The sequence below is a fragment of the Pelodiscus sinensis genome, chromosome 6 (genome assembly GCF_052426305.1).
Source record: "Pelodiscus sinensis isolate ZL-2025 chromosome 6, ASM5242630v1, whole genome shotgun sequence".
Taxonomy (NCBI): Eukaryota; Metazoa; Chordata; order Testudines; family Trionychidae; genus Pelodiscus; species Pelodiscus sinensis.
Window position 1 is genome coordinate 75003197 of NC_143057.1, and position 60948 is coordinate 75064144.

General features: G+C 40.8%; 1 protein-coding gene across 4 annotated transcripts; it reads left to right on the forward strand.

The window, feature by feature from the left end:
• The first annotated feature begins 22924 nt into the window (after window positions 1-22924).
• Window positions 22925-39748, forward strand: ARRDC3 (arrestin domain containing 3). Of its 4 annotated transcripts, XM_075932156.2 has the most exons (8): window positions 22927-23447; window positions 28020-28101; window positions 31368-31515; window positions 32805-32907; window positions 33122-33378; window positions 34245-34407; window positions 35268-35422; window positions 37017-39748. In XM_075932156.2, exons 1-8 carry the CDS (start codon window positions 23168-23170, stop codon window positions 37071-37073), a joined length of 1245 nt encoding a protein of 414 aa, XP_075788271.1. In that variant the 5' UTR covers window positions 22927-23167; the 3' UTR covers window positions 37074-39748. The 4 variants fall into 4 exon arrangements, with proteins under 4 accessions (XP_075788272.1, XP_075788271.1, XP_075788275.1 ...); XM_075932157.2 differs by lacking the exon at window positions 37017-39748 and having other exon boundaries at window positions 22925-23447; window positions 35231-35411; XM_075932160.2 differs by lacking the exon at window positions 31368-31515 and having other exon boundaries at window positions 23390-23447.
• The last annotated feature ends 21200 nt before the right edge of the window (window positions 39749-60948 follow it).

The window sequence follows — 60948 nt, forward strand, 5'->3', positions numbered from 1 at the left end:
AAAGAAACTTATACCGATACACTTCCATCATGTGTATTATGCATGTCTGAACTGTATTCACAAAATGATGAGTAAAATTAATAGACAACCTATGTGTGATTGCAACTCTTTAGCTCAGCTGTGAGTATGTGCAGAACTTTTTCATGCCACAGGGAGCATTGGGACACATTCTGCCTTGCAAATTATCCCAGTACACACAGTGCATTCCTTCTGCTATACCCCTTTACAGGCAAATGCAATGTTTGATTATATAAAATAAAGTAAAAAGACAGCAAAGACAACAGATTTGTTTCACAACTAATTAGCAAATAGGCTGACCAAACTTCATACACAGATTCAGAGTGAGTTCCTTAGGATTTGTGAAGGATGGGCAACAAAAAGAAATAAAATCAGATGAAAACTATCAAATAGGATAAAGATCATTCTTTCAAACCATTAAAACCTAAGTATTATTACAACTTTCACTTGACTCCATCACAACTAAACCTTTACAACTTGTTTCCTTAAACTAGTGTGTATTCCTTTATACCAATAGTCAAATTTATATTTGTGGATATTCAGAAATAGTCTGCCACAAATTATTACTTTGAAATGTTAAAAAGTAGAATGAAAGTAGTTAATAACAGTATGCACATCCAAACAAGTTTTCCCTTTCTGACAAAGGAAGGGTAATTAACCAACAGAACAATTTACTGTATGACTAGACATGTTTATATGAAGACAGAAAGACTTTTGAAGCTATGCTCTAGTTCAGACAGGTTAATTCAGGGCAGTCCCATGGCCTGTGCTATGCAGGTCAGACTCCGTCACAATGGTCCCTTCTGGCCTTGCAGACTATTGTCTGTACAATGGTCCTTTAGCACTAATACAGCATTTCTGCAAAAACAATTTTGCAGAAGGGGAGAGGCAATTCTCGATTTAGTCCTGAGTGGAGTGCAGGATCAAGTCCAGGATATAACCGTTACAGGACCGCTTGGGAATAGTGACCATAATATAATAACATTCAACATTCCTGTGGTGGGAAGAACACCTCAGCAGTCCAGCACCCTGGCATTTAATTTCAAAAAGGGGAATTACGCAAAAATGAGGTTAAACAGAAATGTATACCCCAAATTAAAAAACATATCAAGAGACCTAAAAAAGAGTCACCATGGCTTAACCACCACGTAAAAGAAGCAGTGAGGGACAAAAAGGTATCTTTTAAGAAGTGGAAGTCCAATCCTAGTGAGATAAATAGAAAGGAACATAAACACTGTCAAATCAAGTGTAAACATGTAATAAGAAAAGCAAAAAAAGATTTTGAGGAACAGCTAGCCAAAAACTCAAAAAGAAATAACAACATGTTTTTTAAGTACATTAGAAGCAGGAGTCTGCTAAAAAGCCTGTGGGTCCCCTAGATGATCGAGCTATAAAAGGAGCAATCAAGGACGATAAAGCCATTGCGGAGAAACTAAATGATTTCTTTGCTTCAGTCTTCATGGCTGAGGATGTTGGGGAGATTCCCGAATCTGCACCGTCCTTTGTGGGTGATGAATCTGAGGAACTGTCCCGGATTGAAGTGTCATTAGAGGAGGTTTTGGAACAAATAGAAAAACTTAACATTAACAAATCTCCGGGACCGGATGGCATTCATCCAAGGGTTCTAAAAGAACTTAAATGGGAAATTGCTGAGCTATTATCTGTGGTTTGTAACCTATCCTTTAAATTGGCTTCCGTACCTAATGACTGGAAGGTAGCCAACGTGACACCAATATTTAAAAAGGCTCTAGAGGCGATCCTGGCAATTACAGACCGGTAAGTCTAACTTCAGTACCGGGCAAATTAGTCGAAACAATAGTAAAGAATAAAATTGTGAAGCATGTAGAAGAACATAATTTGTTGGACAAAAGTCAACATGGTTTCTGTAAAGGGAAATCCTGTCTTACTAATCTATTAGAGTTCTTTGAAGGGGTTAACAAACATGCAGACAAGGGGGATCCAGTAGATATAGTATACTTGGATTTTCAGAAAGCCTTTGACAAGGTCCCTCACCAAAGGCTCTTGTGTAAATTACATGGCCATGGGATAAGAGGGAAGGTCCTTTCTTGGATTGAGAACTGGTTAAAAGACAGAAAACAAAGGGTAGGAATAAATGGTAAATTTTCAGATTGGAGAGGGGTAACTAGTGGTGTACCCCAAGGGTCAGTCCTGGGACCAATCCTTTTCAACTTATCATAAATGATCTGGAGAAAGGGGTAAGCAGTGAGGTAGTAAAGTTTGCAGATGATACCAAACTGTTTAGGATAGTCAAGACAGAAGCAGACTTTGAGGGACTCCAAGAAGATCTCACCAAACTGAGTGAATGGGCAACAAAATGGCAAATGAAATTTAATGTGGATAAGTGTAAAGTAATGCACATCGGGAAAAATAACCCCAACTATACGTACAGTATGATGGGGGCTAATTTGGCTACGACAAATCAGGAAAGAGATCTTGGAGTTATCGTGGACAGTTCTCTGAAAACTTCCACACAGAGTGCAGCGGCGGTCAAAAAGGCAAATAGGATGCTAGGAATTATTAGGAAAGGGATAGAAAATAAGACCCAGAATATCTTACTGCCCCTGTATAAAACTATGGTACGCCCACATCTTGAATACTGTGTACAGATGTGGTCTCCTCACCTCAAAAAAGATATTTTGGCCTTGGAAAGGGTTCAGAAAAGGGCAACTAAAATGATTAGGGGTTTGGAACGGGTCCCATATGAGGAGAGGCTAACGAGACTGGGACTTTTCAGTTTAGAAAAGAGGAGACTGAGGGGGGATATGATAGAGGTCTCTAAAATCATGAGTGGTGTGGGGAGGGCTGATAAAGAAAAGTTATTTATTAGTTCCCATAATAAAAGAACTAGAGGACACCAAATGAAATTAATGGGTAGCAGGTTTAAAACTAATAAAAGGAAGTTCTTCTTCACACAGCGTGTTGTCAACCTGTGGAACTCCTTGCCAGAGGAGGCTGTGAAGGCTAGGACTATAATAGAGTTTAAAGAGAAGCTGGATAAATTCATGGAGGTTAGGTCTATAAAAGGCTATTAGCCAGGGGATAAAATGGTGTCCTTTGCCTCTGTTTGTCAGAGGCTGGAGAGGGATGGCAGGAGACAAATCGCTTGATCATTGTCTTCGGTCCACCCTCTCTGGGGCACCTGGTGCTGGCCACTGTCGGTAGACAGGATACTGGGCTAGATGGACCTTTGGTCTGACCCAGTACGGCCGTTCTTATGTTCTTAATTCACTTGGTTCCTATGTAAGTCACAGGCACTAAAATAATAAAAAATAAAATTAAGGGCACAAGCCCTGATCATTCATTCCTCAGAGCACTTCAACAACCAGTGAAGTCATCAGGCTTTGAACACTCTCAGTACCTTTCAGGATCAAGCCTATATTGAGTACATTTTCAGCCGAGATGATCTCACTTCCTTGCTTATTTTATATATTTATGTGGTAGTTCTGTTTTCTTGTGTAAAAGGCAAACTAAAACAAAATGGACAATGTGAAAAATTAGGAATATCTTTTTTTTGTCTGCAGTACATGGAATCAACCACCAGATGGCACAAAATACCAGTTGACAGGCTTTGTGACAATTTCTTTCATAGCTGACTATAAGCAGTATTCGTTTTGAATAAATAAAATATTTTCTTTCCCATGGAAAATATATGTCCAAAAATTAGCATTTTAAACCCCCCAGTCAAAAGGTCTAAATCCTCCAAATTTAAAAGGATATGTAATGTATGCATGTATACAAGAGGCCCCCACTTTGCGACAGCCCGAGTTACAACCCCTCTGCACTTACGGCCTTTCCCCCGAAATCCCCCGACTTACGTTCTCGGCCCCGCATTTACGACGGCGTATGATGCTTTCAGAAATGCAGTCTTGAGTTACGACGCCCCCGACTTGCGATGTGATCTCCGGAACCGATCGCATCACAAATCAGGGGCAGCCTGTACTAACAAACTTCAGATGTTGATCACATTGCATAAAGCACTAGTGGATTGTGGTCATATAACTACAGTGATAAGTACATTATAAGGATTCCTATTGTAGTAATAGGGACCCATAAGAGGGGAGTCAATACAATCTAAACATACCAACTTAGCTTAATAACCACATGACCTTACTTCAGTAACCATTGTATTTCATCACCTCATTCTTGCCTTAGTTTTCAATTACCGCCATATATTGTATATCATAAATACTGAGATTGTCAGGATTTCAGGAGAAGAACCATATCTTTCCATTTGCTCTATCAACAAGCATCACTTTAGATGCTTTCAAAATAATAAAGCAAATGCATTGTCAGGATTCCAAACTATGTCTGATCCCTAAATGTATCGCCTTCACAGTATCATTTTGCAGTTATTTAATATCTACCTATCACTGCTAGCCTAAAAAGGGCTGCTCAGTTACCTAGGATGCTGCTGAACTTCTCCACTGACCTGGGGACAAAGCTGAACAACCTCTAGACTCAAGGCTGCCTACATTCAGGATTGTGACTATGACTGCCAGTGCTTGTCTCCACCTATTGCTTCCCCATGCTCCATGACCGCAGGACTTGAAATAATGATAATGATGATGAATTTGACAAGATGTTAATGGGATGAAAGTTGTGAGAAAATCCATGTGGGGTTAAGTGAGAAAGCTGTTGCACAGGGGCAGTCTTACTCTCTTGGCTATGAAAACCAGATTCTAGTGGCACAAAGAATTATTATGGTAGAGGACACTTCCTTAGCTGCAGTGGGTGACCAGGACATCTTCTGTGCCTTGCCATGCTTTCCATGCCCTCAGAACATTACTGAAATGCCTTCATAGCCATGGAATCAAAAACTGATTTACATCACGTAGGCCACAAGAATAATCTTCACATGCTAAAGAAAGTCAGTTTCCCTATTTCGTAAAGGACAAAAAAACCATTAGTTACCCTCAACTCATTTGGCCTACTGATCAAAGCATTTCCCAAGCTATGACCACTGTCACATGCAAACAACAGCTTGGAGCCACAGGTGAGAACTGGTAGGGATGTTAGATAGCATTTATTTTAGTAATCATATAGCCACAAAATTTTTTATTAGTTACACAGTTACTAAAATATTCCCCGGGGTTGGGTCTGGCAGCCAGTGTGTTCCCGGCTCCTGCCCCCACTCCCATGGAGCCCTCTGCTAATCCGTGCTTCTGCCTTTGTGGCAGGTGGACCAGTCCATGAGAGCAGCCAGTTTAAAAATCTAATACAGAGGCAGTAGCGTGGGGAGGTATCAGCCCCTATCCACGGGGTGGGCCTCAGCTCCTCACAGACAGAGGCTGCTCCGAGATCCCATTAGGTTGCATTCTACTGGACAGACCAGATCATGGCATTATGGTCATGATCTTTGTTGTAAGACAGTACCAGGAAGAATGTTTAGAGAATAACATGGACCTGTATGCAGTTTTCATTGATTTGATCAAAGCTTTTGATACAGTCAACAGAATGAGTCTATGGACTATTCTACATAAACTGGGCTGCCCAAGAAGGTTCATACAAATCATTCATCTGTTCCATGAGCACATCAGCAGTGACTTTTCCAATGCATTTGAAATCCATTTGCATACTAGCTCCAATACTATTTGTCTTGTTCTTTGCTTGTGTTCTCAGCTATGCAACACAGGACTGAGATCAGGAAAATACATCTGAAACTGACTTGATGACACTAGAAACACTAAAGAGGTTTCTAGTTGATGTACTTTTTGCAGATGTACCTTGATGGCGCATACACAAGAGGACCGTTAGGTCAATTTTGATAGATTTTCCAAAGTATCCCAGCTCTCTGGCCTCACCATCAGACTTGGAAAGACAGAAGACTTATTCCAACCAGCACCTCATTCCAATGCCCCAGTGCCACCCATTTTCATCCAAGTTGAAACGTGGATTAGTTCACGTATTTGGGCAGTACCGTAGCTTCCTTGATAAGGAAATCTCCTCTAGAAGAGAGGAGAGTAAGTAAAGCCAGACAAACTCTAGGCTGACTTCAAACAAAAGTTTTTAACTCATACAACATCCATGTTTCCACCAAATTTCAGGTATATAGTTCACTGGTTCTATTATGTCTCTGATACATGGACTCTTTATTAACTTCACATTTAACAGCATTGAGCAATTTCACGTGTTCCCTATACTTCCCCTTCTCAGGGTATGTCTACACTACAGCGCTAATTCAAACTAACTTAGTTCAAATTAGTTAATTCGAACTAAGCTAATTCGAACTAACGCATCCAGACTAAAAAACTAGTTCGAATTAGCGTTTTGCTAATTCAAACTAGCATGTCCACATTAAGTGGACCCGGAACCGGGGTTAAGGATGGCCGGAAGCAGTGCCAGCAGGGCATCAGATGAGGACTTAGAGCATGGAGCTGCTGCCGAGGGCTGTGCTTAAAGGGACCCGACCCCCACCCCAGACAGACAGTTCTCAGGGGTGCCCCGCTTGCAAAGCAGTCCTGGCTTGGAGTGCCCGGAGTGCCCACACTGGGCACATCACAGCACTCGGCCATCAGACCGGCTGCACTTGCCGCAGGCTGCCATCTGGGGAGAGGGGACAATTGGGGGGCTGCAAGAGAGCTTCCACCCCCAGAAGCCCGCAGAGCCAGCCCAGTCCTCCCCATCGGGGGCTCCTACCCCATTCCTCCCTCACCTCTTTCCACTTACCCTTCCCTAGCCCCCCTTCCTATGTACAAAATAAAGAAAACATGTGGTCAAAAGTAGAAACTCTCTTTATTGAACAAAACTTGGGGAGACTGGGAAAAGGAGGTGGGAGAGGGGAAGAGAGAGGGTGGGAGAGGGGAGGGCAACTAAAATGATCTCAGGTTTGGAAGAGGTCCCATATGAAGACAGGCTAAAGAGACTGGGACTTTTCAGTTTAGAAAAGAGGAGACTGAGGGGGGATAGGATAGAGGTCTATAAAAGCATGAGTGGGGTGGAGAGGGTGCATCAAGAAAAGTTCTTCATTAGTTCCCATAATAGAAGGACTAGAGGACACCAAAGGAAAGGAATGGGTAGCAGGCTTCAAACTAGTAACATAAAGTTCTTCTTCACAAAGCAAAGAGTCAACCTGTGGAACTCCTTGCTGCAGGAGGCTGTGAAGGCTAGAACTAGAACAGAGTTTAAAGAGAAGTGAGATCAAGTCATGGAGGTTGGGTCCATGGAGTGGTATTAGCCAGAGGGTAGGAGTGGTGTCCCTGCCCAAAGTTTGTGGAAGGCTGGAGAGGGATGGCACAAGACAAATGGCTTGGTCACTGTCTTCAGTCCATCCCCTCCAGAGTCCCTAGGGTTGGCCGCTGTTGGCAGACAGGCAACTGGGCTAGATGGACCTTTGGTCTGACCCAGTACAGCCATTGTAAGCTCAGGGCTCAGGGTCGGGGTTCTCAGTGGACCCCCTTGATTTTCATGCACACCTGCTCCTGGGAGGCCAGGCTGGCAGCTCTCCTGCCCTAGACGGCCACTTTTCTGTGCCTAGTGCGGAGGTCGTGGACAAGGTCCACGATGTTCGCACTAGACCAGGCAGGTGCCCGCCTCTTGCGGTCCCGGGCAAGCTCCCGGGAGCCGCCAGCTTGGTCCCGGGAAGAGGGGGAGGGCTGGGGGGCATCAGGTGGCTGACTCGAGCCGTGCCAGGTGCAGGGTCTGCTGGCTTGGTGCTCGCAGGCTTGCACCTGGCACGGGCATCATAGCCAGCCCGTACCCCTTTAAGGGGTCCGGGGCCGGGAGGGGGGCAATAGAGTTTTCCTGGTGTTGGCCAGAGTGGCCACCAGGGAAAGCTGGGGAGGGCTAGCCTCCCACTAGTTCGAACTAAGGGGCTACACACCCCTTAATTCGAACTAGTAAGTTCGAACTAGGCTTAGTCCTCGTAGAATGGAGGTTTACCTAGTTCGAACTAAGCGCTCCGCTGGTTCGAATTAAGTTTGAACTAGTGGAGCGCTAGTGTAGCACCTATCAAAGTTAACTAACATCCGTTAGTTCGAATTAACTTTGTAGTGTAGACATACCCTCAGATATGTAATGATTTTATCATGTGTGCACATGAAGACTTAAAAACTCAAAGAACACAGTACACTATGTATCAGAAACTCTACGTTTAAAAAGGTGTTCTTGTAAGTTAGAAACTATATAGAAGTGTCTCACACCCAATATGTCATAAACAAAAGACACTCCTAGGAAGCTTGATTCCTGGAACACTGTAGTCAGAAGTGATTCATTTCTTAACATCTAACATAATTAGAGGCAGAGCCTCAGCCAATGTAAATTGTCCAGTGAAGGAATGACATTTTATACCAACTGAGGATTTGCCACTAGAACTTCTTGTTCTTCAGCAACCCTTACTGTAAGCATGTCTTAGGCATTTTAGCACTCAAGACTGGTTTGTTAATGAAGTTGTTGTTGTCTCAGTCCAAATTATATGTTCTTTGTGATGTTGTACTGGACGGTATGCTGAGCTGCTAATATAACAAGAGCGGGGCTCTTGTACATTTCAAAGTGGCAGTTCAGCATGGAGCCAGGGGTCAGTGGGGGCCTTAGCATTTGAAAGGGACAATGCCGCACAGCTGAGCCAGGGATCAGCTGTGCAGCGCTGCCACTCGTGGAGCCCGGGGCCAGCTGGGGACTCCTCAGCTGAAACTCTGGCCCTGCGCTGACCCAAGCTGCTGAGGGACTTCAGTGTGGCCTGCACTGCCGCAGGCTGCTGGAGGCTGCCACGGGGCTCCAGCCCCGGTCCTGCGCTGCCTCCAATCGGGTTGCCAACCCTGTTGTTCCAGCCCCAGCTAATCCTCCTGCACTTAGGCTCCCAGGCTGTCTGGTCAGGAGCATCTCTGGTCCTGCCAGTTTTTGGAGGTACAACCTATACTTAATAAATATAGGCTACAGTCAGAATGTGAATGACTCTAAAGCCTACTGGCTAGGATACTCACCTGGGATGTGGAAGACCCAAGTCCTTGTTCAAATTTTTTTTTTTTTTTTTTGAGAAAGAACTGAGCTGGTTAAACATCTAACTCCAGGAAAGAGTTCACAGTCTTATATCCCACAGGGAGAGAGGTGCTTCCAAGGAGGGACCTTACTGCCTTTGAGGAACAGGGCTTAGTCTCCTCAGGATTTCCTACTGGATAGATTTGGCAGCTTTCAACTCACAGTGCTGGCCTTTGTGAATCCTGTTCTTAGGTAGCTAAGTCTCCCCATGCAGTGTATAAGGAGTTTGGTTGCCTAACTCAGGATACTGGATTCCAGGAGGTTACAAGACCCCTAAAAGATAGGTGTTTCAGTGCAAAGTCTACGTCCACTTTATGGATCTTGCCTCAAGATATAAGAAAAATAGAAAAATATCCAAATTTGCTTGCAGATAATTTGCTAGCAGGAAAAAAAGATTTAATTTCAACAAATAAATTTGTTATGAATTATTTACTCAAGTCTATTAATCTTCTAATCATAAACAGAATAATTATTTTATTTAATTTTTCCATATTTTGTCTCATTAACAAATAACATTTTCCTGGAATACGTAGCTGCTGAGAGATGAAGAACTTGAAGGAACGTTTAGCTTTCAGTCCATTGAGAATTTAGGAGCCATTTTCTAACACTCCCTGATTCTTCTGTTATTGATTAAACACATGTAGGTTATCCAACCTAGTCTCAAAACTGCTCTTATATTCTCTCTCACTGTTCTCATCTGCTACCAGAAGACTATTAGAATTTGAGCGAAGTTCATGGTCCAAATTGTACCAGAATAAGACCCTGTAGAGTTCTACACAGGAAAACATGTGAGTAATTTCCCAATGCTACTATATACAAAGCTATATCATAGTTATATAGGCCATGTTATCATTGTATCTGAGTGCCTTGTAATCATTAATGGATTTATCCTCACAACAGCTGTATGAGGTAGAGGAGTGCTATTATCCCCAGTTTACAGTTGGAAAATTGAGAAATTGAAGCCCAGATCTTCAAAGATATTTAAGCAGCTAATTCCTATTGATTTGGACCTGAGTGACTTGTTCACAGTGGAAACCTATGACAGAACATGTACCTAGCATTCTTACCATTGGGCTGTTCTCCTTTTCAGAGACCTTCAGAAAGGAAGTAATGGGACAACCGAATAGCATCATATGAATGATTGGTTTTGACCATACAGTGCTCTGTGTGATCAATGATCCTAAAGACTGACAATAGTTCTTCAGCCATCTCTAAAAATGATGATCAGTCAACAGTCCATGCAGTCTCCATTCTATAGTCAACACTAAAATCAAACAAAACAGGCTCAAGGAGTTCTACAAATTCAAGACATGGCTGGAATGTTTTATCTGTAAAATTCTAAACAATTTTCCCCAAAAAGAGGAAATTAAAGAAAGGGAGATGGCACTTCGGAAAATGATTTAATGAGCAAGAGTTGCTAATTGTTGCTTCTTTATAGAAGCTAGAACCTTGATATTCTGCAGGGAAATATTGACTCCAATAATGACCAGAATGTTTCCTTTCTGGCTTACATATCATAGTTCACACATCCCCCAGCACTGCCACAACTCAGTGAGTAACAATTGGCTGAAACTCTACTATTCTATGACAATCGTCATTGTCTGAATTCAAGCTTTCACATACACGACACTTGAAAATTCCCTTCAGCGAGAAACACTTGTCCCTGTTACAATGTAACTAGTTTGAGGTCCACTAGAATTGTTCTGCTAATGAGAATAGGAAGAAAGGGTGAAAAGAAAGAAACCTTTCTTTTCCCTTTGACCAGCCATAGTAAAAATATGAAAAACCCATTATGCTACAATCAGTCAGTTTTTCAGCAAGATTTATTCCAGTAGCATTGTGGGTGTTTTCTCTGACATTTCATCGGGGTTACCTGAACATCCTAGTGATTTGAAACTTAAGGTATAGGATAGGATCTAAGAAGCTGTACACAGCATAGGCCATGACTACCTTACACCTTACCTATGCTAGAAAGGATTTTCCGAAACAACTATATGATATAGTATAGCTATACCAGGAAACCCTCCTACTGCTTATACTGGCAAAAGAACTATCTGTACTAAGACCTTTCATGGCATAGCTATGTTTGTTAGGAGTGTGATTTTTTTCATAAGCCCAACCCATATAGTTATGCTGGGGAAACTTTTAAAGCATAGAACAGGCTTTAGAAACTCATTCTCACCTGTGCAATACTGTAGGACTAAAGGCCCACATTAGATTTGGAAGAACTATGGTTTTAAATTGAGTCAGGACATTAGCATGAGAAATAGGACCAAAGCATGAGCCCAAAAATGATATTGTGAGAAGGAAGAGTTGTTGTGTAACTTATAGTGACCATTTAAAGTACCAGTATTATCTGAAAGGTTTGGACTGAGGTAATAGAAATTAGCTGAGAACCAGATGCAGTAAATAACTGGCTAAGAAACTGGTTCATCTGGCCTTAGCTAAAGCCTGATAATTAGCAGTGACATCACTTGTTTGTTAAGAGCTATAAAAAATAAAATCTTAAAGGGTTCATCGGTAATGCCAGTCTGACCAAGCTGGAGCTGTCCAATATGGGTCAAAGTATCCCTGGGTTTCATTTGTTTATAGGTGTCTTAGGGATCTTGATCAAATGCTTATATATGTTTTGTTACTGTTTGGCTATAGTACATTGCTTATTATTTAGGCTTTTAAGCATGTTTAGAGAACTTGTATAAAATATTATTTGGCCTTTGTATTTAATAAAGGAACGTATGATTAAATTAGTGTCATAATAATACCTTACATACATAATATTTACAATAAGTGCAATGACACAGAAATTGAGATTAGCTGACTAACACTAGCCAGCAGTCCTCTTGTTTACAGAGTCAGAGTAAAGCATTTTGATGTTCTAGGCCTTCAGTGACACATGTAGTACAACTCGGTATGAGTGAGCTGAGGATTTCTTGACCATTTTTTAAAAATCCAAAATGGTTTGAGTATGATTTTTTCCCCTAGAGTTTAGAAGTCCTGGTTCAGTATCTATGGTCAAGTTTAATTTTAGCCAAATTAAATTAAAAGTTTTTTTCAATTGAAAAATAGAAATAAAATTCATGTGGATGCTTAAAACAATTTTTTAAACAAAAAAAATATATTAATTGTAAAAATGGGGGTTGCGGGGAGAGATGACACTAAACGATAGGTGAATATGGAAGTATTGTAGTGGGAGGGACGTCAGAGGCAGCCCGAGCTACGGGTTGACCGAGCTACTGCTCAGGGCGCCCCATTGTAGGGGGTGCTGTGCAGAGCTGCTGGACTGGGTGGGGGTGGGGCTGCGCATGCACCGCAGTCCCGGGGGCGGTGCGCGCTCCCAGGGCCAAGGGTGTACGAATGGCTTGGGCTGGCCCTGAGTGACAGAGAAAAATATGGAACTCTGGGGGAGTAGCAAAGGGAAATGATTGGTGACAGATTTGGAGGACAAGTGTGTAGGAGGAAGTCTGATAGATACTAGGGAAAACAACGAATAGTCTAGTAGCGCCTTAAAGACTAACAAAACATGTAGATGGTATCATGAGCTTGTGTGGGCACAACCCACTTCTTCAGATGACCGGAGTGTTGGAAGTCCAGATCCAAGAATAAATAAGGGAAGGAGAGAAGGAAAAAATGGGGAGGGTGGAGGAAGAAAAAAAAAAAAAAAGAGAGAGAGAGACAGCAAGTAAATAAGCTTCAAAGGGATAGCTGAGTTAGTCTGTAACAGGAAAGACTTAAAAAACAACAAGTAGTCTAGTAGCACCTTAAAGACTAAATAGACAGAAGAGGCTGATAAGAACCATTAGTTTGCACTTGGAAAGGAAGATGACCAACACCAGTTTCTACACAGACTTCGAGAACAATTAGCACCTTCATTGTTTGGTTAGATGTGGACTTCCAACACTCTGGTCATCTGAAGAAGTGGGTAGTGCCCACAAAAGCTCTGATACCATCTATATGTTTTGTTGGTCTTCAAGGTACTACTACACTCTTTGTTGTTTTTTAAGTTTTTCCTGTTACAGACTAACTTGGCTACCCCTCTGAAGCTTTTGAAGATACCAGGAAAGGCAGTTCAACCTATTTACCACAAGATGGCACTGAACATAACATTTTTCAACAACCCAGAAGAAATAAGCATAACCTCTCAAGGACAAAATTAGAATTTACATCAAGACCAATTTATGAATGACTTACTGAATTATGTATATGTATAGGCGTGCACACACACAATGGCACTAAGCAAAGCTGTTGGTCTGAACTTTATTTCATATACAGGCAGTCCCCAAGTTACATGGATCCGACTTACATCAGATCCCTACTTACAAATGGGGTGAGGCAACCCCGCACTAGCTGCTTCCCCCCAGCAGACCAGGGAGACGCAAAGCTAGCACCCCTCCCAGCAGACCAGGGAGACGTGGAGCGGCTTTTCTCAGCAGACACCTCAGCTTGAGAATAAACGACTGAGGGAAGTGAGGTGTGGGAGAATAAAACTAAGCTCTGGAGAAATGTTTGGCTAGAGTTTCCCCTACAATATGTACCAGTTCCGACTTACATACAAATTCAACTTAAGAACAAACCTACAGTCCCTATCTTGTACATAACCCGGGGACTGCCTGTATATGCTGAAATAAATCATATATGACAGCGACTTTCAGCATTCATTAGTTTGTCTAGTGTTACATATTTAAATTACTTACAGCATTTACAACAAATATCACATGGGGTGTATGCAAGTCCTGACAGAAGCTTGTAGGGAGGGTGGGAATGTAGGTGGCATCTAGGGTGAGAGACAAGTAGAAGGGCAGAAGGGGTGGCAAAGCATCCCAGCAGGGAGTGAATGTGGATGAAACAGGATAGGAAGAAAAGCAGGTGGGCAGTTAGCGAGGTAGAATGAAAGCTAAATAGCTGGCAAGCAGAGTTGATAGGTGGCAGTCTGAGAAGAGAACTGGATGTGTGAGTAGCACACTGGATGTGTGGCATCTTTGGTGGCAAGTAGGACTGCATGAGAGGCAATAAAGAACTAGAGAAGTGCTAAGTCAGTGGTTCTCAAACTTATGTGTTTATGACCCATTTCACACTGCAAGCCTCTAGATGTAGCCTCCCACCCCTATGATTAACAAACAAATTTATTACAGCATTGCTAGTCCCAAATATTCAAAAACACTAAGGGCTGGCCTCAAAAATCATGAGAGTTTCCTTAAATAACACACATTGATCTCATTTTGTCTTCTGATTTCTGAGCTTTTAGGGGGTTCTTGGATGACATTTTCAAGCTTTTATCCACTACCCTGAGGGCCTTTTAGGAAAAATGTACCTTTTAAACCCTGAAAGATTAGATTCTTACCTAATCACATGAATCCAAGACCTGGAGCTTCAAGGCAAACATCTAAAACTGGGACTTGGAATCAGACCTGGATTAATCAATGTGTACTTACACAGGGTCAATCTCAGAGTGTGAGTGAGCGGGGGATGAATCTGAGTGAGTGGATGAATGGGGGACGAAGCAAAAGCTTATCAGACAGTTGATACACTAGTCGACTAGTCGCTTCCACCTCCCCCCCCCCTTGCTGCCTCTCTCACAACGAGGCACCGAGGGGTGGGAAGAGGACAGGATGCTGGGGGGAGCCGGCTTAAAAGCCAGCTCCCTCCAGCTCCAGCTTCATGTGAGGGGGCAAGGGGGCAGTGGCGGCATTCCAACTTGTACATTTCAAAGTGGAAGTGCCTGAATGGAGCCAGGGATCAGTGGGGCTCCCCACTGACCCCAGGCTCCACATGGCATTTAATCTTTCAAATGCACAAGCGCCCCTACTGGGGCTCTTGTACATTTCAAAGGTGGAACACACTAGTCTTTATCAACTAATCAAATAGCAGATGGAAATCCCATTGACTATTCAATTAGTTAACTAATTGAAATTTAACATCCCTACCCAAACCACCAACAGTGTAGTGCATGCAAAGCTAATGAAAGTTTCAGAGCCTATGGGCCTGATCCTGAATTGCCTGGATGTTCCACTACCTTCAGTGGGCTCTATCTTGAGAAGCAGCACAGGAGGAAGAGCCTGAATTCTGCCTGTCACACAGCAGGTGTTCTAACAGCTTACTGCAGCCTCTCTCTGGCTATCTCCAGTCCAAAATAGCTATAGCGCTTAGCATCCTACTCCCAGCATTCCCCACTTTGCAGCATGTGAAAGAGACAGCAATTTGGGGGTTTACTTTCAGATGGTACCTGGTGTCATTTGAACATCTTACTGGACATTTGATTCTTCTCAAATGAGCCAAGCAGAAAGCCCTAATATTTATACAAAATACATCAAAAGTGAAGGAAAATAACTTTATATACAATTCCTGTAATATTATTTTATTTTCTAGTCAGAAAAATACTGTGGGCTGGATCATTCCTTCCACATGTAGGGAAAAAGAAAAAACACGAGAACTTTTGGGCATGGCAGTCTCCATGTTATTGAATTGCACTAGGAGGAGTTTTCCCCATGTATTAGCCACAGAGCCTGCTCTCATACAATCATAGAATCATAGGGCTGGTCATCAAGTCCAGCCCAAAGTAGGACCAACCCCAACTAAGGGTACGTCTAGACTACAGGCTTCTGTCGACAGAAGTTTTGTCGACAGATACAATCGACAAAACTTCTGTCGACAAAGAGCGTCTACACTACACTGAGTTCTGTCGACAAAGCAAGCTGCTTTGTCGACATGGTAGTGTGGATGCAAAGGACAGTTTACATGCAATAACACCTTCTGTCGACAGAAACTCTGTCAACAGAAGGCGTCATGCCTCATAAAATGAGGTTTACCAGCGTCGACAAAACTGCTGAGTTCTGTCGACGTTATGTCGACAGAACTCAGCGGTAGTGTGGATGCAGGTATAGTTTTGTCGACAAAAGTCCACTTTTGTCAACAAAATCTTGTAGTCTAGACACACCCTAAACCATCCCAGCCAGAACTTTGTCAAGCCGAGATTTAAAAACCTCTAGGGATGGAGATTCAACCACCTCCCTAGGTAACCCATTCCAGTACTTCACAATCCTCCTAGTGAAATAGCTTTTCCTAATATCCAACCTAGACCTCTCCCACTGTAACTTAAGACCATTGCTCCTCATTCTGTCATCCGTCACTACTGAGAACAGCCTCTCTCAATCCTCTTTGGAACTTCCCTTCAGGAAGTTGAAGGTTGCTAGCATATCTCCCCTCACTCTTTTCTTCTGTAGACTAAATAAGCACAAATCCCTCAGCCTCTCCTCATGTGCTCCAATCCCCTAATCACCTTTGTTGCCCTCCACCTGACTTTCTCCAATGCGTCCACATCCTTTCTGTAATGGGGGCCCCAGAATTGGACACAGTACTCCAGATGTGGCCTCACCAGTGTTGAATAAAGGGGGATAATCACTTCACTAGATCTGCTGGCAATTGTCCTCCTGATGCACCCTAATATGCCGTTAGCCTTTTTGGCTACAAGAGTACACTGTTGACTCATATCTAACTTCCCATTAACTGTAATCCCCTGGGTTTTTTTGTGCTGAACTGTTCTGCTGAAGGACTCTGCACTTGACCTTGTTGAACCTCAGATTTATTTTGGCCCAATCCTCCAATTTGTCTAGGTCACTCTGGACCCTGTTCCTACCCTCCAACATATCTATCTCCCCCTATCTTATTGTCCTCTGCAAACTTGCTGAGGGTGCAACTCATCCCCTCATCCAGGTCATTAATAAAGATGTTGACCAAAATTAGCTCCAGAACTAACCCCTGGGGCACTCGACACCAATCGCCAAACAGACATTGAGCCGTAGATCACTACTTGTTGAACCCGACAATCTAGCTAGCTTTCTGTCCACCTTACAGTCTATTTATCCAATCTGTACTTCCTTAACTTGCTGTCAAGAAACTGTGGGACACCATATCAAAAGCATTGCTAAGTCAAGATATATCATGTCCACCACCTTCCCCATATCAACAGATTCAGTTATCTCATCATAGAAGGCAATCAGGTTGGTCAGGCATGACTTGCCCTTGGTGAATCCATGTTGACTACTCCTGATCACTTTCCTCTTTTCCAAGTACTCCTAAATGGACTACTTAGGATCCACTCCATGATTTTTTGGGGGAATGAGGTGTGGTTGACCAGTCTGTAGTTTCCTGAATTGTCTTTCTTCCCATTTTTTTAAGATGGACACTACATTTGCCTTTTTCCAATCATCCAAAGCCTTTCCCAATCACCACGAGTTTTCAATAATAATGGCCAATAGCTCTGCAATCACATCACCCAACTCCCTCAGATGCATTAGATCTGGCCCCGTGGATCTGAGTATGCCCAACTTTTCTAAATAGTTCTTAACCTGTTCTTATAGAATCATAGAAACATAGAACTGGAAGAGACCTCAGAAGGTCATTAAGTCCAGCCCCCTGCTCTAGGCAGGACCAATTCCAACTAAATCAACCCGGCCAGGGTTTTGTCAAGCCGAGACTTAAACACCTCTTGGGATGGAGACTCCGCTACTTCCCTAGGTAACCCATTCCAGTGCTTCACCCCCCTCCTAGTGAAATAGTTTTTCCTAATATCCAACCTGGACCTCTCCCACCACAACTTGAGACCATTGCTCCTTGTTCTGCCATCTGTCACTACTGAGAACAGCCTCTCTCCATCCTCTTTGGAACCTCCCTTCAGGAAGTTGAAAGCTGCTATCAAATCCCCCCTCACTCTTCGCTTCTGCGGACTAAACAGACCCAAGTCCCTCAGCCTCTCCTCATAAGTCATATGCTCCAAGCCCTAATCATTTTGGTTGCCCTCCACTGGACCCTCTCCAATGCGTCCACATCCTTTTTGTAGTGGGGGGGCCCAGAACTGGACACAATACTCCAGATGCAGCCTCACCAAAGCCGAATAAAGGGGAATGACGACATCTCTGGATCTGCTGGCAATGCTCCTCTTAATGCAACCTAATATGCCATTAGCCTTCTTGGTTACAAGGGCACACTGTTGACTCATATCTAGCTTCTCATCCACTGTAACCACCAGGTCCTTTTCTGCAGAACTACTACTTAACCGGTTGGTCCCCAGCTTGTAACTATACTTGGGATTCTTCCGTCCCAAGTGCAGGACTCTACACTTGTCTTTGTTGAACCTCATCAGATTTCTTGTGGCCCAATCCTCCAATTTGTCTAAGTCATTCTGGACCCTATCTACCTCTCCCCCCAGCTTAGTGTCATCCACAAACTTGCTGACAGTGCAATCTATCCCCTCATCCAGATCATTAATAAAGATATTGAACAAAACCGGTCCTAGAACCCAACCTTGGGGCACTCCGCTAGAAACCGACCACCATCGATCACTACCCGCTGGGTCCAGCCTTCTAGCCATCTTTCTATCCATCTTACCGTCCATTTATCCAATCCACATTCCCTTATCTTGCTGGCAAGAATATTGTGGGAGACCGTATCAAAAGCCTTGCTAAAAAGTCAAGGTATATAACATCCACTGACTTCCCCATGTCCACCGAGCCAGTTACCTCAGCATAGAAGCTAATCAGATTGGTTAGGCACGACTTGCCCTTTGTGAATCCATGCTGACTATTCATAATCACTTTCCTCTCATCCAAGTGCCTCAATATGGATTCCTTAAGGATCCCTTCCATGATTTTTCCAGGAACCGAGGTAAGACTGACCAGCCTATAGTTCCCTGGATCATCCTTCTTCCGGCCTTTTTCCAGTCATCCGGGATTTCTCCCGATCTCCACGACTTTTCAAAGATAATAGCCAAAGGCTCCACAATGACATTTGCCAACTCCCTCAGTACCCTCGGATGCACTAAGTCCGGACCCATGGATTTATGTACGTTTAGCTTTTCTAAATAGTTCCTAACCTGTTCTTTACCCACCACGGGCTGTCCATCTTCATCCCATCTTGTGTCACTTGGCGCAGAAGTCCAGGAGCAGACCTTGTCCGTGAATACAGAGGCAAAGAAAGCATTGAGTACTTCAGCTTTCCCCACATCATCTGTCACTCGGTTACCTCCTTCATCCATTAGGGGCCACACACCCTCTCTGATCACCTTCTTCTTGTTAACATGCCTGTAGAAACGTTTCTTGTTATCCTTCACATCCTTAGCCAGTCGCAATTCCATTTGCGCTTTTGCCTTCCTGATAAGCCCCCGGCATTCTCGAGCTAGACATTTAAACTCCTCCCTGGTCATTTGTCCAAGTTTCCACTCTTTGTAAGCTTCCTTTTTGTGTTTAAGTTCACCAAGGATTTCCCCTGTAAGCCAGTCTGGTCTCCTACCAGGTTTGCCTCTCTTGCTATGCGTCGGGATGGTTTCTTTCTGTGCCTTCAATAAGGCTTCTTTAAAATACTGCCAGCTGTCCTGGACTCCTTTCCCTTCATGTTAACATCCCAGGGGATTCTGCCCATCAGATCTCTGAGGGAGTCAAAATCTGCTTTTTTTGAAGTCCAAGGTATGTATTTTACTACTCTCTTTTCTTCCTTTGGTCAGGATCCTGAAATCTACCATCTCATGATCACTGCTTCCCAGGTTGTCACCCACCTCCACTTCCCCTATTAGTTCCTCCCTGTTTGTGAACAGAAGGTCAAGCTGCGCACGGCCCCTGGTGGGATCCTTCAGCACTTGTGTCAAGAAGTTATCCCCAACATTCTCCAAAAACTTCCTGGATTGCCTGTGTACTGCCGTATAGGTTTCCCAGCAGATGTCAGGGTGATTGAAGTCCCCCAAGAGAACCATGGCCTGCGATCTGGAAGCTTTGCTCAGTTGTACGAAGAAAGCCTCATCTACCTCATCCACCTAATTTGGTGTAGCAAACACCAACCACAAAATCAATTCTGTTGTTTGCTCCTTTAAACTTTGCTTCTCCTCTACCTGGAGAACTCCCTCTCTAAAGCCTCACTCAAACAGGGGGAAAAAAAACCCACCACCACCACACACCAAACAAACACAAGCTCAGCACACAGTAAGAAAGCCCCAATAACAAAACACACTTCTCTCATGAGTCCTGTATCTGCTTCTCCTTCACCTGGAGAACTCCCTCTCAAAACTCCCTGTTAGCACTCACCTGTTCGCAAGCTCCTTGGTCATTTGCCCACTGCCTTATAAAGTCCCTCTCCCTACCAAGGCTCAGCCAATCAGCAGAGGCTTCTAGAATTCAAACTTTAATTAGAAGCCAACAGTTTCCACCTGCCAATCACAGCCAATCACAGCACAAACTCCATCAAGGGGAGGGGAGGTGGGGAAAAAAAAGCCTCACTCTCAAACACAGGGGGAAATAAATAAACAAACAAAAAACAAAAAAGAACACACACCAACCCTCACTCACAAACACAAGCTCAGCACACAGCAAGAAAGCCCCAAACACCCACTTCCCTCAAGACTCCTGTATCTGCTTCTCCTCTACCGGGAAAACTCCCTCTCTAAAGCCTCACTCAAACAGGGAAAAAAAAAACCACACCACCACACACCAAACAAACACAAGCTCAGCACACAGTAAGAGAGCCCCAATAACAAAACACACTTCCCTCAAGAGTCCTGTATCTGCTTCTCCTTCACCTGGAGAACTCCCTCTCAAAACTCCCTGTTAGCACTCACCTGTTCTTTCCCCACTTCTTTCCCATACTGTGTTGCCTAGTACAGTAGTCTGGGAGGTGACCTTTTCTGTGAAAACAGATGCAAAAAAGCATTGAGTACTTCAGCTTTTCTCTCAAACCTGACCTGCTCTCAAACGCCAGAGGATCTGCAAGAGGCTAGTGCCTTGAGGCTCAGCTACATGGACTACTCTAGGCCATGGTTGCCCCCAATATCTCAGGAAAGATATAACAAAAGAAAACACGGACCGGCTACGTCTAGACTGGCATGATTTTCCGGAAATGCTTTTAACCGAAAAGTTTTCTGTTAAAAGCATTATCGGAACAGAGCGTCTAGATTGGCATGGACGCTTTTCCGCAAAAGCACTTTTTGCAGAAAAGCATCCATGGCCAATCTAGACGTGCTTTTGTGCAAAAAAGCCCCGATCGCCATTTTCGCAATCGGGGCTTTTTTGTGCAAAACAAATCTCAGCTGTCTATACTGGCCCTTTTGAGCAAAAGTTTTGCGCAAAAGGGACTTTTGCCCCAATGGGAGCAACATAGTATTTCCACAGAAAGCACCGATTTCTTACAGTAGGAAGTCAGTGCTTTTGCGGAAATTCAAGCGGCCATTGTAGACAGCTGGCAAGTTTTTCCGGAAAAGCGGCTGATTTTCCAGAAAAACTGGCCAGTCTAGACACAGCCACCAAGTTTATTAACTTTTCTGCTGGATTTTTGTAGGAGGGTGCATAGAGGTAAGCGTATATATGGGCCAAACAGTCCTACAGCAGACTAGAGACTTATTGATGGGATTCTGAAAACTAACAGAGGAGAACAGTGATAGAAATGTAGCCGTGTTAGTCTGGGGTAGCTGAAGCAGAGGAGAACAGACCCACTGAAGCAGACGATCATCTCACTCCACAGGGGAAGGAAGATCTGTACCTGGAAAGGAGCCTTTGCGCACATATTTGTGAGTAGGGGAACAAAACCACAGTGTCAAAAAGAGATGAAGTACCATTGCAAAGTGCCTGTGAAAATTTCCCCTATTTGCCACAAGATGGTGCAGAAACATAAAATGTATTAAGACACTAGAAGACTAAAAAGCAAAAGAATTTCCACCAGGTGTCTGCCAAAGGAAAATTTGAAAAACTTCCTTAAGAAAATAATATATTGGCACAATACTACAAAGCAAAACTGTTTCTCTGAACTTTATTTTAGATACAGAATTTACACAACCATAACTGTCAACACAAATTAATCTGTTTAATATTAACCAATTAAATTATATATCATAATGAATTGCTTATTTCAATAAACAAGGAACTTGGAAAAGAAATGTAGCATTTAATTTAATCTAGACAATTTGGTCAAGCAATGACAATATTCTCTTGTTGTCAGTATTTAACCTTTTTGTTCTTTTATCTATATACAAAGTTGCACCAATTCTCACAGAATGTTTATTTTACAAAATTCTCTCTGTAATATACTTAGCCAAACCTTTTTGAAGGGTTTTAAACTCTGCTGTATTTCTACAGGTGGCACAGCATACAGAAGTGGAAATAATCTGAACCAAAAAAATGCAGCTGGTGTCTGTAATTGGCCTAATTGTATATAGGAGGGAAGCACTGAGGCTAAAGATTCCCCCTTCCCCTCTTTTTCCTGTTAAATATCAACTTTAAAAATACAGGAGAGGTAAGAGAAATTTCCAATGGAACAGGTTGAAATTTTGTGGGGTGCCTCTCTTGGTTTCCAGGACCAGATTGAAAGGAATGGGAGGGATGGAAGAGAGATTTCACTGAAGCTGGTGGATTTCATCCCATTTTCTGCCAAGATGGTCTTTTATTTCCAGCTGAAATGCTTTGAAGAGCAAAATATTTTGCTTTCTGGAATGCACCAGATATAGTCATTGAACAAGCTCCTCTTTGGGATGAAAGATGTCCCAGATCCCTCGATATGTGCCTTATTTCCCTCTAACCTCTCTCACTCCCATTCCAGCACAGTACTTCCCAGAAGCAAACACTTTGGGAGGTTTGGGCTTGTGGCTGTGTTCTCTATCAGCTGTTTGAAGCATTAGCTCTCAGTCCCCCATTTCTCTCTATTCCTACGGCTATAATATAATGCTCTATGCCTGGTATTAGAGGTTATTTGGTACAAATCTGCATCCCGTTTAAAGAGTTTAGGGTAGCGGACACACTACGGGAGACAGAATGGAGTAGACGCTAGCTTCTGTTCCACAGCAGGCTCGTCTTCTCTGCTACACCTATAAGGAAGAGAAGCAGCAGCAGCCCGCTCATGCGCACTCCGCTTGTTTTTCACAAAGCTAGTCTTAAGTGAGCTGGCTGGCTGCAACCAGTCCGTCTTTGTACAGAGACCACAGAGCTGGGTAGTAGCTACGAACAGCATCTAGTGCTGTTACTTTTTAGCAATCCCAATGAAGTGTTTGTAGAGAATACACTGATCCTGCCGGCAAGCTTCTTGCACGGCAGAGGCATTGATCAGTGTAAAGTGAAGATCGCATTTTATGAGATCTTGACTTTTGTTGTTTTTTTCTTACAATATATTTTTATAGACTTTGTTATAAAACATGGTGCTGGGGAAGGTGAAGAGTTTGACAATAAGCTTTGACTGTCTCAATGACAGCAATGTCCCCGTCTATTCTAGTGGGGACACAGTCTCAGGAAGGGTCAATTTAGAAGTTACTGGGGAAATAAGAGTAAAATCTCTTAAAATTCATGCAAGAGGACATGCAAAAGTACGCTGGACAGAATCTAGAAATGCTGGATCCAACACTGCCTATACACAGAATTACACTGAAGAAGTAGAATATTTCAACCATAAAGACATCTTAATTGGGCACGAAAGAGGTAAGTCATTGTATTACTCTAGTCGAAATTATATACAGTCATTTTGGATGCAAGTAGGTACGGCTTTGTATTTGATTGTATGTACATTTACTGTTAAAATTGTACTGAGATGCAGCTGTAAAGTGCATACAAACAAGACTTTTCCCAACTACCTGCTCTTAAACAGAGCCTCTTTTATGCGCACTTTCAATACGTGAGGGTTTCATTTTTAATGTAAACATACTTTTGTCCTATGGATTTGCTAGACATTAGAAGATTTTTTGCTTCCCTTGAGATATTAAGAAAAAACAGAGTCAGAAATCAGATGTGTAAATAATTTTTTTTTGTAATCTCGTCATAAGTACTGAGATGAATTAATGCATAGACTTCTGCTTTTGACATTTATGGAAACAATTCCAATTTTCAAATAATATATCTGATAACCCTTCAGTGATGGGTAATTGTTGGCAGATAAAGGATTCCATGTGGTTTATTTTGACATATGCAGTCAGCACTCCACGTGTGGTTTTTTTCTTTCCTTGGCTTTAAACAAAGTTAGTAAAAGAACAGATTTTTTTAATACACTGTATGTCAGTGAGACAGCTGTAAAGAAGTCTGTCTGAAAGGCCACTTAGAGTCCATTATTATATAATTAGACCATCATTTCTAAGTTAAGGACTTCTGGAATCTGCATTCAATGAAGCCTCTTGTGCCAGCCCCAATGGAAATGAAAAGTACTGTAGAAAAGGATCTGATTTAGGTTAGGAAAAAGCCATTTTAAAGAGAGGAGTGGGTCTTCTGATTATTCATCTATTGTTTGAAAGGTTGCATAGTGGAAGTATAGGAGACTAAGCTTGTTTTTCTGAAGTTTCCACCCTTTGTTAGAAGCGGTTCAATCCTGTTTGGGACCAGTACTAGGGAGTGGGAGGGGGGTGCGCATTCTCTCCTCTCCGCAGATTGGTTTACACACGTCAGGTGATAGCGATGACTTAATGCTTAGCACAAGAAAATGTTAGAAGTGTTTATGTAATTTTCGGCTCTTTTTACATCTGTATGCAGTATATTTGCTGCAGAGATGTGTGTATTTCCCCCTTGCCTAAAAAAGAAATATCAATAAAGAAGTTACAGTGTTCGTTACACTGACTCTAAATCGAGTATTTTACATAGGCATGGGAAGGATTTCAGTTATCATGGTAGAAGCAGGTAAATGTAATTGGTAGAGGCATTGAACTAAAAGGCTCTTTATTTTCTTACCGTGCAAACATTTCGTCTATGCAAAGTGCATTTGCCTTATACCCTATTTTCTATCCCAGAACCCACCCACACCCAGCATAGGCGCAAAAATGCATGCATCGTTCCGCGTGTAGGGTCACAAATATGTCCAGAGCTTTCTAATGGCAGTTTTAAAAGCAGGAATGACTTTGTACGTATGAGTATGTATCTCAAGCGTCTCTCCACCAGTATCACTCACATACCTCTGTTTGAATGGAAAGCAGGAGACGAAAGCTGGTAGGGAAGGTGGAGTAGATCTGAAGCTTGCAAATGAGAAGCACTTGTAGATAAAGCGCAGTGTGTGTTGCGTAAACCGTGATTTGTGCTTTCACTTATACTGTGAGCTTGGAGCAGCTCAGCCAGCCGCTCCGTCTGCAGCACAGGCAGGCGCTGCTGCTAACAGTGGGCTGTTGCTGAATGGAAAAAAGGGAGTTTCAATGACTTAGCTCGGGCACTTCTCAGCCTAGCCTGGTAACAAGAGACCACGCCCAGTGCTCTCAGTCATTGGTCTAGTGGGGTTTGTTAGCCTGTTGCTAAGGCGATGCCCAACGCTAATTGGAGGGAGGGAAGCTGGGTGGAGCGGGAGGAAGAAGAGTCGTTTCGCCACCCGGGTTGCAACGTGCGACGCAGAGGGGGTGCCACCGGCAGCCACTTATTGCTGCTCGGGGCGGGAAATTATCCTCCCGGGGTCCCGCTCGCACACCACGGCTTGGGCCCGATCCTGGGAGCGGGCCCTCCCCCCGCACTCTCACTCGTCCCGCGAACCGGCGGAGGGTGGCAAATGCCCCTCGGCGCAGAGGCCGGGCGGGTCTCGCTGCCGGCTGTTAGGTGCGGGCGGGCGAGCGGAGCGGCTCTGTCCTGGCTACACTGCTCCGCGGGGACGCCCCGTGGTTGGGGCTGCCTGAGGGTCCCCAGGGAGGCGAAGAGAGTCCTCCCCGCCGCCCCCTGCCCGCGCTTTGCCATGGCGAGCCCACCCCGGGGCCGGGTGGTGTTAGCCCAGCGGCACGGGGCGCCCCGGCAGTAAGGAGCCGGGCGGCGCGCGAGCACCACTGCCCGGCCGCGTGCGAGGCGGAAGCCCAGGCAGGGGGCGGCTCCCCCGGCCTGTCAGGTTGGGTTGCGCGCGAGGGAGGTGCTGAGCGAGGGCGCTCGTGTGATGTTCACTGCCTGTACGCGAGCGGCTGGCTGGCTGGGGAGCTGCTCGCGCCGGTTTAGGCCGGTCCTCTCCTGCTCCAGTCTGGTCTGTGATTGACAGCTCAGCACTTGTTTACCACAGTTTCGCTGCTGCTGCGGAGACTCAATGGGAGTGCTGAGCTGGCAGAAAGGAGGAGAAGGAGAGAAACTTCGGTGCCAGGAAATGATTCAAATCTAGAAAAGGATAAAGACTGAAATGCCCTTGTGAAAATCCAGGATGCAGTTTCAGTGACACCGCATGCTGGAGATGGGCATAAATCTCCCCGAGTAGGTTTAGATGATCTAATCCTGTAGATATTATGCCTTTTATATCACTTTTTAAATTTTTTTGGTTAAATGGAAGCCGAGTGCAGCACACATTTTGGGAAGCAGGGATGGGAAGGATAAGAACAAATATCAAAAAAAAGTCTTCTATTTTTCTGCCCCTCTTTTTTTTTTTTCCGGGGAGGGGGAGGGTCAGGCTCCCAAATGGGCATTGATGAATAGAGATATACCAGTCAACTCCCTTCATTTGAGTTATTGCTGGAAAACTTTTGCATAGAAGTATTTATTTTGAACTTCACCAAATATTCCATTTTGAGGAGAGTCTGTTTTTCAAGTTTTATAGTTCTCAATAAAATTCAATGTGCAAGCACTTTCCATGTAACACCAAGGAATGATGGCTAAGAACAAGGAAAATGCAGGACAATGTAGCACTTTAAAGACTAACAAGATGGTTTATTAGATGATGAGCTTTCGTGGGCCAGACCCACTTCCTCAGATCAAAGTGGGTCTGGCCCACGAAAGCTCATCATCTAATAAACCATCTTGTTAGTCTTTAAAGTGCTACATTGTCCTGCATTTTGCTTCAACTACCCCAGACTAACACGGCTACATTTCTATCACTATTCTACAAGAACAAGGAAGGTCAGCTTATCTGGAACTAGAACTAATACCGTAGAGCTTCAGATGACTTTACTACTAAATTATCAGCAACGTTTAGAGAGCTACACTTCCATGCCTTTTGATTTTGCTAATACTTTCCAGGTCTCTTACAGAACAGGATATTTTTGCATCTAATTTATGAAGTCTGTTGCTAGGCAGAAAATAAACAGAAGACGAGTTGCTAAATTTATTCTTCTAGCACAGACTCCATAGTCGGTATAACATGGGGTTACTTTCTGAATATCATTCAGCAATTTTATTTAAGGCCCATTGGAATTCTTTTGAAAAGTGGTTACCATTATAGTTTTGTATTATGTTTAAATAGACACTGGAATTGTACTACAGGTTGTGCCTCTGAAAACTGGCACTTTCTGGTCCAGCATCATGTGTGGTCCAGCAGGACCATGGATGCTCCTGGACCAGAGAGCACAGGAGCCTAATGAGAAGGAGGGCCAGGAGCCTGGCTGGGGCCAGAGGAGCCCCACACCTGTGCTGGGGCCAGGGACCAAAACACTCGCAGCCTGCAGCAGTGCGGAGCCGGGGACTGGGGAACACCAGGTGCTCACAACAACATGAGGCTGTAAAAGCCTGGCTGGCTGCCCATGACAGCACAGGACTATAGAAGCCTGGGCCCCCGTGACAGCATGGAGAACCCTGACAGCCCTCAGGAGCACGGGGTTGGGAGCCGGAGAAGCTCTGCCTCCTGTGGTAGCATGGGGCTGGGGAAATCTGGCTGTATGTGGCAGCGCTGGCCAGGGCCAGAGAACCCTAGCCACCCATGGCAATCTGAGGCTGGTGGCAGCAGAGTGGACAACACGGCTGGGGAAAAGGCAGAGTGGGCCAGAGGCAGGAGGTTGGCTGGCTTGGGCCCATGGCAGGAGACACCTCCTCTGATCCAGCAAATTCTGTCATTCAGGACCTGTCAGGACCCGACAGTGCTGGACTAAGGAGGTCCAACCTGTACTCACATCCAAGCCTATTCTCTTAAAATTGTGGCTAATGTGCTTTTATGTAAATGGATTCTAAACATGTTGCCTTATTTAACAATATTTTGTTTTATTGAATCCAAATAGATTGTATCTTAAACACGTAGTCTCTCAAGAATGATATTTCTTATTACAGTACAAGCAAGAAAACCGTGTAGTATATTTTGGTGTGTAAAAAATGATCAGAAATGGAATAGCATTTTTTTTTTCTTTCTCCTAGAGGATGACAATTCTGAAGAAGGCCTCAACACTATTCATTCAGGAAGGCACGAATATGCATTCAGCTTTGAGCTTCCACAGACGTGAGTACCACATGTTATACCAATGCTGTATGACATAATGTTGAAATACATATTTATAAAAACAAGCACTATATGTGGAAAATTCTAGTTGGGGAAAAAATAAAACCCTTTTCAATGGTGGTAGGGATTGCACTAAAACATGCCACAAGGACATAGTCCTATTAAAGAGGTTGCTTTTATTCCAAATGGTGACATTTTCAAAATTAGGGCTATTGATTGAAGAGCAGCAATCATTTCCTTTTGTGAGCTATTACAGGTGTAATATGTGTCATTTGATTATCCCATGTCTTACTCGCTATACTCAAGGACCAGTTGATCTCTGGACCATGCAGTGTTGCTGGGATCACTTCCTTCTGCATCAAGATTCCACTTGATAGATAAGCATATCCATATAGATAAGCAGAGTTAAGTCATAAGAAGCAAATGTAGTACTAATCTGGGTTTATTTGTTACAGATATGATAGAATGAACTACATCTGAATACGTGGGGATAGATACCTTTGACAGTTTAGACTAGTAAATGGGGGCAAAAACATATTTCAAGAGGATAGTTTCACAGAAAGCAAGGTGGACACAAGCAGGTGAATGGATAGCAATGATTAGGTCAGGCAATGTTAATACTTTTAACAAAAATAAAATCAGGACATAAATGCAACATTTAACCACTTTGAAAATGGCTAAAATATATGTCTGTGGTAGAGATGCTGAGCACCTCCATTTCTCATTGGCTTTGATTGAAGCTCAGCATTGTGTAGATTTAGTTGGACTACCGTGATACTATTGAAAAGGCTATACTCTGTCTAGAAACACATCCAGAAAGACCCCTCTATGGATATTTTAGAAACCAGGTGGGCACTTGGATGGGAACAACATCCAGAATGCTCTTTCGGCTCAAATTTATGTCAAATTGCATTATACAGACTCTTTTCTCATTTTGTAAAATGGTTTTCCATTCTGTAATTGGGACTAGACTTTAGGAAACTTATCAATAAGTAAACATGATGAACAACCTGAGTAATATGTTTGGACATCAAAAACCAATGGTGTACTGTCTGTATTAAGGAGTTTAAGATGGAAGAAGATAGGTAAAATATTATGAGGATTGGTAAAAAGTCATAAGAACAGCTATACTTGGTCAGACCAAAGGTCCACCTATAGGATGCAAATGGATATAAAGCCCAGTATCCTGACATCTGACAATGCAAGGTGCCCTACAGGGAATGAACAGAACAGGTGATCATCAAGTGATTCCCTCCCGTCACCTATTCCCAGCTTCTGACAAACTAGGGATATCATTTCTACCCATCCTGGCTAATAGGCTCATCAATGGCTATCTTCCATGAATGTATCTAGCTCTTTTTTGAACCTCATTAAAGTCTTGGTCTTCATAATGTCCTCTGGCAAGAAGTTTCACAGGTTGACGATGCATTGTGTGTAGAAATACTCCCTTTTGTTTTAAACCTGTTACCTATTAATTTCAATTGGTGGCCCCTAGCTCTTAAGTTATGGGGACAAGTAAATAATTTTTCCCTATTTATTTTATCTAGAGCCATCATGATTTTAGAGACTCTTATCCTATTCCCCCCCCCCCCCTTACTCTCTTTTCTAAGCTGAAAAGGCCTAGTCTTATTGATCTCTCCAAACCCATAATAATTTTTGTGGCCCTTTTCTGAACTCTTTCCAGTGTCAAAATATCTATTTTGAGATGAGGCAACCACATCCACATGCAGTATTCGAGATGTGGGTGTACCATGGATTTATATAGTGATAATAAGATATTCTTGTCTTATTCTCTATCCCTTTTTTAACTTTCTGTTTGCTTTTTTGACTTCTGCTGCACATTGAATGGATGTTTTCAGAGAACTGTCCACAATGATTCCAAGATCTCTCTGAGTGGTAACAGCTAATTTAGTCCCCATCATTATGTACATATAGTTTGGATTATGTTTTCCAGTATGCATTAGTTTCCCATTTATCAACATTAAAATTCATCTGCCATTTTGTTGCCCAGTCATCTAGTCTTGTGAGATCCTTTTGAAACTCTTCACAGTCTTAAAACTATTTGGACTTAACTATTTTGAGCAGTTTGGTATCATCTGCAAATTGTGCCACCTCACTGTTTATCCCCTCTTCAGATCACTTTAAGTCTCCCACCCCGTGTTAATGACTTGAAAGCAACCATAAAATTAGCTTATGATGAAGACTTTAGAGAGAACTGATGATGAAAGCCTGAAGACTATCATAGTATAGAAAAGTGGAGGATGTAAAGATACAGATTAATAAACGGTATAAGCATAGTGGTTACGTGCTAAACAATACAATGATGTTGATGAATAAAAACATTCAACTTGGATTTTTAATAGCACTAAGAAAAAGTAAATGTATCAGATGCACAGATAGAGGTGTCGAATTGTACGCTGAAAAAATACACTAGTAATACATAAGGATGATATTCTAGGATGGGTCTCTGCATCACTTCCCACAGCTCCCATTGGCCAGAAACGGCGGACTATGGCCACTGAGAGCTGCAGGGAGCCATACCAGCAGACGCTCAATGTCAGCAAACTGTCTCACAGCCCAACAACAGCTTACTCTGACAAGCTGAGAGCCAAAGGTTGCCTGACCTCTGTTCTAGGATAGAGACATGTGGAAGTACAATTCAGGAAATCAGAATACTGCAAATTTGAGGCTGTTAGTTATTTTACAACATTTGAGAAACATGGGGATTGGTCAAGTAGTTTTTTAGAGTGTTTAACCTAGACTATCATGAGCTAAAGTCAACTACAAGAACAAGAGGTTAAACTAGATAAGGAGGAAATAGACACTATAGGAAAGTAGGCATAATTAAGCTGCTCAGAGTAGTTAATTAATCTACAAAATAGACTGCCATAGATAGCAATTTGGGCGTTTAATTTTTAAAATCATTGTTAGCTTTACTTTGTCCTAGAACTTCATATACTCCAGATTTAAAAGTAGCCTCTTGTCAGTTTAAAGGAAATATGTATCCTGGTGGCATGTTGCATCAAAATTCCTATGGCAATAGTGACAATTTTGACATACCTAATATATGATGAATTAAAATTCAACTACAAAGATTTTTTTTCTCCCAAACTTAATCCTTTTTGAAATATGGAAACTTTGCAAGTAAGTTATGCTTAAATATGCAGCATAAACAGTACAGTTCAATTTACTGATTCTTATTCTGATCAGCTATTCGAAAGAGAGGATAAAGACTTACTCAATTTTGACCTTTGTGTCCTGCACAGACCACTTGCTACCTCATTCGAAGGCAGACATGGCAGTGTGCGCTATTGGGTGAAAGCCGAATTGCACAGGCCTTGGCTTTTACCAGTAAAATTAAAGAAGGAATTTACAGTCTTTGAACATATAGATATCAACACTCCTTCATTACTGGTAAGAATTGACAGAATTACTAATTGTTTGTTTTTTGCCATACAAAAAAGTATAACTGAAAACAACATCCAAATCCTCAATTTTTACTAATATGCTCCTTAAACTGCAACTATGCTTTAAATACCATTTTTTAACTACTCAGAATAGCTGACATTTTGAAAACTAACTTCAAGTATTTGGAGTTGCACATTTTTAAATTATCTACATTTAACTTCAGCTGTGAACTGAATACATGCTAAACTATGAAATCTCTTTCCAGAGAAAATTCTATGAACTGTTCTTTGTTGATTTAATAAAGAATAATTTAGTTTCCTGGGAAGCAGTGTTACTCTTATGAATCTTTCAACAATAGACTGCTAACTTAAACATGCAAAGTAAAATTGCGCTACAGTGCATTATTCATAACTTCAATATGGATATTGTCTGCCAATAGGGAGAAATTATCACAACTCTAGAATATTTTCCTTTAAATTTTATTTTACTAAGCTTTCCTGATATTGCATTAAGATGTTTTTTGTGAGGCACTCATATTTCAATCTGGCATAAAATCTTTCTTTCTTTCTTGCTCAAATAGCATTGTAGGCAATAAATAAATAAAATAAAGTCCATTGAAATAGGTTTCTTTTGTGTATGTATGGGTAAAAAAATGAATTTTTTTTAGATGACCCAGGGCTCATCCAAGCTCCACTGAGAACAGGGGAAAGATTTCCATTGAATTCAGTGAGCTTTGGATCAGGCCCTTAATCCTGATCTCATGGAAGGCAGTAACAGAAATACCATTGACTTATATGGGAATGGCAGCAGGATCAATCTGGAAGGAAAGGAAATGTTAATATTCAAGATTAAAGTAGTCAGAGTTGGGTTTTATTTATTTATTTTTCAAAAGTAAAATAGAATGTGGGATGATAGCTGAATAGATAATTATATGGAAAGTTTATACTGACAGTATGTTGTGGATATATGGGCTAAAAAGCCCCCAACTGTGTCATATACAGTATTTTCCAATTTAAATTTAAAGTCCACAGTTGAAGATGAGCATGTCTTGGGGTAGCTCTTTGGTTAATTAACCATTGCTAGTGCTGGGATGCATTAGGACAAAACTTGCTTGCTTTACTTATGTAATGCCATTGAACTCAACAAGACTATTCCCATGAGTAAAACAAGCAGCAGGAGTTGGTCTTTAAACTCTAATGGTTATTCCTCTGTGTTGATTAAAAGGCTGTAGAACTACTTCTATTTTGCACTGAAGCCAAATTTAAGCATGGGTATCTCTTATTGTTCTTTTGCAGTCACCACAAGCAGGCACAAAAGAAAAGACTCTCTGTTGTTGGTTTTGTACCTCAGGCCCAATATCCTTAAGTGCCAAAATAGAAAGGAAAGGCTACACCCCAGGTACGTAGCAGAGTAGTAATAGAATTTTTTTTTTTTAAAAGTACCCTATTACTTAAGACTCTACATGTATGGGTTTTTTCCTGTTGAAATCAATGGGTGTTTTGCAAGTAAGCTCAGTAAGAGAAGCATCTGGCTTATTGCAGCCATGTTTGAATTGCTGAAAATGTTCTTGTACTACTATGTAATATAACTGGAATGTTAAATTCTGTTTTAGGTGAATCAATTCAGATCTTTGCTGAGATAGAAAACTGCTCTTCCCGTATGGTGGTGCCAAAGGCAGCCATTTACCAAACACAGGCATTCTATGCCAAAGGAAAAATGAAGGAAGTAAAACAGCTTGTTGCCAACTTGCGTGGGGAATCTCTGTCATCTGGGAAAACAGAGACATGGAATGGCAAACAGTTGAAAATTCCACCAGTTTCCCCATCTATCCTTGACTGTAGTATAATTCGTGTAGAGTACTCACTAATGGTAAGTAAAATGCTCATATTGTCAAAGCATATATGATATGATTAATTTTCATGAAGACATACAAGTTTGAAACAAACTCTGATGTTTTTAGTTGGTTATGAAACTGACATTTTCAGCAGTAGTAATCCTTGCTGCATTATAATGAATAGTACAAGTTAGGGATATAAGCGACTGCTTATTGGATAGTCGAGTAGCAACTCAACTAGTTGTCCCCGCCCCCCTTGCTGCCTCTCTCTGATAGAGGCAGCAAGGGGAAAGAGCAGGAGCCAGTCTCCCCCAGCACCGTCTCCACAGGGAAAAGGGTAGGCAGAGGCACAACTGGGAAAAGACGCAAGCAGAGACTGCTTCAGACCCTATTTGTGCCAGTTCCCGGTGTGGGCGCTTCAGCTTTTCACATGTACAAGAGCCCTTCCAGGGTTCTTACATTTCAAAAGCAGAAGTGCTGCAGGGAGTATGGGAGAGGGGAGGAGCAGGGACTCAAGTAGTTCCCGCTTGCCCCCCTTGCTGTTTCTATGAGAGGCGGCAAGCAGGGGACAGGAGCCGGTGCTGGGGGACGACTTTGAACCATAGCAGACATTAAAATATTTGCTTGCCAACTAAGCAGATACATAACTGTAAGCAGAAAGACTTGTGCATCTGGAGTCTAATGGTGAAAGATAGTGAAAATCCTCAACTTCCATTTGTTTGGCTGGTAGTCTGAGAGCTCAGCACTTCTCAGGATTGAGTCAAAAGGGGAACAGAAGCAAGACCCACATAGATCTTCAAGCAACATGTGTCTTGTCAAATCAAGACAAAGAGCTTATATAGAACCCCACAGACAACTATTGCAACATTTAATCATGGCCTTTTTGTCACTCACTTTTTAGGTGTATGTTGATATTCCTGGAGCAATGGATTTATTCCTTAATTTACCACTTGTCATTGGTACTATTCCTCTTCATCCATTTGGCAGCAGAACATCAAGTGTAAGCAGCCAGTGTAGTATGAATATGAACTGGCTTGGTCTGACACTTCCTGAAAGGCCTGAAGGTAATTTGACAATGCAATTCCCAAACAATTCATTGAGGTGTCTGATTTTTTTTTTTAATTTTAGCTTGATAAATCCTTACTGATTTATTAAGACCCAGATAATCCATTCCCACAATAAAAGCCACAGGGTAGAATGAAATCTCAAGGTTTCCTCCTTATTGAGCTCTCTGCATCTCTTTATAATGGGGTTAGTTCCTTTTTATCTCTCCCCTCCTTGTCCCAGAAAGGCAATGGGACTCATCTGCCCCAAAGGCAATGGGACTCATCTGGCTGGTTCTGTGGAATCAGTGCACAGGTTGCATGGAAGGATAGGGCCATCTGCATGGAGTGCCTTCACACCAACTCTGTCTCAGGCAGCTGTGCTACCACTGTGACTGCACATGATTAGGGAGAGGGAATGATGTTCATCCCTGGTCAGTGTTCCCTTGGTGCACAGAGATGACTGACTGGGTGGGGTTAATAATCACTTGTGAAGCTGTGCTGCCACGCAGCTTAGAGGAAACACTGTCCCTGTTGCCTCTTTTGGTCTACCTAGTCTTCAGCCCAGTTCCCTGTATGAATTCCAGGTCACAGAGAGTCCCTCTGTATGATCCAGAGGTATATGGGGAAATGTGAAGCTTCCTGCTTGGATTTCAGGAAGACAATCGAGCAAAAATAGATAAATTCTCAACATGTCTTAGTGTAAACTTATTAGATTTAAATTAATTAGCATGAATTGTTGTTGAACACGAGAGCTAAACACTTTTCACTGAACTCTTTTACCTATCTAGTGCAAATTATCAAGTTTAATATTTGTCATGTTATGTATTTTGACATGCATAAGAACTGTTGTTCGAACTGCGTGTACCTTTTCCCTACAGCACCTCCTAGCTATGCAGAAGTGGTCACCGAGGAGCAAAGGCAGTCCAGCCTTGTACCTATAACTGCTTATGATGATTTTGAGAGGGCACTACAAGGACCATTATTTGCATACATCCAGGAGTTTCGTTTTCTGCCTCCACCTCTCTATTCAGAGGTAAGTAAGCAAAAAAGCAGTTAGCCACAACATTTTGTTTCACATGTTTGCATTCTCCTTTCTGGGGGAGGAAGTTTAATATGTAGAAAATGAGAACTTCTGTATTCCACCACTCTAAAATTAAAATAAACCACTAAAGCAAAACATGGAGCAATGTATTTTCCACTTCAGATTCATACTGGTGTATTTATACCGGTGTATTTATTTTACTTCACTGACTAATGAAGAATTATACTAGAGCAGCTGACAGCATTATCAGACCCATGACATGGATGCTACATATGCTTATCACCTGTATTTAACTAAAATAAATCATATGCCTTAAAATGAAAATCCAAATCCATATTTTAAGACACCTAGCTTTGAAAACATTAGCCTGACTTTTTCAGAGCTCCCAGACACCACATTTTACACTGACATAAGTTGGAATAAGAGGTATTCCTAAGTCTTTGAAAATTCTCATGGAATTATTATTCTTTGGTTATTCTTTGATCACTCTTATTTCTATTGGGCCAGTAATCTTAAGTCTGCTAATCATAAACCATAACAAAAATATTTCTATCCTAGCATCAGTCTTTAACTTAAACTCATCATGCAGGTTACCCTCACTTTATCACCTTTCAAACATGGTGCCTATTTAGTGTTGATTATAGAAACGCTTCAAATCTCATGAGTATCAGCCCATGAAACCTAGGAGTCCCTTGGCAGACTTGTGCTAATTCAATCAACTTTTTGCACATTATTCAGAATTTTAGCTTTACACTAGGAAAGGGGGGTATTGGTCAATAACTCGTATTTGTAATTTATTGGCTTGCCAGATAGTGATTCTAATTAAGCCAACTAGGCCTAATCAGACACATCACTAAGTAAATTTAGCTATATCACTAGGCCTGTGATTCCAGTTTTGGTTACTTTGGTGGGTAACAATTCAAGTATTGAGTTGACCTTTTGGGTATCTTGTTGGATATCTAGATAATTTAACATGGTTTAGGTTCAGAATATTTCATATCTCCTTCAGATTAGTTTTTCTGCCTGCCATCACATCAGCCAGTGCTGGCTATTTGGCTTTCTCTTCTTAGTCTCTGAAGTCCCTCTCATGCAGCCTTTGACAAATCAAACTTTTGTTGAATAATCTTCCAGCTGAGAAGTGACATGCTTTTGGAGCAGTTTGATTTAAAATCTGCCTTAAATATAAAATGCTTGAATGCCATTTGGGATGGATTTTAAGATCTATAAAGTGTCCTGGGATGAGAAGGCAGTATCGGTGCCTGTTGAGTTGTATGTCTCTAACTGTCAAGAAGATAAACTAGTTATGCAAAACTCCAGGTATCATCAGGTTACAGCTACAATCCTTTCATTGATCTTAAAATAAGCTAAATTAAACATGGATGTGTACAGGATGCAAGCCACTATGGAACACTGGTCACCTGATACAAAGTCCATTATAGTCAACTAGTCACTTTCCATTGACTTTAGTGACTTTTAGATTGGGCCCAAAAGTCTAATTGTTTATCACAGTGTCTGTGACTTATAAATTTGATTATCTTTTTAAAAAAGGTTAAAATTATTTCCTTTTTCCCCCCCTCCCATTCAGATTGATCCAAACCCTGATCAACCCACAGAAGACAGACCATCTTGTCCCTCTCGTTGAAGGAATCATTCACTTGCTGAGTTGACTTGGATTTTGTGTCGTATCTCTGCCGTGTTGAGGATCATGGCATTATGTTGGAGATGTACTTTCAAAGGAAGCGGTATTGCTCTTGCCTGTAAAATGGTGAATAAGTGAAAACAACCTGTGATCATACTTCTGGAGCTATAGTATCATAGGACTGCTCCACTTGCTTGAAGACCTGAGCTTTTTTTCCTTAAATACTGGCACATACTAGGAGCAGCCTTTTTAACCTATGGTAATATGTGTCAAAACACTCACCATGTTGTAAAAGAGGGATGACATCCTCTTCTGATTTGAAAATTTGCACATGCGCATTGCTTATGTTGTGCGGTTCAGTGTCACTACAGCTTTTTTCATTTATGCGGGACTGTTACTCATTGAAACTTGTTTGTGTTCCGCACAACAAGGAGCAAAAAGAAAGCTTTGAGAAAAACTTGACAAATGCACTGACTTTTTTCTTTTAATTTAATGTAGCCTGGACTTTACCTGCATATGCACATGCTCAGAATTGTCCTAGTAGGCTGATCATTTATCACCTCTTCAGCTTGGATCCTATTGTGGATTTATCACAAACATCAAATGCCTTCAAGCCAATCCTTCTTGCTGTATGTTTTGCAGCCTACTGTAGTAGATAAGCAACAGTAATGTGGAAAAAATAACAGAAGAAGAAGAGACTTCTGCAAGATTGTATACCTTCTTGATTTCTTTTAAGAATTTGTTGCCTTTCTACTATTACCGCAAAGAAGCATTTTGTTACAGACTGCCTAAAAAATCACTTAATCTCAGGTGAACTCATCACTTGCCAAACTGTTGGAATGCTATGTGTGTTTTGTTATGTTGCACTGTTACTTTTTTTTCTTTCTTTCTTTTTTTTTTTTATTATTAAAGGAGGATTTTTTTAAAAAAAGGGACATGCCCAAAAGTAACACATGCACCCTCATTCTCTTGTATCTTTCTGCAACTACAGAAGATACTCATCAAGTTTTGAAGCTTAAAAGAAGACAGCACCAGCACACACCCAGCAAGAATTAAAGAATTTAAAAAAGAAATAGTAATATACTATCCATGATTAATAGTGAGTTTTCTCAGCCCATGGGAGCGGAAAGGGAAATTGCGTTTATTTTTATACATGGTTTTACTTAATCACCAATTCTAGACGCCTATATTGTAAGTCTTTAAAGTATGAAGTGGAAGAAGAGTATGGGGTTGGTGAGATGGCTCAGTTACTGTGCACTATGTATAGTTATCTTCAGCGTTTGCAAAATTGTAAAACAGTAAGATTGTCAGAAAAGCGAAACTTAGCCAGAAAACCAAAATTACCAGCTGTACTAGAATAATAATAGAGATTTGCCTTGATGATTGCGTTCCCTGGGTTCCCTCAAGAACCTAAAATATGTCTAAGCATAAGGATTGTAACTGTACAGCCACATTATAAATCTATAAAAAAAAAATTGTAGATGTATTATAAACAAAACTTCAACTACTTGAAGACTGGGGACTTCTACAGTTCAGAGTGGAAGGGGCCAACAATCGTAGTGTTTGGAATAGGGGCAGAGAATCATTGGATCTGTTAGCACAAGTATCCAGATGAAGGCACTAGGAATTTTGAGGGTTCATTTGCAAAAGCTGCATATGTATAAATTCAAAATTCAAGCACGATTTTTAACAAAGTAGTGTTTCTTGGATTGGCTATTTCGATTCATTTAATGCCATGAGTTACAAGTAAATATTTGAAAATAAAATTTAAGTCTTTCTACGGCATGGTGGAATGATGGAATGCTGTCTTGTTTTTAAAGCTCCATAAAAACAAAATTAGGCTTTTCCATAAGTGGCCTTTATCAAAACATGGAAGACACTTCATGTTTAAAAATGACAGGGTGGAAAAAAAACCTGGTGTAAATATGGGTCACGTTTTAAGTGATTCAGTTAAAGGGTTTGGACTTCTACAAGCAAACTAATCTACTGGATAATAAGGAAGTTGGGGGCTTTTTTGTTTTTGTTTTTTAATTTTAGGGAGACCATTTTGTGAATGTCCCTCCCCACAAAATGAAAAAAAAAACATGAATGGATTTGTTGGCATAAAAGGGCATTTGGTGGTTTTACGTTTTTTTTCCTTTTTTGTTTGAAAAAGTCTAGGGAACAATTGTTGGATATGCATAGCATTAAAATACTTACCGCAATATAATGAAAAATTACACAAAGCAGGATTGACCAATATTGTACTAATTGGCACTATATAACCAAACTGATCAAATTCAAAGTTATAACAATGTTATACTTTCCATTGAAGTATTTTACGTAATTTTTAGAGGCATTATTTTTTCTTGTTGTTATAAATATCGGTCAGTTCCTGATATCGTACAACATGAGCATCACAGTTCTTAGCCCAGTATTCAAGATAGACTCCTAATTTTTGAATTAGGAAAAAATAAGTAAAATCCAAAATGTTAAGAGAAACAAAGTGCAATATTAAATGTTTGCTTTATGGATTATATTCTATGGCTGTTTGTACTTTTTTCTTTTTTTTCTCAGTTTGGTGCTGAATATGTCCTTGTAGAATCTGTTTTCAGAAAAAAAAATGGAAAACAATTTAATTTTTTCCTATCGCTCTTCCTTGTGGAAAAATAAAGGTTTTTTTTTTTAACAAAAGAAAACTGCTTTTTTTTTTGAGTATCTTTATACTGACAGCTACAAAACATTTGTTATGCAATTATTTGTGAGAAGATATGACTTAAGAAAACTTCACTGTTTACATGACAAGTTGGGCAATTATAATGATAATCTCACAATTGAGCTTTGTCTTCCATTTGAACAACATGACCGATGGTTTGTGAGATCAACCATTTAAACAGAAGCACTAAGCTTCAGGCTAACCTAGTGACCTGTAAGGATGTGTGGCAGTTTGGGTATTGTACATAAGTTTCCCACGTAGGAAAGCACTAATTATTTATAGAACACTTGTATAGGAGACTTTATATATAGTTACAGTGGAGCCATAATAACTCCCTATTCAGATTGCCTGCTGAGCTTCCAAGTTCCAAATGAAAACCATGAAAGCATAAGTGCTTACCCCCTTCCTATCTCCCCTCCCCCATACGAAAAGCGGCTGAAACATTTAGGCAAACAGCATTGGGATCAGGAAGGTGCCTTTTGCTGCCCCCCCCCCCATTCATGTTGGTTGGGCAGCTATATACTATTAACTCCTGTTTCCCAGCTTGTGTTTTGCTGAGTAGAGCTTGCTAGATACTGACTAGTAAAGCCCCTCAGTATTCCAACAATGAACATATTGCCATGAACTGCTGCTGCAGCATACCACACACACAGCTGAATCTCTGGCAAAATGTACTACCTACCTCTTGTATCAAAATATCATGTGGCCTAAGGGAAACCATTAGGATAAAAGCCAGAGGCCTATGATTTCTAGATTCACTTTTTCTACTTTTTGGTAGTGTGTTCTGTGACCTTCACAATCCTTCACTGGGCAAGGCCTTGCACTTCAAAGACTGAGTTACACAAGCTGGAAATGGAAACCAATTCTTTAGCAAATGGAAGATTCAGTTATTAAAGCTATGTCTATTCTTGAGACATTGCAGAGGCATAGCTGTACCCACACAGCTGTAAGATCTCTTGAATAGCTGCTCTATGCTGATGGGAGAGAGTTACGGCCACTGATTGGGGGTGGTTTAATTATGTCAATGGGAGACTTGTGTTGGTGAGAAGTTGTGCTGTCAACAGTGCTGTGAGCGCTACCACTGATCACAGTGAAACTTGCATTGCTAAGTGGGGTGTGCTGTCTCACAACCCTAAGCAGCATAAGTTCTGCTGACAAACAGCAATGTAAACATGGCCTTAGTACACTGTTCCTCAGAAAGAATGAGGAAATCCAAATGCAGATTATTTCTTCATAAGTTGGGGGTGCTCAGACAATCATTCACTGTTTTAATTCTACACCGTGCTCTACTGGTTGGCTAACTGGAATGAGAATGCATTTGCACATAATAGAACAATATACTTTTAAAAACTCTAATATATTAATGTCTTAATATGCTAACTTCAGCACTAAGTTTTGGATATGCCAGAACTAAGATTCCTGGAAATGTGGATACACATGTTTAGAAATCCCTATGTTTTTCTTACTGGTAATACTTTATTTTATTATTATTAAAACAGTTTTTAGTCCAGACTTATTTTTTGCCATTTGGTTACTTTCTGGCTTTTGCTTGAACTATTGCAATCATTTTGTGATCTGGTTTCCAACCCACTGTGGGCTGTTTGAACTTACTGTTCACTGGCATTTTTAAAAAAGTCTAATAATTGTGTAAAACCTTTTCTTGCAAAACCTATTTTGGGGCTAGAATGAGTTACTCTTGTCACATCGAAGAACAAGTTCATTGGCAGTACTATCTATCAAGGTGGGGATTACTATCAACGTTTTCAGCCCTGAATATATTCTATAGAATATATTCTATAGTGCATTTTGTGTTCTTTAAATAAGTTGTCATCATTGCTTTTTTTTTTAACCTATGTTCAGGTTTGTGCCCCACACAGATTTAAAAAAAATAACTATACCAATCAACTACCCTGAAATCTTTGACTCTGTTCATGTGTAGTTATCAGTCCAGACTCTCTCAAAGTTCTGTAATAGGTGGCAAATTGTAATGCATGTTTCCAGATGAGACCTGGCAATGTTATAAGTAGATCATCCTTTCAGTGATAGCCTGACTAGCACACAGGAATATAATATTTTGTATCTGCATGTGCTTCACCAAATTAACCAATATAAACACCTACCATTGAATTGCAGCCACCTTTGTTTGGCAGTACAGAGCTATACCACAGAATAAGAATTCTGGGCTGGAAGTGAAAAACACTGCATCTATTCAAAATTGGATGTGGACAACAATAAGCTAGTCCTCTAGCCAATAAAAAGCTCACACGGGTGAACTCCAACACAAATACAGACCCCCTATAACTTTAATGAGACACTGTAAGTGTAAATGGTCTTTGTGGGGCTTGTTGTAGACTCAATGGTCAAATATAGATTTTTACCAGGACACAGGATTCCGCAATCTTGGGGAAATACACATTTGGCTGAAGAGGCTATTAGAAGTTATCATAATTCTCACACACACCCGTACACTTACACGTGCTGGTATCAATAATCTAGTGAAAAATACTCTGTTTGCTGCAGAATCTAAACATCAATTTGGAGAGCACAAACATTTTAAAAAGTGTTAGTGGCTTGTACTACACAAATTAACTGAAAAATGTTTTACATACACTTCACTTCTGAAATGTACTTACCAGGAGCTGTTGTGTTGCAGCTGGAGCCTGTTACTGATACTGCTGGGGCTTGGATCTAGCAGGCTGTTTTGGGGGCTGCTGTTGATTGTACCTGGAGGGGAAAGAGTCTGGCTGGAAAGAGCTTACATAAAACTACACAGGAGGGCTATGTCTACACTCGCGGCTTCTTTTGCGAGTAATATGCAAATGAGGCTAAGCGTGGAATATCGCCGAGCCTCATTTCCATACCTAATGAGACACCATCTTTTTCAGAAGAGGCTCTTGCGCAAGAAGGAGCATCTACACTGCCCCTTCTTGCGCAAGCAGGGGCAGTGTAGATGCTCCTTCTTGCGCAAGAGCCTCTTCTGAAAAAGATGGTGGCTCATTAGGCATGCAAATGAGGCTCTGTGATATTCCACGCTTAGCCTCATTTGCATATTAATCGCGCAAGAAGCCGCTAGTGTAGCTGTAGCTGAGATGACTGTGAGTAACTGGGCTGTTTGGAAAAGTGCTGCCTGGGATGAAGCACAAAAGACAAACTGACTCTGGGTCCAGTGAGAGCCAGAGTGATCTGCCCAGGGAACCAGAGCTGCTGACATTTGGTGGGGCCTGCTCCAGTGGCAGAGGGTTTTCGCAGCTGGCTGCTCAGCTTGGACTAACACATACAGGACCTCCACAGTGCTGTCTCCCTTCCAGCTGCAGACCTTCAAGCGTGTCCATGCAAGCGTCTGGGACTCTGACTCCAGAGGAGTGCATGCTCTGGGGTGGGATAAATGGTGGCAGTGCAAATGCGAGGTAGATAAGATCCTATTATTTCTGTGTACTTTGTTAATTGATTTTATTCACTGTTAACCTGTTAAACCCTGTTTCTTTAGGTTAAGTAAAGGTGTGTTAATTCTATGTAATCAATTAGATGTATATTATTTATAATTGTTGTCCTGGGGTTTGTACAGGGCCAGCCAGGTGGAGGCACCACCATTGTATATTCTTAGGGAGCAAGGGACTGCAGCAAGGGAGTGGACAGGGAATCCCCAACTAAACATCTCCACTAGGGTATTCAGGAATTTCTTTAAAAGCATCAGGGCCCAGGCACACCTGTGAGAGTGACCTGCTCCCGAATAACCCAGAGAGGAAAAATGGGGTTATATACCATTAGATCTCAATGCAATTTGACCTTGACTAAAGAGCAATTTTTGTCTGCTACTCTGCTGGAATCAGAGGCATTGAAAAAAGTACCCTATTTGTTATCAAAATAATCATGTGGTTTTTGAAACTCTCTGCCAGCTATAGCCTGCTATTTTTAGAGCTAGATCCTCCTCTCTCCTCAACTAGTGGACATGAGGACAGAATGAGAGCTCACATACCGAAGCCACATGCACCAGAGAAATCTGCAAGTTGAACTATGTCTTTCACCTGACCCATTTCATAACAGGAATGATTCTGGGTGGTGCCAAGAACCTTTGTTTTGAGCACTGTGGAATGTAGTGTTCCTAGGATCAGGAGCAAGACAATGAGCAAAGGGTAGTAAAGGAGAAAATAAACAGAAGAGAAATAGTGAAAGGAATAATCAGGTGTGATCAGGCAGCTCAAGAGGGTTGATCTGAGCAAAAAATTGCAACAGTAAAGAAAAAAATGCAATAAAATTATTACCTCAGTATTTTTACTTCTAAATCAATACTCAAGAAACATTAAGCAACAACCCTGTGCCCCAGGCACATGTTTATGAAAACTGCATGCCATATGTGTTCATTTTTTTAATTGTATCCTTTGGTATATATGGTTGTGACAATTTTCTTCCACTATTTGATCTGAGGAAGTGGGTCTGGCCCACAAAAGCTCATTACCTAATAAACCATCTTGTTAGTCTTTAAAGTGCTACATAGTCCTGTTTTTTGTTTCAGCTGTGAATCCCTGATTGAAGGAACTGGATGTTGAATGGGGGCATCTGAGGCATATCACAGAACTTACTTTTTGAACTGGAGTCAGCTAAGGCTAGCAGGGCAGGACCTGGCTAAACTAAAGTAAACTTCAAAGGCTTTGTTGAAAAATGTCTCCCCATTTTCCCCCACACATCAGCCCAACATCTGACTTGGCTGCACAAGACAGGTGCTGGGGTAAGGAACTAGCCTTTAATGGCCCATTTTTCTCCAAACCAAAGTCAGGCATTTGTGAGTGGTCATAATTTTAAGCCAATGGTTCTGTCAGTGGATTATGGACATAAGAAATAAAATTCCAGTGTGGATGTAGGCAAATAAGTGATCCCATTTAAGGTACACTGTAATTTAAATTAGATTTAAAAGGCAGTATTATTAAAAGATAGACAAAAAAAGAATGGATGATTACAAATCCTAACAGGAATATACTTTTTCCATCAGATTCCTTTAAATTACATTGAAAAAAATCTAAACATTTTTGCAGTATTATAAATCAAAATAACATTGCTCTCCAGAACCAGAAAGTCAAGATAACTAGAATTTAGATTAAACTGATCAGTAGTGCATCATCAAATATACATTGTCTACTAAGGACCATTGCACCATCCAACATGACAAAGGGGTCACACATGATGTAATATACTGAAGATCCCAGATCTGGCTCAATCCTGTGAATCCACCAGTCCTGGTACAGCCCTTATTGACAGTGACAAATAGGCTGAAGGTGCGCAGCCTCTGTGCAGCAGAATTTGAGAGCATTATGTCCTGGGTGTGAGGTCAGAATTTGGTGCTGACAGCATATGTGGAATGCCTCTAGCTGTTCCAAGTCTGCCAATAAGAGGATCTGAGTTTCTGGTACATATAGTAATACAGGTAGAGCACAGGTTTGAAAGATCCTGAACTTTGTTTTGTTAGGAAGCTTCAGGGGGTATGATTTTATGTACATAAGCAAAATAAATAAAAGAGATGATTCCTGTAATATTAATGGATATTTGTTTGCCAGTTCCCCCCCTCCCCCCGCCCACTGCCAACTGACAAAAGATTAGTTATAAATAAATGTACCTAAGATTCTACCAGCTCTACAGATTATAAAATATTAATTATCAGTTAATTAATTTTGTGTGTCGGGGGTGGAGGGGTTTTAATTGATGAATAATTTATGTGTGATTATTTACACCCTAGTCTGGGATTTGTTGGATCAGGCCAAATAATCCCAGCTATCGTGGACAGTCTATTTTTGAATTTCAGAGAAGAATTTATCATAAAATGTTAGAATCTAAATTATTTCACTTTTAATACCTCTTAGTAAAAGCAATATAGGTTAAGTTTTTTATATGTATATTGGACTCTGGTTCATGATGGCCCTTCAAAATGACATGGTTTTAAATAAAAATATGTATCTTGCACAGATTTTCAAAAGAACAATGATTTTTACTTGAATGCTAACATTTACAATTGTATTCTTTGGTAACAAGACAGATGAATTCTTATCTTTGTTTACTTTGGTGTAAACAGAGAATAATTTGGCTCATTGAGTTGGGAAGCTATTTAATACTTTCTAATATGTTACAGGAAATATTCTTATAGATGTTTGTTTAATAGCCAAATGTTAAGTAGGGCAACCAGATATGGCACACATGGTCCTTATTTTTACAGTGACATATGGTATACTTACATAGATATGGTCTACATACTTTATTGTTTGTAAGGAATCCATTGTATCATTAAGTTCACTTCTAAAGAGAAACGATTGGTAAGTTACACCTAGCCAATTTAGAGGTAAAAATAGAATTTAGCTACATGTAAATTTGCAAAGGTTGTTATATTAAAATAATATATTCATGTACAATATCTAGCCTTCTCACTCAATACACTCTCTTAGTACAGCTAAAAATAGAATCAGAATTCTTCCTCACTAGCTCTCATTTTGACTACTGAAACATCTCATTGGCCTTTTCTCCTTTTCACTTTTCAGAACAAAATTATTCAAATATTCTTCCGTATCCCTTCTACTAAGTATATCACCTACTTCTTCAAATCCCCCACTGACTCTCTCCTCTCTGTCACATCAAATGTAACTTTCTCATCCTCATCTTTTGGCTCTTTATCACTGAGTACCTCCCATTTTATTTTGATTTGTAACTTAGGGTGTGTCTAAAGTACATGGCTCCATCAATAGAGCCATGCAGATTAGGCTGATTGGCAAAGGGAAATGAAGCCGCGATTTAAATAATCATGGCTTCATTTAAATTTAAATGGCTGCCGCGCTGAGCCGACAAACAGCTGAACAGCTGTTTGTCGGCTCAGCGCGCTAGTCTGGACGCTCCCGCGCCAACCTGAAAGCCCTTTATCGACCTCCCTGTTATGCCTCGTAGGATGAGGTTTACCGGGGAGGTCGATAAAGGGCTTTCATGTCGGCGCGGGAGCTTCCAGACTAGCGTGCTGAGCCGACAAACAGCTGATCAGCCGTTTGCCGGCTCAGCGCGGCAGCCATTTAAATTTAAATGAAGCTGCGATTATTTAAATCGCGGCTTCATTTCCCTTTGCTGAACAAACAAATCTACATGGCTCCGTCGACAGAGCCATGTAGTTTAGACATACCCTTATTGATTGCCATTCCACTAACATGGCCAAACTGCCTATTGGCCTTTTTTTTCCCTACACAATGCCTTTCATTTCACCCTTTATCCTTGAACTACTTGCTAAAGCCACTCCTCTGTCTTCCTTCAGATCTCTTCTTAAAACCATGGCTGCTGTGATACCTTCAGGAAATTGCCAACTGACCATTTATAGGAACTGCTATTATCTATTTTATTTATGTATAATTAGCACATTCCCCCCAATAAAAAACTATCAAATAATGTGTAAGCATCATGTACACAAAACTAATACATAAAATCAGCCTTCCTCTGTGAACCCACTGTTCCTATAGATGTTATCCTTGTTCTGCTTCTCTTGGTACCTCCATTTGTTTACAGCATCAACTTATGAGACATCTTAAATTACATAGTAAGTTTTTTGGGATAGGTTCTGTATTTTTCCTTGATTTTGTGTGTACTTAGTACAATGGTTCACTGATTGCAACTTCTGAAATTACCATAATAATTGTAATAGTGAAACTGTAATAGTGAAACTCTTCTTATGTTGAGGGAAAGCCCCTGTCTACAGTTTCAGTGGACTTTCTTTCTTTTTAGAGTGAAGCTTGATTCTGTTATAAGCGGATTCCATTGCACAGTGCCTTAATCACCTTTCAGATAGTTATGAAATGCAAAAATTCCCAGGGGATTATCTCCATGTGAGCAGAGGAGTAAAGGGAAGGAGATGAGTTGTTGCCACTGTTACATATGGAAAGGGACATTGAGACTGCAGCTGTTTCTAGAGGCCCAGCTACTTAGGGCCTTCAGTGTCCCAGGCAATTGGAGTGAGCTAAGAAAGGCCTTCCCTACTTTTCTGAAGAAGCAAAGATCTTTAGCCAGGTTAGAAAACCTTCATGAGACATTAACACACACATACAAACAATCCCACCCTATCCTCCACACACGTAGGTTTTGTATTAGAATGAATTTTCCTCTAATTTCCTCTATGTAAGTTACAAGTCTGTTTACTTGTTACACAAAACAAAGTTCTTGTAAGTTCAGACAAGGACATTCTGGACTGGAATAGGCTGTTGTATTTTTTAACCTTATAAGCAGATGTTTTGTTTTCCCAGCTCATAGATCTTGCTAAATATGGTGACATTTTTAAGAAGAGTTTCAGAACATTAGTATGGGAATAGTTTTGAGGGCTCAGAATTTTAACCATGACTGAGGTAAATTTTTTTTTTGGCCAGTTTTGGCATACTGTAAATTCTTGCAACCAGGAGCAAACATTCTGTAATAATTTTTACATTTAGAAACTCATATTCAGAAGGCTGGCTAGTGTTGCAGGGATGGGAAGAGGAAACTAATACTATTATACAACTTGCTAGGAAAATTAAAGCAACTGAATTCAGTAGGCAAAACCCTCTGGGCAATGCTAGTAAATGATACTGCTTAGCAAATAACATGTTGGCATCTCACTTGTTCAAGGGGGCCAGATGTCAGATGTCTGCTTTTAGTCTAGACCCAATGTCACTCAGTAATGCTAACAGTTTGGCAGGACAATAGGGTATTCCAGGCATGGCTTAATATCTCCAAGCGAATGTCAATGTATATTTCACCAGTTCATGTCTGATAGTCAGTATTTGGATTATCAAAGCTTTTCTATGCATAGATTGATGCAGTAACATTTTACAGTGTAGCATAACTAAGAAGATACCCTGATGTGCGGTAAGAAAAGCAAATATGGTAGGCGATGAGATTGGTTTCCCGAGGAAATCCTTGGTGAGCTTAAACACAAACAGGAAGCTTATAAGAAGTGTAAACTTGGACAGATGACTAGGGAGGAGTATAAATATATTGCTCAAAAATGCAGGGGAGTAATCAGGAAGGTGAAAGCGCACTTGGAATTGCAGTTAACAAGAGATATGAAGGGTAACAAGAAAGGTTTCTACAAGCATGTCAGCAATAAGAGGGTGATCAGAGAAGGTGTGGGGCCTTTATTGGATGAGGGAGGTAACCTAGTGAAAGATAACGTGGGAAAAGCTGAAGTACTCAATGCTGTTTTTGCATCTGTCTTCACAGACAAGGTCAGCTCCCAGACAACTGCATTGGGCAATGCAGTATGGGAAGGAGGTGGGCAGTGCTCGGTGGAGAAAACACAGGTTAAGAACTATTTAGAAAAGCTAGACATACACAAATCCATGGATCCGGATTAATGCATCTGAGGGTACTGAGGGAGTTGGCAAATGTCATTGCAGAGACTTTGGCCATTATCTTTGAAAACTCGTGGAGAGATCCCGGATGATTGGATAAAGGCAAATGCAGTGCCCATCTTTAAAAAATGGGAAGAAGGACAATCCAGGGAACTACAGACCAGTCAGCCTTACCTCAGTCCCCTGAAAAATCATGGAGGGAATCCATTTTGTAGCACTTAGAAGTGGGGAAAGTGATCAGGAATAGTCAACATGAATTCACCAAGGGATAGTCATGCCTGACCAATCTGATTAGCTTCTATGATGAAGTAACTGGCTCTGTGGACATGGGGAAGTCAGTGGATGTGATATACCTTGATTTTAGCAAAGCTTTTGATATGGTTTCCCACAATATTCTTGCCTGCAAGTTAAGGAAGTATGGATTGGATAAATGGACTGTAAGGTAGATAGAAAGCTGGCTAGACTGTTGGGCCCAATGGGTAGTAATCAATGACTCGATGTCAGGTTGGTGGTCGGTTTCAAGTGGAGTGCCCCAAGGTTCAGTTCTGGGACCGGTTTTGTTCAACATCTTTATTAATGACCTGGATGAGGGGATGGATTACACCTAAGCTGGGGGAGAGGTAAATATGTTGGAGGGCAGGCATAGGGTTCAGTGTGACCTAGACAAATTAGAGGATTAGGCCAAAAGAAATCTGATGAGGTTCAACAAGGACAAGTGCAGAGTCCTACACTTGGGACGGAAGAATCCCAAGCATTGTTACAGGCTGGGGACCGACTGGCTAAGTAGCATTTCGGCAGAAAAGGACCTAGGTATTACAGTGAGTGAGAAGCTGGATATGAATCAACAGTGTGCCCTCATAGCCAAGAAGGCTAATGGCATATTAGGGTACATTAGGAGGAGCATTGCTAGCAGATCTAAAGAAGTGATTATTCCCCTTTATTCCCCACTGGTGAGGCCACATCTGGAGTATTGAGTCCAGTTCTGGGTCCCCCACTACAGGAAAGGATGTGGACGCATTGGAGAGGGTCCAGCGAAGGGCAACCAAAATGATTAGGGGGCTGGAGCACATGACCTATTAGGAGAGGCTGAACGATTTGGGCTTATTTAGTCTGCAGAAGAGAAGAGTGAGGGGGGATTTGATAGCAGCCTTCAACTTCTTGAAGGGAGGTTCTAAAGAAAATGGAGAGAGGCTGTTCTCAGTAGTGACAGATGGCAGAACAAGGAGCAATGGTCTCAAATTACAGTGGGGGAGGTCTAGGTTGAATATTAGGAAAAACTACTTCACTAGGAGGGTGGTGAAGTACTGGAATGAGTTACCTTGGGAGGTGGCGGAATCTCCATTCCTAGAAGTTTTTAAGTCTTGGCTTGACAAAGCTGTGGCTGGGATGATTTAGTTGGGATTGGTTCTGCTTTGGACTGGTGACTGGACTCCATGACCACCTGAGGTCTCTTCCAGCCCTATGATTCTATGATTCTATATCACTATTCAAAAGTAGGAATGTGCTTTGTAAAGAGTATTTAATCACAGGCCAGCTGAACTTTAAAATGCATCCTCATAGAGGCAATGCTGTCTGACTCTTAGTAGCAACTGCAAAGAAAATCAGGCACATGCAGGTTCATATGATTTATATAAAAGTATTCGATGACATCACATACTGTTGATGGGGCAGGGAAAGTGTCTCTCCATGCCCCAAGCAAGAGTCTAATCTGTCTGTGCTTGCTTTGGTTTCATATTCTTGACCTGTCCTCTCAAATTCACAGCTGACACCAGTTATTTCTAGGAGCTGTTCATTCCAAAAGGAAAGAACAAGATTGGGGAAACTACATAGTTTCACTTATTTAAATAAATAGTTTGTATGCAATGTGTAGACAAGCTAAGAAGAAAACATAATGAATACCTTTTGCCTGCTTACATGGATTATAACAAAGTCAGTATTATATACTTAGACTTTTAGGGTTGTACAGTATGCAGCTATATAATATTGGGTTATACCACTGGATTTTTTTTCCGTAGCACCTTATTAAATTAAAATTAAATGTAATTGTTAGAAATGAAACTCTGTTACACTGTCACACTTAGGATTCCATCGGATTTGCACTGCATCTCTGAAATTTGGGTTTACTGATACATTTAAGAGGGTCATTGTAGCTTCTACATCTGATTGATGACCTGTTATTTTACTAATCTGGCCAAAAGGATTTTCAGTTCCCTGGGGCTTCTGTATATCTGTTGGAATAGCACCAACATATGGGAGTATTTTAAGCAAAAGTGGGAGGAATCAACATGAAACAATAAGACATGTAACATCAGTAAAAGGCAGATCTGAGGGAGGAAAAACAACCCATGATCATAAATGCTGATCAAGTAGCAACATTTTCTGTTCCTCAATATCCACAAACACATGGTCTGGTTAGGTTAGGCTATATATTGGCTTTTGTACATCTGTCAACTATTCCAAAGATTGAAGCATAAATATAGTATTTTCATCTGTGACAAGTATTATCTGATATTAATGCATTCTATCCATGTTATTAGAAGGGAAAAAAAACTCATCCATGTTTTCTTCAGATCAGTAACTAAAATTTTCAAAATAATTTTATAAAAAGAAAGGCTCAGATAAAAATCTTTCTTCCTCTTTCCAGTCATGGCAAACAGTATGTGATCATTAACTTGGCATCATCTTTCAAAAGGTCACTCTCAAGGGATGGTAAGAACAGCTGTTGTTTAAATTGTTTCGGAGTGAAATGTGTAACTGAAGACAATGGAATTTAAACAGTTTATCCAAAACAGAATTCAGGATATTGTGACATGAGGCATGCATATCAGTGAAGTCAGAGGCATGCTATACCAGTACTTTTGGTCTATGGCCTGAAGCCTAGTCAATCTAGGTTTATTACTAAAATCAAATATTGTGTGCATTATTTCTCTCGCTTCATGATTGCCTGACACGTGACTGTAGAATATTGCAATTGCGTTATAATTGAATATGAAATAATTACAATTTAATTGCAATTCACTTTAACTGTATTTGCAAATTTTTTAAGTTAGGCATGTTCTCAGTAGAGAAATAGGTCCAGATCATGTATTTAAAAACAAAACTTTACTGTTTCTTTAAATGTCACACATTCCCAAAACCCAGCAGATTCATTGGCTGCAATTAGTACTGCATTTTTAAGTGCTTTGCCCCCTTGAATACACTCCTGTTTTCACGTGCAGCTAAAGCTTCTGGTTTTCTTACTTAGTTGCTTGTCCTGAAAATCATATTGCTTAGAAAGGGCAGCGCTAACAACAACCACTACTGAAGTGTATTTATTAAGAGCACGCATGACACTGTGCCACGGGTACTGGTGAAGAGAGTCTGTGAGTAGGCTACAACAAGCATTCATGCTATCATTGTGTTTGCCATACTGGGGAGTCCTTTTCTTAGCAGCGTGTTTTCACCTGTATCTTTGTGGCTAGTGTAAGAACAGTGCTCACATTACTGCTGCCTAGCAAAAGGCTCCTCCATAATAAGTGTGACAGGTTCTCCCCAGAGTGCTGCATGGAACTAGGGAACCACTAAGCCTTCTGGCCCACAATCCTGGCCTTATGCTCATACTATGTTGATGTGGGAAGTTGTAGATGTGTTCCCATCTTACACCAGCATGCACACAGGCAGGGACACATCCAGCTACAGTTATATGCAGGCTCTCTGATTAATCACTGTAAGAAACAACAATAGCAAGGCTAAAGCCAAGGTATCTCTCATCTCCCCAGACATGTGCCAATTCTGGAGCATAAACCCAAAATTATACAATCTTGTGCTGCACAGTAAACAGTACAGCTTAAAAGCTCAAAGACTGTGTCTACACTGGGCCACTTATTCCGGAAAAGCAGCCGCTTTTCCGGAATAACTTGCCAGCTGTCTACACTGGCCGCTTGCTTTTCCGGAAAAGCAATGACGATTTACTGTAAAATTGTCAGTGTTTTTCCAGAAAAACTATGCTGCTCCCGTTCGGGCAAAAGTCCCTTTCCGGAAAAACTGTTCCAGAAAAGGGCCAGTGTAGACAGCACAGAAGTCTTTCTGCAAAAAAGCCCCGATCACGAAAATGACAATCAGGGCTTTTTTGCGGAAAAGCGCGTCTACATTGGCCACGGACGCTTTTCAGGAAAAAGTACTTTTCCGGAAAAGCATCCTGCCAATGTAGACGCGCTTTTTCCGGAAATACTTATAACGGAAAACTGTTCCGTTTTAAGCATTTCCGGAAAAGGGTGCCAGTGTGGACGTAGCCATAGAGTTGTTCCCTTCCCTTACCTCCGCATGTAGCGAAAAATATGCACCAGCTCCTCTGAGCTAAGATTCCCATACGCTTCACTCCAGATTCACTGGTTTAGATAAAGCAAATTTTAAGTAATTATACGTGATAGCAAACAGATCAAAACATTATCTAGTAAATAAACAAAAATGCAAACTAAACTTAATATACTAGATAGATTGGATATGAATTAGCAGATTCTTACCCTAATTGATGGCACAGGCAGGCTATAGGTTCTTAAGGGGAAAACTGCACTTGATTTACAGCTGGGAATCCCCAGTTCTTTTATACACAGGCTACAGATCCCTGTAGTCTGGATCCAGCAATTCCTCCAGCTCAGTTGTTCTTCCTCAGGTGATTCCAGAAGTCTTCTTGGGTGGGAACTGAAGAAAAACAGATTATATATATAACTGCCTTAGCTTTAGATTATGGTGGGAACCCTTTGTTTCAAAACTTGGTTCCCAGACCAGATTATAGAACAATACTTATATCCCAAGATGGAATCCAGAACCATATGGTCTGATCATGTGTCCTTGTAGCGTCATAGCTACCAGTACTTTACAGGCTGTCTAGAGTGTTCTCAGGAAGGCTCATCAAGTGGGAGATAGGCCTATTGTTTTCCTTAATGACTCATTGCCATGAACAGGCCTTTTCCAACCAGTTATCTAGACTGAAAGCATCTTGACTAGTAGGTATTGCCCAGGTATAACTACAACTGAAGTACAGATTCCAAATAAGATAATCATTTTCAGAAAATCATAATTTTTCCAGTTATATCATATATGACCCATCCTTCATAAAATACATCATAGTTATGCTATAATCATAACAATACTATGAAGAATATGGGGTGCAATGTCATAGTATGTACTGCCAAAAGTGTATTGGACCCAATGTGTTCACATTGTGCAATAAAATTCAGGGTCTGAAAACATGCTAATTTTCTGATGTTTAAAATTATAAAAGCGGAACTTGACTGTTTTATGCCAAAAATCTCTGCAAGCCTCTTATGTTGTACAAAGCATTATGATGTTGATAAAAATGTGTATGACCTTATATTAAGATGTCATAGACTAATTTCTTTCTGATAAGTGACATGCTAAGCACATATTGCCTGAGATAATGTATCATGAGTTATCTGAACTGTCTACTGGAATCCTGCTTCTTCACTACAAATATGTATTTCAGCAAACCCTATTCCTAAGAGCAGAGGCAGGCAATAAAAAACCAGCAGCCCGCAGGGTTAGTCCCTGGCAGGCCGCCACCGCTATGTTTACCTATGCCTCTGCAGCTCTGATTGGCCGTGAATGACAATTTGTGGGCAATGAGAGCTGCAAACCTTCAATACCTGCAGAGGCGCAGGTAAACATGGAAGTGGGGGACCACAAGGTGGAATTTGCCCACCCCTGCCTAAGAGTAAAGATGTTCAGTGCAGGAAGGACTTATCAGTCTGGACTCAGAATGAGATCCTTGGAATGAAAAAAACATAGAACTTCACTGCTTAGTCCCAATATGGGCCTAGCAGAGGACACTGGCCATGTGTCTCTAAAGAGCAGATCCATGTGTCTCTAAGGAGCAGAACTTCTACAGCCAGATTCTCAGAAATCAAAGGATATCATTCAAGACAAGTTCTGCTACCCTTATGGGGCATGGAGATGTACCAACACACTGGCTTTGAGCATTTTTCCATTCAAAGTGCGTCATCTGGCCTTTGATGCTTTTTTTGAGTGCCATAAAAGTGCTTGCAGTTAATATGCAAGAGAACTTAGTATTTGAAAATCATTTTAGGGAGTTTATTTCACATTCTTGAAAATAATATATTAGCTTTTGTTGGAGACTAGTTTCCCACCTTAAAATACTCTTTCCATTATGATCTCAATACAGCCCTTTGAATTTTAAAGCTGTGGAGGGTTTGGAACTTTAAACAGCAGTAAATGTACTGACATTTGACATGGTTTCCATCTATCCCAACCTTACAGCATGACCATAAAGTGTTAAGTGAAACCTCATATAGATTTGGAGCTGAATGATGTTTATGTGATTGAATGGTAAAACACATAAACAGTACTTTCTTTAAAGAGAAGGAAGAGGCATCCTTTGCCAGGAGAGCTACTCAAATGGTTTCCTTCATTATGGTTTTTCAGTTCTTCTGCTTCCTCTTAAGGAAGGAAAACTGGTAGTGGTAATCAGCAACATATTTCAGTAATTCCAGACTATGCTAAAGTAATTTAACAAAAACAAATCAGAAATCTTTATTTAAATCAACCAAGGATTGTTTTCCCAACAGGATAGCGTACATTTTTCATATTTTTAAAACTTTTAAAAAAAAAACTTGCCCACTGGTGCATATAATAATAATTCTTTGGAAACTTGAAACAAACACTGATTTTCTTACCAAAGTTTCCCTGATGCATCAAATACTGCACAGAAAGGGCTAAATTTTAAAATGTGTGCTGACATTGTACTTGCAAAATATCCAATTGTGTGCACAAATTGATTAATTGTATGTGCAGTTTCCTAACGTTTTACTTCAAATATTGCATGCAACTGTTTTTTTTTATTTGTACAGTATAAGCAGACCCTTTTTAAAACTTAGATCTATATACCAGGTTATTATTGTTGGAATGCTCAGGGGTGTTGTGAGTGCCTGCCACTCCCCAACTTCAAATTGTTCATGTTTTGACAGACACACAGCACTCTAGAATGCACAGAATATGTGAATATGATTTAAAGATAATACTGTTTTGTCTTAGCATGGAAGTATCAGTGCTGTGTGTGGTTATATTGTAATATGTGTTTGCTTAATTGTTTTATATTAAACAAAATCTTTAATTCTGTCATTATTGGGTCATTCAGCCATCTACTAAATTGAATGATATGTAACCATCCCAGAGACCTGACATTTAAAGAGTTCAGTTTGGTGCTATTCCTGATTTTTAAATTATTCATTGGAGACATACAATTCAAGATTTGCAAAAGTCCCTTTGTAGTCTTACAAACATAAATAAGTACATTGGAAAAAACCAATTTAGTGACATATGCTTATTTCTGTCTTATGGAACACAGGAGTTTGGAATGCAATCTGAGGTTACATCTATACTACAGTTTAGGTTGATATTTATTTTATTCAGGGGTGTGAATAAGCCATCTCTTGAACAATACAGCACCATGTCAGTGGGATAAGGTCTCCTGGATGTCACAGCTATTGCCTCTCATTGGACCTCCCTCCTGTCGACTTTGAGCTCTGCACTAGCCGTTCTACATCTGCATCAATGCAGCTATGCCACTGTAAGTTCTCTAGTACAACCATATCCTGAATGGAGAGAAGGGAGGTAGCCTGGCCATAATTAGGTGGCTGATCTATGCATAATGGAACCCACAAATCCTGATGGGTTTGAGTTATATTGTTCATTGGTAAAGCCAATTAAAAGGAAATTTTAAAGATATCATAGTTATGTTCCTTCACCTTTTTCTGTGCCTTACAATAAAAGCTTCATTTTTTAAAAATCATAAAGTATAGTTATAAGCTTTAGGCAGAAACAAAGGTGGATTCATGCAAAGTGAGGTAACAGTCCATGATTTTTTAAATTTTTCATTAACTGTCTTTGCAAATTACATCCAAAATTTAAAATAGTTATAATTCAATCCTGCAGTCCTTTCTCTGGCAAAACTGCCATTTGGCCTTTAAAATGTATGGTTTATATTGCATTATTAGCAGCTTTTGCACTAGTAAGTGGAAATCAAAATGGAGAAGCAAGGAGAGCAGTGTAAAACACTCTCGGTTAAATGTGCTGTGTCATGATTTGACAAGACACAGTTAAACGGAGGGTTTATTTAATAGAAGCTGAGTCATGTCTATGTGAACTAGTTTCTGTTCCTTTTTTCCCCCCTTTGCCTCATCTCAGCCCTGACATATCCCTCCAGCATCAGGATAATTGAGAGCAGCTGTTTATAGCAATCCTCTTGATAGCACGCAAGGCTGGCTTTCTTGCAAATTCGTAGTAATGCTAGTAGGATGGGAGTGAGGGGAGATATTCATCTCAGAAACCCTGATAAAGTTGTGCCCTATATTTTCTTTAAACAAGCAGTTATACAACTTACATCGTTTTGGTTGGGGAGAAAGCATCTGGGCAAGCTATGTGATTGGCTACCAGCTGTGTTGTTAGTAATCATATAGCACTTTAAGTGTACAAAACTCTATTAAGGACACACATTTCCAACAGCCCTCAGAACTAGGCAATTGATAGGGAACTAGAATCACATTTAAAGTGGAGGGGCATAGTTTACCCCTTCTATCCTCCCTTACTCTCTTTCTCTATCAGGTCCCCAGCAACCTGACCCTCCTGGCTCATTAGCCTACCATCTACCCTTTCCAAATCTGAGCAAGGGGCATTATGACCTGGTGCTTGGGTTCACAGTGCTGCCTAGGTTTGGCCTAGGTACTACATCTCACACCCCCAACTCCATGACCTATGAATTGTAAAGATTAACCCCATTTTACAGGTGGGGAGACTGAGGCACGATAACACATGACTTCCACAGTGCTATAAAGTAAACCCAGGCCAGAACTAGAATTAGAATTCAAGATTGCCTGACTTCTAGCAATGTTAGCTTTCTTCCAGGAAAATATTTACAGATGTTGTAGATACACACTGGATGCTTATTGCTGAAGGAGCAGATTGATCCAGCTACAGGCTGGACTGATTTATCTAGTGTTCTTTAATAAAACTACAGAAAAAACTGTTACCCCAACACTGGAAATCAAAGGCTTTTGCCTGCATTAGACAAAATGAACTCAGGCAGATGCACGTATATTGTGAATACATTAAAACCTGGAAGGAAAAGCAGCCTATACAAAATGTAATGATACTTTAAAAAAAATATTCCATTATTATCACTGAGATTCTGGTCTAATTAAAGGTTTTTAGTTTTGCTTTGGGATTTCATTTAAGTGTTGCCAACTCTCATGATTTTATTGCAAGTCTCATGTAGCCCTGGAAGCCAGGTGATTCCACTTTCATTTAAAATTTTTCTTGTACATCAAAGAGAACAGTTTGAAAATGTGCCCAGAGTATATCCTAAATTCCCTAAAACCTGAAGACAAACAAAATAACCCAATGATTCATAAGACAGTCCTGTAATTCTTTGGCTCATGATTTTTTGAATACTTCAAGTTGGAGTATTTTATTTTGTCTACACATAAAGGAGAGCACTCTCATCATAGCTAATAAATGTTAATAGAAGAAAGGCAAGTGGATTCCTCACAAATAAAGATGAACCTGTTCTCCTAATAAAACAGTCTTTTTAACTAGCAAGAGAATCTCATTGAGGACTAAGACTAGAAACTATTAAAAACCCAGTAAAGTTCATTTAAGACAGCAACATATAAACTAGTAACAGGCACTGTGCCATGTGAAAGTATACTCTAGGAACTCCTCCGGCAGCTTCATCTGGGATCTGCATAATATCATGAGAGTTTTAATCAATACATGAAATTGTGATAAGGTTTTTTCCAAAATGATGACATCATGATGAAGTTTTAGCAGCATTCAGCAGCATGCATGATGCTTTATAATCCTCAGAGCAATGTCACTTCATTTGTCTAGAACTGAAGCACCAGCTGCCTTTTTGGGATGAAGTTAGATGTGGTCCAAACAATCCCTGATATAGATTAGCACTTTCTTCCCTATGTAAAAGGCTTAACTGTCAGTAATAATATTTTTGTTTGTTTGTTTCACCTGTCATCTGTTGTATGCAGGCAGGTACCTGGTTTCTCTTTCAAGTACAACCTGCTTAGTGACATCTCTCTGGCCTATGGTGTGGTAAATGTAGCTGTGAAACAGTGATGCCTTTGTTTTCTGTGTATCATAGCTTTGCATTCTAAAAAGTGTCCCTACTTGTAGAGATGGCAACCATTTTGCTCTCAAGCTGTGTCACAGTCATCTTCATAACCTTTCAAAAAAATGAAGACATCTTAATTTTTAGCAGACACTGTATAATCCACAGATGCACTAAAGCAGTGCTCTGCACACCTGGATGGCTTTATACCCTTTTTTTAATCTCCTTAGAGGCTGCCAAGTGTCAAATCAAACCCTAGTACAAATTAGAGGATTCTCAGGGCTGTTCTAACTTGTCTAACTAGATAACAGCCCTTAAATAATGTTTCCTACTCTTCTGATTTTCTCACCAGTCTCACAATATTTAGTGTTTTTAAGAATCTAGTTTCTAGTCAGTTAAGTGTGTTATTAGCTTTTAATTAACCAGCTTTCAATGTTCCCAACAGTGCAATTATTTAATTAAACTATTCTGATACACAAACAAGGAAGTAAACAAACATAGCCAAGTTTGTTTTAGAAAACAGAAAGTAAGTTTTTCTGCCAAATGGAAAAAGGAACAATTTGGTGGGGAAATAGGATATTACAAACAATAGAAGGAAAACTGCATAAGAAAGTAAATGACTACTACTTCAACACAGAAAAATAAGTTATGTTATTAGTGGATTGTAGCTTAGTAAAAAGTTTTAAATACTTTAAAAAACACTAAAATGGACATCGCTGTTTGGAAAAGTCCATAATGGGAGTTCCCCAAGCAATGCAGTGGCATTTTTAAAACTGATACAGAATAAGGTACTCTGGTGCTTAACAAAGTTAGACTGTACATACCACAGACATGAATTACAAGTGCTCAGAGAAAGAAAAGGTTTCAGTTTAGACTTAAAAATAGCCAAAGAGCTGGCCAACTCAATCTCTCTGGGGGGAGAGTGTGAGCAAAAGGAAGCAAGGTGTTGAAAGTATAGCACTTTAAAATGTTCAAATAAGCAGCAGGTCATGATGAGATGAACTTAGATAAAGGACTAAGTAATGTACAGCAAAGACAATGAGGTGATGATGAATCTTTAGGGCCTTAAAAGTCAGCAACAATATGGATTTATACCCTCAAACGATATCCAGTAAGAGTAACACTAAAATAAGCCATAGACATTTTTATTATTTGGTGATGTATAGACCCTAGTTTGCATAAAGGCTGAGAGTGTTTCAACAGATTCCAGCTCAGGCTCCTCCACAATCCCCAGGGAAAAAAATACACCACCATTGAAAAACCTCAAGCAAAACCATATATTTAAATGAAGAGTGATGGGACCCAGCAGTTCCCACACTTCTGAACTCACCTTAAGTATCACCTGACTTGGGGTGTAGCTTTGGTGGCAGCTGACTGAAGGAGGAATAACAGCCTCAAGTTGCAGTGGAGGAGGCCTAGGTTAGATATTAAGAAAAAACTATTTCACTAGGAGGGCGGTGAAGTACTGGAATGGATTACCTAGGACGGTGGTGTAATGTCCATCCCCAGAGGTTTTTTAAGTCCTGGCTTGACAAAGTCTTGGCTGGAATGTTTTAATTGGAGTTGGTCCTGCTTTGAGCAGGGAGCTAGACTAGATGACCTCTTGAGGTCTTGTTACCAGCAAAGGTGCACTAGTAAACTAAATTGAATGGGCCTGATCTTAAATGATGTTAAATGCCTTTGTCCCAGAAGATGGTTCGACCTGGAAAC

Coding starts and splice junctions, on each gene's coding strand:
- ARRDC3 (XM_075932156.2), top strand. CDS start 23,168: ATGGTGCTGGGGAAGGTGAAGAGTTTGACAATAAGCTTTGACTGTCTC. Junction 28,102..31,367: donor AGCTTTGAGCTTCCACAGAC/GTGAGTACCACA, acceptor TGTCCTGCACAG/ACCACTTGCTACCTCATTCG. Junction 33,379..34,244: donor GTGTAGAGTACTCACTAATG/GTAAGTAAAATG, acceptor CTCACTTTTTAG/GTGTATGTTGATATTCCTGG.